Below are 68369 nucleotides of genomic sequence, written 5' to 3'. Positions count from 1 at the left end.
CCAACAGCAGGCTGGCTCTCTCACTCTATGCCCAGCATTGGGAAGTAGGTCATGGAAACGTGGCCCTCCCCCCCTCGTTCTCAAGTTCTTCCAAGGGCAAAAAGGGTCAAGAGCCCGATGCTTCCTCCTGCACCTATTTCCCACAGGGGAATGGCCCCACTAGGTTACCACAGGAACTGGGAGAATGCACGTAGTAGAGTGCTTACAACACTGCCTGGTGTCACTCTGGGGTGTCCACATCGCCATTCGGATGAACATCAAGGCTTTCTGGTGCTGTCCCGACATCACCTATGGACAGCTCTGACGGCCTCTGAGCGCAGCTCTGGCCAGGAACTTCTGCAAGCTAGGTCCTTTTTTTTTTTTTTTAAGATTTTGAGAGAGAGAGCACAAGAGGGAAGAGGATCAGAGGAAGAAGCAGACTCCCTGCTGAGCAGTGAGCCCGTTGCAGGACTCCAGGATCATGACCTGAGCCAAAGGCAGTCGCCTAACCAACTGAGCCACCCAGGTGCCCTGCAAGCCAGGTCTTGAACCCCCAACTCAATTTATTCCAGCAAAAACTGAAGACCTACTTTCCTCTGGAGTTCTGGGGAAGGGCTCTATGCAACTGTAAAAATTAAGATTTTAATCACTTTGTGCCCAGGTGGGGCCTGTGGCTCCTGATCACCCAGCTACCTCAATGGTAAAGCTCCCCAGCCCCACCCAGCCACCTGTAGGGGCCCAAAGCCCAACTCCCCCTAGTCTGGGAGTCCCAACGAAGCACCAGTGGTCCTGACCTATGGCCCAACAGGGCTGAACCAACCCCACTCGCCTTACAACAGCCAGGCCAAGGTGGATTGAGAGCGGAAAGCAGGCGCCGCAGTTCACCAAGTACTTTCACTACAAAATAATTTATTGCAACACACGGCTTCAGTGCAAGCCTATGTACAAGCACACACACTCCTGACTACCCCGACTAGGGGACCCTTTTCTTCTCCCTCGCCTTTCGAACCTCTTCTATCAAATCTTTCAGATACTGGATCTCCTTGGCTAAAGAATCTGCCCTTTCTTTCAGAGCCTCATTCTGCTTTTCCAGCTCTTTACACTCGCCAGTGAGTGCCTCCTGCTCAGCCCTCTTCTTCTGGCGGTACCGAGTGGCTGCAGTCTTGTTCTGCTCCATTTTTTTCAGCTTCTTATCTAGTTTTTCAACCTTTACTTTTGCTTCCGTCTTCTCTCCAGGAGGGTCATAGGGTTTGGGGCGGGCAGAACCACAGAGGGAACGTGGAGACAGCAAGCTATTTGGAGAGCCCCTGGAGGTAGAGGGGCTGTGCTGGGGGGACCCCAGATAGGACTCAGGACTCATACAGATGCCACTATCATTATCTGAGGGGGCATCCTCCTCTTTGATGCACTGAGAGACATTACTGTAACTGGCAGAGTCTGACTTTCTATCTCCTTCAGAAATATCCACTTCACTGCCTAGCTCTAAACTAAAGGAATGATCTGGAGTGGAGGACAGGGCCCCTGGGGAGAGGGGAAGTGGTTGCAGGAAGGTAAAGGGGGCAATCTGGTCTGTTTTTTGTAAACTTTCTGGAAGATGGCCAATTGGGTTCACAGTCTGGGGGGGCTCCTTATTAGTCTCCTGGACTAGGGGGTCAAAGAGATCACACGTGTCATCCAACGTGGCCAAAAGCTCATCTGGCATGGTTTCCAGGTCATCTATACTGAACAGAGAATCAAAATCAAACTCCTTCAGATCCATTTTCTCCACCATCCAATCTGTCCCGGAGAAGGCATCCTCTGCAAAAGAAATATTTAAGATAGAACCAGCGAAGTCAGACGCACCTTGCCGCAGCAAGGCCCTAGACCAGAGCCCGGGGACAAACGACTCTCACTCACCCTTGCCGTTGTCTGAGGCACTGACCAACCCATCCACAGCCAGCCATTCGGAGGAGCCCGCCTTAGCCTTGTCGCTGGAGAACCCATGAGGTTTGAAGTGCTTGGCCACCTCCAGGTAGTCGTCTAAGAGACCTAGGCTTTCCTCAGCCCCCAAACCCGACTGGTCGAAGGGGGACATCAAGTCCCCCACCAACACCTCGCTGCTCAGGAAACTCATCTCGGCCATGTCGCGGTACTTTACTGGAATCGAGGAATGTGCTTAATTCGAAGGTGTCCTTGTCGGTTACAGCAACGCTGCTGCTGGATGCCGTGAGAAGCCTGGGAAGGAATCAGAAACCAAGTCCCCTCAGGCATCAGCCGGTCCGAGTAGTTCATCCCTCCGTCCCGGAGGGAGGATGGCCAAACTGGAACCCCACTCGGGAGCAGAGGATCCGGCACATGTGGCCCCAGAGCCATGGCGTCCACCTTCCCCGCGACCCGCTCAAGATGGACGCCCTCGGGCCTGGGCGGCTCCTCCCATCGCCGCCGCCAGAGGAAGGCGCGCCCTGCTCATGTCCAAATACGGCCCGGGCCGCCCGGCCCCGCCCACGCCCGCCCGGGACTCACGCCGCGCTGCCGCCTTGCTCCGCCGCCATCTTGGCCCCTGCCACGTTTCGCAGGACGCCGCCGGGTTCAGGGGCCGGGCGCCGCCGAGGGCTTCTCCCCCCCACTCCCGCCGGGCGGCGGCCTCCCGACCCAGAAGCGTCGGCGTCTCGAGGACACCCAAGCAGGGGGTCACGCGTCCCGGGCGCTCGTAAAACCGCTTCCCCTTCCGCGACGCCGCCCGGCCGCAGGCCGCGCCCAAGCGAGCTGACTGCCCTCGCCGACTCAGGGAAGCACGGCCGGGGCGGCCCGGTCCCAGTACTTACGCCATGGCTTAAGCCGCTGGAGGGTGCCGCTGCAGAGCCTGGTGCTGCTGCCGCCGCTGCAAAGGCCAATGCTGCCGCAGGCACTGCTGCCTCTAATACGCCATGGCGGCCGCGGACCCTGCGGGGATTGGAGGGAAGGCGCGCACTTGCGGAAAGGATCTACATTTATAGGCGGGAGGAAGAGAAATGGCGGCGGAGTGCCGCCCGAGGGTCCTTTATAGACTTTGCCTCTATGAGGACGCATCACACTGCACATCCTTCCGCCGCGGTCACGTGACCCGCGCCTCCCACCCACTCGTTTTCTCCTATCCGATGTCCCACCGTGTCCAACCCACGACTTTCATGCCCAGGGCGTAGCTGTGAAGAGAACGCAAGTTATTTTCAAGGCCTCAAGAAAGGAAAAAGGCGCACTACTTTGCAAGCCTACTAAGATCAAAGTGTCACTCTTCCCTCCGCCGCCGGATGGCGCGGAGGGATTCTCCAGACATACCTCGCTTCCGGTGTTAGCTTGGTGGGCGGGGAGAGAAGTCTTTCAAGCCCAAGGAAGGTTTTTATTGTGAAGTCCGAGGCCACCTGGTTATCGCGCGAGATACTGGCGGAGAGCGAGCGTCGAGCTGATTGGTTAGTCATGGTGAGTCATATATACCTCGATTTTCTATTGGCTCAGACCCCGACATGGGCGGGCTGATGGTGAGGGACGCCTGGTCAGAGCGGGAAGGGGTGGAGCGGCCAGTGCGGTTTCCCTGTCCTGTACTGCCCTGGCCCCGTGAATCCTGTCTGCACTGGCCTCCTCAGCGCGGCACACCCGTAGCCGGCCGTGACTGCCCTGGCTCCTTCCCCGGGCTGCTTTAACCTGGGCAGTGCCAAACGGTCGCGTCAGGCCCCGGCCCTTGTGGTCCCTTCCTGTCGCCCTCCGTCAAGCGCCGAATTAGCGACCAAGTTCAGGCCGAAACTAGGCAAAAGGAAGTGGCATTTCGTGTCACGCAAGCCCTTAAAGAGCTGAAAGGGGAGACTGAGGACCTCAGTCGGGATCTCAAACGCTCCGCGCGCACCTACCGTCAAGGGCCAACTCTGCATCCTTACCGTGAACTCTCACGGGAAGATAGATAATCTCTAGCCCAATTTAGGGGATTTTTACATACTCAGCTTGCTAAAATGTTTGCTTCTATTAGGACTATTCAGTCTATCACAGGGCAGCTTCTTTTGGTTTATGCAGATGCAATTCCCTGACGAGATTTTGTTAAACTGGTTATCTGTCACTCTCCCAATTCTGCAACTGCCCCGTGTACCCAGCCTAACCACTTCCCAGCACGTCCGCCTAATGGCGCTGATGTGGGGGGAGAAGCTTGAGAACCCAGGCCCACTCGCGGAGGTTCGTGTTTGGAAGCAGCAGTCCCGCTCAAGGCCTGCAACTTGCTCTCTCCTGGGGAGCTGTGAAGAGTGCCAAGAAAGGTCTCCATCATCCTTCCGGGTCCTTCACAGTCGGGGCCTGTAGGGGCAGAAACCTTGTTTCCGCCTCCATTTCAGTGGGCCATTGAAGTATCTGTAGGAGGGCGGTGAGGTCAAAAAATTGGGGAAACACCGTCTGTGATAACCAAACCATTCATTGCTTTGATTCAGTCTAGCTAGCCCAACGATTTCTTTAGGCCAAACAACTAATGGGGTGGGGTGTGTGGCCCAAAGTCACACAGTTGCCAGTGGAGGCGGTATGGGGCAGGCCTTGGAAGACACATTTTTGAGGCAAACCCAGGAATCCTGGCTCTTCAATTTAGTAGCTGAGACGTTTTGGTTAAGCGATTTATCCTTGCTGAGCCAGTTTCCTCATCTGTAAAATGAGGCTAATGAGGAGTATCCTCCTCCTTAGAATGAAGATCATATACGGAAAGCCCTGAGCTTTGCCTGACAGCCTGACAGCTCTAGTCCCAGGTGTCCCTTTGGTAAGTGCTCAATAAATGGTTTGCTATTATTACCATTATTAGAACTCGGGTCTTCTGATCCTGAACTCCCCACTCTGCAACTTCCTTACATCATCCTGCCTCCTCAGAGGCCTCCTCTTCTTGACTGAAATGAAACCAGCAACAACTGGTACACGCAAAGTACACTGCATACTGGGACAAGAATGGTTTTTCTACTGCCTTGGAGAATCACAAATGTCAAGATAAACGAAGTTGTCTAGTCTTTCAGTACAAAGGCAGTAATATCTCTGAGCCATTACACAAGTCTTCCAAGGTGTAACTAAGGACCCCTGGGGCACGTCCTCCTTTTGCTGTATCAGGAGACCTGCCAGTGCCGCCTCAACGGACGACCACGCGGAATACTGCCCCAGGTTTGACACCACAGGAGGTCACAGATGGGTGACTCCAGTGGCAGCTTGTCCCATCCGTTCTATCATGGAGACCCAGATCAAGCACTTAAAAGGTTCTCATGGCTGAAGATGGAGAAGCAGGACCACTCCCGTAGGAAAATGTTTCATACCACACACAGAAGTCAAAGCTATTGGAAAGGAGACTTTTTATTTTTTCTTTCCATGCTGTGGAAGGTCCTCATGTTCCCCAGCTTTATTTCCTCCCTCAAGGAGAAAAAACATAGCAGTTCTCTGGGTCTCAGGGCTAAGCTGCTTCTATGTGGACCTAGCCGAGGTGGGACAGAAAGACCAGTGACAGATTCCAGATCTACCAGCTGAATGCATCCGCTGCTACTGAAGGGCAGGCAAGTGACTAGAAGGCAAGTTGTGGACTTGGCCTCAGGGAGCAAGAATTTTTTTTTTTTTTTTAAGATTTTTTATCTTAAAACTAATGGGGTGGAAGAGGAGGCCTCTGAGGAGGCAGGATGATATTTATTTATTGAGAGAGAGGAGAGAATGGTAGAGAGCGAGCATGAGAGGGAGGAAGGTCAGAGGGAGAAGCACACTCCCTGCTGAGCAGGGAGCCCGATGCGGGACTCGATCCTGGGACTCCAGGATCATGACCTGAGCCGAAGGCAGTCGCTTAACCAACGGAGCCACCCAGGCGCCCAGGGAGCAAGAATTTAAAGACTACAAGGTGATCCGAATGAAAAGGTAAACACGCTGGACACAGCCTCAGAACCCACATCTGGTGTTTTGGCCACTTAGAATCAGCAGTGTGTAAAAGGGCCACAGCCTGACAGCTCTAGTCCCAGGTGTCCTTACCATTCTCTTTGGCCTTGAGCTTCAGCAGGAAGGGCAGAGTGCTAACCAACCCTGTGAGCAGTTTTCAGCCAGGGTCACAGTATCAAGGAAGATGTACCACGGCAGAGGACTAAGACACATGTGGGGTTCCCTACTTGCAGAACTCCTCCTGGGGCCTCTCCAGGACCTTGTGATCCTGAAGCTGATTCCTTGTCAAAACCATGTGAGTTCTCAAGGTGTGCCTGGGTGGCTCAGTTGGTTAAACGTCTGGCTCTTGATCTCGGGGTCCTGAGTTCAAGCCCTGCATTGAGCTCCATGCTGGGCGTGGAGCCTACTTTAAAAAAAAAAAGCTTTTGGTCATGATCTCAGGGTCCTGGGATTGAGCCCCGCATCCAGCTCCCTGCTCAGCTGGGAACCTCCTTGTCCCCCTCCCTCTGCTTCTGCTCTTCCCCCAGCTTGTGCTCTCTCTCTCAAATAAATAAAATCTTAAAAAAAAAAAAAAAAAGAGAATTCTCAACTTGAGTGGAGTACAAGGGAGCAACACCAGCTAATCTGGAGTGTGAACAGGGTGACCACCAGGGGCTGAGACCAAGGAGGAAAAGACTATAGGCCTCAACACAGTTTTTCCAGACATTAGTTTTTGATTATTTATTTGAGGGGGAAAAAAAAGTCACAACCAAGCATATAAAATACTGTTATCCTGAACTCATTTTTTAGGACGGGGCAACAGGGAAAAAACCAAAATACGCTTTGGAATTGATTAGGCTTTCAAGGCAATGAGTATATTTTTTAAGCATTAGGCTAACTCATGGTTTGCTAACCTAGACGGTGCAAAAAACTTCAGGCAAAGGTGGGAGTTACTGAGTAGAAAGGCAGAATGGCAGGGAGAGGCACAACATCCTTCCCCAAAGATTAAAAAAACTGGACAGCGGGGGCGGAGCGGGGCGTGGGGGTTGGGGCAGAATGTTGCCCTCTTCCATCCAAGAACCTCCAAGCACCAGACTATCTTCCATGTTTTACAAGGCTGGCCCAGCCTCAGTCAGCAAACCCTCCAGGACCAGGGCCAAGAACTCCCACTGCTTCTAGTTCTGAGGAGTTCCGGGTGGCTCTTGCTTGTGAAATGGGCAAGTTACGGTTTTTGGTTTTGTGAAACATAGTTAAGAGACAGAGATGCCCTTAGAAAGATGCTCTTTTAAGAAAGGAGATAAAATCAAACCACAATTACACCTGGCTTTGATAATTGGGGACTTCATCTTTAAAACCGCTTGTTTTTTTCAGCTCTCCTTCCAATGTTTTATATGGAATTTGGTCAGAGATGCCAGCTTGGGAAAACTAGGTCCTATTAATACAGTAGGAAAACCAAATCCTTTATCTCAACGAAGACTAACCCATGCTTTTGCAACCTCCCCTCTCCCTTCCCTCTAATGGATACCAGACAGGTGCACGGGAACCTTCGATGCCAGGTCCCGCCCCGTACCCTCTCTGCCAGTCACCTAGGATAGTACTCAGGCACAGAGATTTTCTTTAAACTCTAATTTGATTCTGATGAACAGCTAGGATGGAGGATCTCTCTTGGGGTTCTGGGCTTTATATTTTTCATTCTCTCTCAATGGCTTCATACAAATGGCAACTGAACCACTTTAAGGAACCTTTGCAGATCCATGAGAGAAGCAGGAAAATTTTCCAAATATAGCCAAGGTTAACCCTAGTTCACAACCTCCTAATCCATGACAAAAAGGGTACAGGAATCTCTACCCTAGATTCAAAGGATAGCTGAGGTTTCAATGCTATTTAAAGAGCCATTTCATGCTGCTGTCATTGGGAAGGAATGAGACAGCTGCGGGGAGCTTCACCAGAATCTCACTGATGGAGAGGTAGTAAGAAGAGAAAAAATAAAACTTGATGGGAGAACAAGATACTGGATGGGCAGATCAGAAACAGAATTATTATTGGCTTCTTGCCACAAACAGGAAGAAAGCACAAAACAAGCAGCCGCACTGACGATGTGTGTAACCCTCCCCCCCCCGCCCCCCGCCCCCCGCCGGTCAGGATACCTCTGTCGTTGCAACACACAGTGCAGTTTTAGCAGCAGAAAACCAGAGGGAGTGTAGGAAGCCCCACATCCCTCTCCTATGTCTTATCCATGCGCGCTCTTCCTGGGTAGCACCAGTCTCCCCAGGTGCGGGGTGAGACAGGACGGGAAAGAGGTCAGCGCAGGTCTGCTTGCCCTCTGGCCTCTGGCAGGGCCTGGGGAGTTCAGCAAACGCCCCCTCATGTTCCTATGGCAGACACTGGGGAATGAAAGGCTGGCTGTGGGCCTGTTCCTGCGCTCAGGCAACGTCCTGGAAAGGCAGGGCCTCATGGGGAAGAAACACGGTCGCCAAGCCTCAACCGGTGACTGGATTTTTCAGCTGGTGCTTGCTGCCTGTCAACCTCCCTTCAACCTCTACCACAAAGGCTGTGTCCTTGAAGGCTTTGTCCTAATTGGCAATAAGGCAAGGAAGGGGCTGAACAGCAGCACCCGTGCACAGGTGCTGTCCCAACAGCCCCTTCCCTCCCCGTCTTCCCCCAGCTGCTCACACAGCAGCGCTGATCTGGACCAGCCAAGGGTGAGGCTCAGCCATCGGGCACACACACCCTTCCCTAGGCCCTCTTCACCACCGCCAGCTCCCCCACTGCAGTCTCTCTGGTGGCCACCAAAGAACACAATCTCCAAACAACGTGGCATCCAGTTTATATTGAGCCTCCCTCCTGTGTGGGTCAGTAAGTGTTCCCATGAGACCTTCTCAGCACTTAGAAATTGGAGCTGGTCAGGAGGCAGGGGAAATGGGCTTCTTCTCCAGGAACCTGGGTCAAAGGCCAGCTCTTCCACCAGCTTTACCCCCAGAAACTCTAAATACTGTCTGAGCACTCACTCTGCAGAGCTCAGCTTGGAAACGTGCAATCGTAACTCTCCGGTGACATTCAAGGAAAAGGCAACATCTTGACTAGGCAGATATGCTCCAGGGGAAAGAGCAAAACAGAAGTCGTGAACAAGAGGAAAAGACAAGAGAAGACACTGAAAAGGAACAGGCAAAAGGGCAGGGCAGACAGGGACAGAAAACCTGGGCCACAATGCAAAACACCAGCTCAGGCCAGTGCTCCACCTTCTCAATTCATTCCAGAAAAATTAGCCTGGAGCAAGGGGGAGCGGAGGAGCAGGAGCACAGTGTTTGGTAACAAAAACAGAAAGGGCTGGGTGAGAAAACAGGACCCAAGGAGATGGCATTCTGATGAGCATGAAGTGACCGGGGCGATGGCCAGCAAGACAGGAGGCACCTAGGGACCCTGTGAGGCACCAACTATGCAGTCACGTGTTTCTAACGGAGAAGCCAGGGTCTGACCACCTGGCGCCCGCTTTGGCCTTCACCGGCCCTACGTCTGCAGCAGCACCTCCGGCTCAGAGAGTGAGCAATAGAGAGTATATCCCAATTCATCTATTTCTTCAGGAGTGAGCTCTGCAAATAAGTTCACCTTGGGATTTAGGGCACTGGGCAGGACTCCGGCCTCCAAGTAGCTGATGAGTCCCCTCAGGGCCTGTAAGAATCGGTCTGCCAGCATATCTAGAGACCAGTCAGCCTCCTCCTGGGCCAAGTGGAGGATAACGTTAGTGAGCTGGCTGGCAGTGAGGTGGCCCAGAGCCGGAGTGGACTTGCATATGGCCTTGAGGATCTTGAGGCACAGAGACCGGCAGCCCGAGTCGGCCTGGTCCAAAGCCCGTAGGCGGGCCGTCTCCGCGGGACGCAGGCTCAGCCGCCATAGGTTGTCATACTGCGCCAGCCGGTGTGGTCTGGCTACCAAGACGGTGTCGCCAAGGGCCACTGATGGCAGGAAGTCAATGACAAGATGCTTGTCACACTCATACTGCACTTCCAAAGTCAGGGCTTCCGGGGGTGGTGCTGGTCGGATCACATAGTCCAAGAGGGACCCAATGGCTGGCCAATTGATGGAGCCAGCCACTACCTTCTCAAACGTGTCTGCCACTGTCTTTGGGGAGAGGTAGCCCCCTACTACACAGCGGTCCCAATAACTGCTACCCCGAGGAAAATACTCTGGATTCTCACGACGAACCAGGCAGAAGCCAGGGACGTTCATGATGGTGTCCTCACCAGGGATACACGACCACAGGTTCTGCTCCAGGACAAGGGGCACGATGAGTTGGATGTGGTCCGCTGTCACCACCTGTTGGGGCACGATTATAAAGCTTTTGAGGGACTTAATCTGCTCAAGAGACAAGCATTCCCAAACACAGGTCCCACCATCTCATTTTCCCCCAACAATAAAGGAAACTACGAATTCATTCATGTCACTGTTACCAATTCAGATAGAGGGACGATTTAAACCCACATCTGTCAGGGGCACCTGAGTGGCTCAGATCTCGGTTAAGTGTCTGCCTTCGGCTCAGGTCGTGATCCCGGGGTCCTGGGATCGAGCCCCGCATCGGGCTCTCTGCTCAGTGGGGAGCCTGCTTCTCCCTCTCCTTCTGCGTGTGCTCTGCCTACTTGTGCTCAATCTCTCTCTCTGTTAAATGAATAAGTTATCTTAAAAAAAAAAAAAAGTCTGTCAGAACAAGAAAGGGTTAAGAAGACCCAACAAATGCTACCCCAGTGGGCAGAATCCAGAAGCAGGAAGACCTTGGTCTTTCTGGCAAGCCTGGGATGCTGATCTTTGGTACCAACAACACTCTTGAGAAGCATCCCGGTCAGCACCCAACCCTACCCTACATGGGAACCGCCTTGTTACCTGCAGGTCATCATAGAGGCTGCCACTCAGGTACATGTCCCGAAGTGGCATGTCAGGCAACTTGGCCCGCAGGAAGCTCCGGAGCTCGGCACATATGTCCACAGCAGCTTGCTTGGCCCGAGCCTGCTCACCAGCAGGGATGGCTGCCCGGTTCCGGTAGTAAGTAAGAAGTTTCTCCTGCAGGGACATGCGGAGTCGTGACTTCTTCAAGTCTACCTGGCCCTTCCTGGCCAATGGCTTGGGCCGGGGAGGGCAGAATGTATCTGCCAAGGCAAGAGAGAGAGGCACGTGAGCTCTTCCCATGCTTGCTTAGTCCATAGTTGCCTTGGCCCCGGAAAGAAGGGCCTGACACAAAAGGCAAGTGCTTGCACAGTGCCTGGCACACACGTGCTCAAGAAACATTTGCTGAAGGCAGATGTAGTACTGAGAGCCCAGAGAGAAGTCCCAGAGGGGTAACAGCCTTTTCCTCACCCGTGTCAAAGGCTGAGGAGTCTGTGGGAAGGGTCTGCAGGGACCGGCTCAGGCCTGTCTTCATGTCCTTATTCAGCAACCGGGGGGAGCCCATCCAGTTCGGTTCTTCCCAGCTCCTTTTCCCTGAATGGCTCAGGCGGGTGGGGCTGGTAGGGGCACTGATCGCCCTATCGTACATCTGAAAGAGCAGAGGCCCGGCATAGGTAGCTTCCTGCCTGTTTCCCTTCTTCCCAGCAGCTCTGCCCTCAGGAGTTCAACTACTATTTTTCAGTAACTTCGTTTTATTCTAGATTATGGAATACTTTGCTTCACGTGGAAAATCTTAGGAAATACTAAGTGATACAAATAAGAAACTAATCTACCATAACGTCACGACACAGAGACAACTTAATATACTGGTCTAGTTCTTTTTGGAAATATAGATTTATATAATTAGGATCTGACGCTATATATACTTTTGGAACTGGATTTTTTCACTGATCACTTTTATCATTTCCCCATGCGACTAAAAATGAACCAGTGTTCAACATTACAGTACCTTTGCTGACTATACAACATTGTACCTTATGAATGTACCATAACGTTAAACACGGATTCACTTATTTAACAGATACTGAGTGGCTACTGTGTGCCAGGCATTGTTCTAGGCGCACAGAATAAAGCAGTAAACCAGAGAGACCCAACCCTGCCCTCATGGAGCTTCCAGTCCAGTGGAGGGGTACAGGTAACACATAACTAACAAGTTAAATGTGAAGTATGCAGACAGAGATAAATGTTAAGATAAATACAGTAGGAACCGGAAGTAGGAAGTGTATACGTGGTGGGACGGTTGCTATTTTAAATAAGGTAATTAAGGAAGGGTATTTTGGTTATTTGCAACCTTTTACTCGCTGGGATAGACCTATTTGTATCTCCAACGATTTCTTTAGGGCAGAGTCCTAGAAGTGGACTTAGTGCATTCTCCTCACGGCTCGTCTCATAATGCCACAGGACCAGCCCATCAGTATCAGAGTCTCGTTCCAGGTCAGCTCCACTCTGCAAAGGCAGCCTCAGCCCCTCTCCCACCCCTGCCCCGGCCGCACGCACTTACCCGCTTCACCGCCAGCGTGGCAATGCCCAGCATGGCCGCTCCACCCACCCCCAGCACCAGCCGGGCGTTGGAGAGCACAAAATCAATGGCCGTGCCGATGCCATTGTCATCCTTCTTGCCTCTGCGCTCACCAGAGCCTGCCATCGTTCACCTGGGGACAAAGGCACAACACAGCCATCACCACCTGGGACTTCGAGAGCCATCCTCCAGCTCTCCCCCAGGAGGCCAGCCCCCAACAAGTACAGGGTGTTCCGTGAATGCCAGAGACCCAAATCCTCCTGCCTCTAGCACCGCAGGCTCTCGGGTCAAGACAGAGACACCATGCTCCATGGCGTATCTGCATGCGAGGGGGAAGAGTGGATCACGCTAATTGTGAAAAAAAAAAAAAAACCTCTCCACCAATCTACTGAGATTATAGAACTAGAAAGCCTTAGCTCACTGTCATTCCTTTCTTATATTAGTGTGAAGTACCCGCCCATGCAATTCAACCCTCTCCTCTCCCTCCCCATCAGTATAATGTAGATCGTGTTTTGATCCTTTGGCTACTACTTCCTAGAAGGTGAGATGTGAGAAGGTCTCATCTACTAGATTAGGATAGAAGATGCTCATCCAGTCCTGTGCCATCACTTCACCATAGGGAGGTGACTCCCTCCCTTGCCAGAGGTCCCAGCGACAAGGAATGGCAGAGCCATCTCCAGAACTCAGGACTCCCAGCTCCCAGTATGATGCTTTTCCTACCACATCATGTTTATTATAATTACCCACAGCAAACTTTCCTATTCTACTTTCTGCAAAAAAAAACAAGACAAAACAAAACAACCCCCACAAGATAACACGGACCAGGCCACTGCACACGGAGACATAACCTCAGGTCCCTACATGAGAAAGGTCTGAAGAGAAAAATAACTCTCTGGGGACACTCCCACTTGACAGATGCTTTGCTTCCTGGGGAAAGTGTTCAGGAGGGCTACAAGAAGCTCAGGTGAGGCTGGCACCATGCCACTGAGAATAAATGCCAAGGACGCTGTAGTCTTGGCTGTTAACCGGGGGGGAAAAAACAAAAAAACCCCATCTGCCCAAATGCACTTGGAAAATGAACTAAAAACGTGGTCACCTCAAAGGGAGTTCATGGGCTCCATACCAAAGAGGCTGGCTTCTCGTCCAGCGCTCAAGCAAGGGGAGTGCACATGTACTCCCCGACAACAATGGAGTCATGCCGACTGAAGTTCCCCAAATAAGCCCAATTCCCAGCAAGTTAGAACCCTGGGCCCCACACAGATAAAGGATGGCAAAGTGGTTCAGATCTGAGTACTGCTCCCACCACGGCTACTCTCCCCTGCCTCCCGTGTCCAGTTCACCAGGAGTGACACAGGGAAAACCAGCTGCAGGCCAGCCAGGGTCCCAACGCACCCAGAGTGGGAGGAGAGACAGACAGGATACCTGGGTGCGTTCTCTAGCGTAAGTAACCTTCTTTCTAATACCACTGCAACTGGATATGGCTGGCTTCACATCCCCCTGCCTCTGTCCTCCCCCTCCCCAAGAAAGAAAGAAAGATTTCTGACTCTCTTTATTCCAGCAATGGAGTTATTAAGGAACATTCACTGTCGAGTCCAAAAATACTTATCCCTAACTAGAGTTCCTAACCTTGGTGGCTCTTACAGTCAGTAGAAGCTTCAGGTTTAGGGACATAATGGGAGACTACTTGGCCAACTGAAATAAGTTCCCACACTTCATAATATGCAAAGAGCAAGCAAGGCCAGGGAGAAGAGTTCAACTACGTTACAGGTGAGGTCAGGCGAGAACGCTACTCTCCTCCCTCCAGTGGCCACTGAGAAAGATCAAACTCAGCCAAGGCAGAGTAATCCACTCAGGACAAAGGAGAACTTTACACAGCTCCCCACACATAACAATGACCACTGTTTTATTTTTTAAAAACAACCAAGGAACCCTTACTGATATAAGAGAACCCCTGGATGCAGGCACTTCCTGAACGTGATGCAGCAGGACCAGGAGATATCCTCCACCCAAGCAAGAGCCAGAAGCAGCCTCCCTGGGTCCATGTGATGACTGGTAAGAACGAGGCAGTGATGTGGCATAATAGAAAAGAGGCTGAGTTTTTGAGCCGGAAATCCTGAGGATGAGCCCTGACTTATTAGCTGGGTGACTTCCACAAGTTACCTCACCTCTCAGCTATGAAAAGGGGGTAATTATGCCTGCATGGCCTGAATCGTAAGGTTGTAGCGAGGAAAGAACATCTACAAAAATACTATACGTGAACACCTTATGAACCGTCAAAGTCCTCCACGAACACTGGCTGTCATGAAGTCTTTTGTGATTTCCATCAACGGGACAAAAGGTCAACTTCCAGAAGGCAGTCAGCAATCCAGACTATCCTGAGTTACATTTTTCCTTCTGAGATGGAGTTAAGAATGACCTCTAAAACGCACATTGAGGGCGCCTGGGTGGCTCCGTTGGTGGAGCGGCTGCCTTCGGCTCAGGTCATGGTCCTGGAGTCCCGGGATCGAGTCCCGCCTCGGGCTCCCTGCTCAGCGGGGGGTCTGCTTCTCCCTCTGACCCTCCTCCCTCTCGTGCTCTCTGGCTCTCATTCTCTCTCTCTCAAATAAATAAATAAAATCTTAAAAAAAAAAATAAATAAATAAAACGCACATTGATGCTATTCTGGCTTGAGACCAAAACTATTAAGTTGGGTAGGCTTGAGAGAAGGCTTTTCCTCCTCTAGAGCAATGTGCTCACCCCATCCAAGGACCAGATGATGTCAAGACTTGGTGACCTGGGAGAGGAGAGTGCTTCCATGAGCTTCAGTAAGGAGATAAAAGTTCTCGTCCTTTTTTTTTTTTAAGACTTTCTCTATTTGTCAGAGAGAGAGAGAGAGAGAGTGAGAGCACAAGCAGGGCGAGTGGCAGGGAGAGGGAGAAGCAGGCTCCCCACTGAGTAAGGAGCCTGATGCAGAACTCGATTCCAGGACCCTGGGATCATAACCTGAGCCCAAGGCAGACGCTTAACCGCCTGAGCCACCCAGGCGCCCCTAAAAGTTCTTGTTCTAAAACTAACTTGTTCCAGTCGAAACTGCTTATCCACTGCACATTGTCCACTCAGGTTCTGCTGCACTAGCTTGCCTATTAGGAGACAGAAATCCATCCTGCAAGGAGGGGGAGCCTGGCTCCTCAGTGCAAGCAAGGAGAAGCACTGTTGTTTAATGGGTACAGAGTTTCAGTTTTGCAAGATGAAAAAGTTCTGGAGCTCTGTGACACAACAATCTGAATAGTCCTAACACTACTGAACTGCACACTAAAAAATGGTTAAAGTAGTTTTTTTAAAAGATGACAAAGTAGGAGGAGAAGGAACACCAACATGGCAGGTAGGGCTGGGGATGGAGAGTCTCAGCACCGCCAACTTTTGAGGCAAATTTTTAACCTGTCTACCCAGATACAAAAATGGGAATAGAAATACTCATTACCCCGATGTAGCAGGGATAATGAGTCATGGTGGTCCAATAGCTTCCCAGGATGACAGCACAGAACTATGAAAATTCCAACTTATTTTACTTGAGAAAGTCCTAGGACTTAAACTTGTCTGGCTTGAGTACATGTGAGGCCAGCGAACGTGCACCGAGTGTGTACCACGTGCTGGGCATCTGACACATCTCCTCACACCACCACCACCACCACCACCACCACCACCACCACCACGACGTCAGTCGTACTGTTCTCTCCAACTTACAGATGATGAAACGGAGGCAGAGGGGAAGTAATGGCCCAAGGTTATGGGGTCAGTAAGCTCTAAGATTGGAACCTGGAGCTCCTGCTGCTGGGGAGAAGTAGTTTAAGGAGTCCCAGGCAGCTTGCAACGCCACCTGCTCACATCTCCTCTCTATTAACCAGGAGACCATACACTTCTTGGAGGCATTCCGGCACACTCACTGCCATGTCCCCATGGCCAGCAGTATTTGACACTTAGTGCGTGTTCATTGCACAAATGAGCTATTAACCCTATGGGGTATTTTTGGTTTTTTGAGGAGATGGTGATGGCGATTTGTAACCCAACTCACAGTCAAACTAGATTAAGAACACAAAAACTCAGTAACTCACTAGCTCCCTTCCAGATCCGCTACCCCTCCCTTGTGCAGGCAGGCTCCCATGGGCATCAGCCCTCCCTTGGGCCCCCACCGCTGAAGGCCAGTCTGCCAGTCAACCTAAGTGGCTGAGGCGAACCAAAAGCCATTACACAAGGCTCCCCGCTCCCCCCAACCACTTTCCCTCTCAATCAAAAACAGCACCCTCACCCAGCTGGCAAGCCTTACACCTCAGTTAGTCTTCATTTTCCTTTCTCCTCTTCCAGCCTCAGCCAACTGGTCACCAAGCCCCACTGCAGTGCACGCTGTATTTAAGGGCAGCCACCCTACCCCCTCCACTGCCCCGTGTTTTCTGGCCACATGTGCTGCCTCTAATAGCTCTCACCAACTTCTCCATGCTGCCACTGCCACAATCCCTCTTCTGTGCCTGTCCCCCGCTTCCCAAAGCTGTGACCGTCCCCCTCTTCTCAGATGTCACCATCTCAATAGGGGAGTCGGTGTCCTTGCCAGCTTGGTCCAGCCTCAACTCTGACCCTTGCTGTACAGGTCTGCCATCCTAGCCACAGCAGACTCAAGTTTCCAGACTACCAAATACAGTTTCCACCACCGTATTTGCTTATTCTTGCCCATCTGCCTGGCAAGCTTTTCTCACTTGAGGCAGCCCTCAAACATCTCCTTTTCTACAGCCGCCCACGATTCCCCTACCACCACCCCACCGCAGGCAGAGTCCTGTCCTCAGGCCCATCTCCAAGGGTCTTTACATGACCCTCTAGGACGGAGCTGCTCTCACTGGGATGACTTCCTGTTGATCTCCACATTAGACTGAGTCCCCTGATGGACCTTATCATTCACCTTTATCCCAGGGCCTGCCAGAATGCCAGAGCCATAGAAGGCCCTCTGGAAAAGTTGCTGAAATAGATATACTCATTAGGTTAGAGCGGGACTTCTTGATACACTGCTATCAGGAGTAAACAGAGCTAACATACCACCTACTAAGCACCATTCCAAATGCTGTGTGTGCACGGTCTCATTTAATTTTCAAAATAACTGGACAAAAAAGGTACCATTCGCTCCACTTTACAAATGAGGAAATGGAGGCCTGGAAAAGTCTAGTGATTTGCCCTAAATCCCACAGCTATTAGCAGCAGTGCTGGGATTTGAACGCAGACACGGTCCTTTGCAGTCTACACACTATGCTTGCCTTATAGACTGTGCTGTAACAGAATCTAGTTGTGTCTGGAGAGTACGATCTGACCCACAAGGTAAGTGAATCCACTGGAGGATGAGCCAGCCTAGAACTGAGCTCTAATAGTTTTAACCAGTATCTTTTCTAACACTTTCATATGTAAAATGTTTCAAGAAATAAGATGGTGATAGTAATTGTTCTGGTGGGGCTTGAAACTCAGGGCCGATTTCTCCTCAATAAGGAAACCTACTTCTGTTAACGTCTGTATTTCCTCCATTGAATCCTAGTGACTATGGTCACTGAAAAGAAAGGTTCCTCTCTCCAGGTCCCCTACATCCAAAAAAAAAAAAAGAAACCTATAGGATTGTCTACCTACCTGAGGCTTCTTACTGCATCTGTGAGGTAGGGATGGGAAAGAGCAGGAGTGTCTACGGAAGACACCTTTGTTCTCTTTCCCTTGGAATTAGGATGAGAGGGGAAAGGAGGGGATCCTAAATAATTCCCCCCAATTTGCTGTGGAGGAAGACCAGGCCCTTTTCCAGCTGCCTCTCCCGGGCCTCAGGATCCTCTAGCTTCTGATTTTTCCGGAACTCACGGCGGATGGAGGCAAGGTAGAAGTCTCGGTCAGTGTAGCGAAGCTCTCGACCCTGGCGCAGCAGGGCCCGGTAGAGACTGAGCACCGCCTCTCGGCTCCATGGGGCCATGGGGGACAGGCAGGGGCTGGGCGTCAAGCTATAAGCAGAAGGGAAAAAACAGAAGCCTAGAATCAGAATTAATGATGGAAGGGGGTATAGAGACTATCTAAAATTCAGGAGTTCTTAATCTGGGTCTCAGAGACCCACCAAGGTTACACTATGACTTAGCGGCAGGTCTAGGAGTAGACCCCAGCCTCTCAATCCCCTCTTCTGGGAAAATACAGGTTATGTTGAAGGGCCAGGGTTTCAATCTTGGCTCTGCCATTTACCAGCCATATGACTTTGGGCAAAGTACTTAACCCTTCAGAGCACCAGCTTCCTCAGTTGTAAAACGGAGATGATATTATATTAAAGAGTACCTACCTACCGCTTAGGATTATTTTGAGAACTGTGTGAAATAACCCATGTAAAGCATCTATAATAGAACTTCACCACAAGGGGTGGTCGAGAGTGGCAAGGACTCTCAGCCATACTTGAATCCTGCCACCACCACTCATGATGATTACCTTGGGCGAGTTTCTTAAGCTCTGTGCCTACCTCAGTTTTCCATCTGTAAAATGAGGATTAAGACTGTATTCTGCCCACATGGTTGGTAAATAAGTTAATGTATGTAAATGTGTTTGGCACTATACTAAGCACTCGATCAGGGTTAGCTATTTCTAGTGGGGCCTAGCCTGGTTTCTAAGTACTCAATAAATATACTAGATTTAGTTACACATAAACTGCCACCATCTCCTTTCGGTAACAAGGAACCTTTACACAGGTACAGGGTGTCCTTTATAAAACGCTTTGTCATCCATTACCACATTTAAATTAAGGAACTACCATGAGGTGGTCAGGGGTCCGAACAATGACAGTGAACACTGACTGGGTGTGTACTATATACCATGCAAGTTCCAAGCATAATCCACAGAATGTCCCATCTCACTCCATCAACAAACCCAGTGTCATTATCCCCATTTTAAGTGGAAGAAATTGAAGCTCCCAGAGGGAAGTAACTTGCCCACGGGCACACAGCTGGAAAGGAGGAGGGCTGCATTCCTGACCCCAACTCTGCCTGCCTCTCTAAGGATAGTTACCATTTGCTCGGGCCTTACCATGTAGAGCATGGGTGCTCTACAAACTTTCCCAGCACAAATAAGGCCCCCCAAAATAAGCTGGATGAAAGAATCAACGTCCCTATGTGGAAGCAACCATCACCTCTATTTCAGATATAAAGAAATGAGACTGAATGGGGGAGGTATTTGGGAAAAAAATCTGAACTTTGGGCCCAAAGTCAGTTAGCCATCAGCGTCTGGCCTCACTAACTTCCTGCGCGAGCCTGAGCAAGCCACCGTCCCTGTCCTTTCTCCCTCAACTGTAGAGGGGCTCCTCTCGGCCCCAAGGGCCCCCCGGAGTGGGGAGAGATGAATCCAGAAAATCAACAGGAAAAGTGCTTTATGAGGTTTGAGGCGACTGTCACACGAAGGCTGTTACTACAAGGTCGCTCGGCAATTGAGCGACTGAGCCCTGGTCGGTTCCCAGTTCCTGCCCCTCGACCCTGGGGGACGAGGCCGAGGCGGGATGGGGAGACCCCGGGCTGGGTCAGGCCGGATCGGGGGCCCTGGGAGGCCTCCGGAGGCTGGGGCGGGGCCACAGAGCGGCATCCCAGGGGAAAACCAGAGCGGTCTGGGGAGCGACCCCCGGTGGCCAGGTTTGGGGGGCGTCGGGCGCGGCCCTGAGCGGAGGCTCGGCGAGCCCCGGGCCCCTGGCCCCGCTCCTCCCCTCACTCACCCGCGGACTGCGCGCGCTACCACTCCTCGGGATTCGCCTCTCGCCCGGTATCTCTCCCGGGGTCACCCACCAACATGGCCCCTTCACTTCCGGGACACGACCTTGCGCACGGAGTTGAGGGGAGGGACTGAAGGGAGCGTGGGGGCGGGCGGAGGCGGGAGGACTTCCGCTCTTCCCTGCCGCGACCTCTCTCGGGGCGGGGCCTGGGGCTCCAACGGGCCGCGCCCCCTCAGGCGGAGTTTGTCCCGCCTCCGTGCGTGACGTCACCAAGGACAGGCCCGCGGAGGCCGTTCGGGCCCTGCCCCCGCCCGAGAGTCGTGGTGCGGTGGGCGGGAGTGGACCGAGGGTCGGAGGACCCGGGTTGGCCGCTCAGTGCCGCAAGCCCGCTGTGTGGGGTAGGGCTCCACCCTCTGCCAGCCTCGTGGTCTGTCAGGGGGGGTCAAGCCAGACCCCAGCACCGACTGCCGAGCCCGGGCTGGGGCCGTGGGGGTACCTGGGGGATTCTGACACTAATAATATCCTCCGTCTTGGCTTTCACAGCTCCTCCAAATCCAGATCGCTTTCTCAGCTCGCTTTCTTTTTTCATCCCTCCGTGCTCTTCCTGCTCCCCAGGCCCTTTGGCTCCTGACAGACTCCTAACCCTTGAAGGTCCACCTCAAATATTCCCTCCGGAAGTCATCAGGTGGCCACGCAGAAATGTCTGAACACTGCCGCTGGGGCTCCTAACCCTTTCGATAACAAAATGTATTCACTGGCACCAGTTATTTGTCGGGCACTGTTACTTAATTTATCCATTTGCTTCTCTGTCTCTCACTAGATTCCAGGGCAGGACCTATGTCTTATGGAATCCTTAAGGCCCCTCCCCACCGCATCTCCATGGTGCCCAGGGAGGTCAGGCAAGCAAGGTTTGGAGTCCGGCCCCGGGGGGGGGGGGGGGGGGCTCCCAGTTCCAGCTCCACCACTTAAGGACTGCCCTCAGCCAAATTCCCTAACCTCAGCCGGGGACTCTGAGAATTACAAAGTATCTAGAGGAGCAGGTGGGCACTTAGGGAGCAATTGCCCAGCCACTTTATTGATTCCTGCAGCAAATCCTTACCAGGGGTCTCTAATGGGGCAGGCATTGCCTCAGGTATTGCAGGGCAAGGAATGATGGGGTCCTGTCTTCTAGCCAGGGCTGACACAGGAGGTGAGACCAGCTAGGAGGACCGCGCTGGGTGACAGGATGGGGTGAGGGGAGTGTGGTGGGGTGGAGGGGGTGGCTGTCCTACATGGCATGGGTGACATGTGGATCTTCCCTTTTTCTTGTGGCCGTGGACACCATTCAGTGCTGCCTTCTTGACCTTCAAAGCCTTCGCTATGGCTTCCACTGTAGGAGAACCAGGAGCTGTTTTCTTCACTTTCAGCTCCATCTTCGTGCAAAGGGTCCCTGAGTTGCATTGCCAGAGGATCAGTCTGGCTGGAGGAGGACTGAATGCACCAAGGGCTAAAGCAGGGAGACTGGTCAGAAAGCTGTGACAGAACCCTGGTGGGGACAGGACAGGGGCTCAAACCAGGGAGACGGCAGTGGAGGGAAGGAGTGGTCAGATCCTGGAAGTCTTTGGAGGGAAAGCCACTGCTTGTGTGGGGTGTGAGAGAGAAGGGTCACCGTGGCTTCAGGGTTCCGCCTGAGCAACAGCCTTGCTGCCTCCCTCCACCAGCTTAGTTAGGAGCATATTCCAAGTGTTCCAAATTGCTAGCAAAAGGCTGTTTTCCAGGGGCCTCAGGTCTCCGCTCAGATAAGGGGCGACTTCCCTGTGTTGTAAGGAGCCCGGCAGCACTGGAGAGGTGGTGAACCCCTAGGATTTCTGGGAAAGGGAGGGCCCAGTTGGGGGCCTCAAGGAGGGAGGCTTAAGACTTAGGAGCGAAGATGGTGTGGAGTTGGGGCTTTTAGGCTAGGATCCCCGGGGCCAGCTTGGCATGGGGAGACCAGGATGAAATTCAGCAATTCTCTCCCCTCACACTCACAGTGTGGGAGCACTGGACACTTAGAGCCGCCTTTATGAAGCACTTCTTGTGTGTCAGACATCGGGACTGAATGCTTTACGAACATTGTATTATGTCTAATCCCAGCGGTCCTGCTTGGTAGGCATCTTTATCCCCATTTTATAGATGGGAAATCCAAGACTGAGAGAGGTTTGCCCATTTCTCTGACACTGAGCTAGGCAACTGAGAGGCTCCCAGTAAAACTCATGTCTGTCTTACCCCAAAACGTGTGTTCTTTCCACCCTTCTGGGCTGCCCTACTTTGCTTGATAAAGAAATAAGTTTGTGACCCAAATAAATCTAATTGGTGACATTTCCAGCTGGAAGACCAGGTGACCTTTCATAGCCCTCCTGACCCTCCTGCTCTATAAAATATTATTTTTAGGAGGGAAAGGGAGAGGCTCCCTGCGGGCCTGCCTTTCAAATCAGCTCCCCCTAGACTCTTCTGGGTCTTCTCTTTACTTCCGGACTCACAGCACTCATTCCTGCTCCCAGTCTCCCATGACAATGGGGGAGGGAAGTGAGGCAGGCATCTGGGACCCATGTGCATCCATGGTGACTTTGTAGGCCTGAGACCCTTGGCAAGGAGCACTGACCCAAATGTCAGGGCCCCGCCGGGTTGTTGGGACAAAGGGCCCTCTGGGATCTCTCGGATACTGCAGCTTTGACATAATTTGGATGTTGGCAATGGCATCTTCTGGGGTCATGGATAGAGGGTGAGTGGGAAGCCCTTGTTCACCAGAGCGATGACTCACACCAGTAGGAAATATTTAATTATGGAATGAGTGAACAAACAAACAAACGAATGAATGAATGAATCAATGAATATTTTCCAGAAGGACAGGGCCTGGAAGAGAGGGACCATTTCCCCGAGTCAGGCCAGTCAAATCCAGTCGAATTGAAAGAGGCGGTGGGATGGTGGTGGGCATGAGGCAAGTGATTTAAGCTTCACGTGCCTTGGTTTCCTCATCTGTGAGCTGGAGATGGAGTTAAAGCAACTGCCTCCTTGGGCTGTTGAGGATTAAATATGAGAGGGCGTGCAAGGGGTCATCGGGGGCCTGACACCTGGTAAACGCACAGTACGCAGAGATTTGTGTTATTATGAGGTCTCTCTCTCTCTCTCTCTCTCTCTCTCTGTCTCGTGTGTGGATAGGGACATGGGAATACTGGCTCACAAAACAGACTTTGAAAACGCAGGACACCAGTTCCAGGGCAGGAACTCAGGGAAGTCTCAAGCTATGGCCTTCGGGCCCTGGAAAGCCTCAGTGGTCAGGGGTCTGGGCTCCAGAGGATGAAGGCAGGATACTGGAACGAAATGAACAAAAATATGAGCCATGAGGATCAACACTGTTGCTCCCAAGCAGTCTGTCATTCAGCATGTAGTGAGCACCTAGCATGAGCCAAGACTAGAGTGGGGAATGTAGAGTAAAACACGCAGTTCCTGTCCTCAAGAGGGCCAGGGTCAAGAGGGGGGCAGACAGGTGCACAGACAGTTGCTTGGAGAGGAGCCTTTGCCAGTGCAGAAGCAGGGTTGCGTGGGCACCAGCTGGATAGGGAGGCAAAGGGATGAGACCCAAAGCTGGACGGCGAGCATGCCAAGGTTTCCCGGGGACGAGGTGATAGTCTGCAAGGTGTGCTCTGAGCTGTTATGCTGGCTCCCTTAGTCTGCAGTCAGTCATGGGTTGGAATCCCAGCTCTGCTACCTGACAGCTGGGGGACCTTCAGCAAGGTTCTGAACAGCTCTGAGTCTTGGTTTAAATGGGGATTAAAGTACCTAAGCAATCTGATCTTGAAATCCACTCATGCTAACTAAGATGGAGGGAGAGTGAAGCGGTGCATATCAGTGTATTAAGGGTATATCTGTAATGAGAAATAAAACTATGGCTGAGGCCTTAGGGAGTTCAGGTGATGGTACAGGGGCAGGAGTGGTCCTGGCAAAGGATGGGGTCTCTGCCCATTGTAGAGTTCAAAGAACGAGAGCCGGAGAACTCAGGAAGGAGAGGCCCGAGATGAGACTGGGGAGGAAGGCAGGGCCTAGCAGGCCACAGCCAGGATTTTGACCCTGAGCCAACAGCAAGAGGGACGTTTGAGCTAGGCTCAGACTTCCGTCTGGGAAAGAGCTGCCTGGTCCCTTTACAGGGACTAGACTGATGGGCTAAGACATGCAGATTGGTCCCCAGGCCACTGCGGTGCCCCTTGAGAGCCATCAACAGACAGTGGGAGTGAGCATGGCTCTTTGTGTGCTGACACTTGCACATACAATCGCCCGACCCTCATCACAGCCATGTGGGGATAAGACTGTCACTGCCCCAGTTACATCCATCCAAGGAGGCAGGACCTCGAAGAGCCATAAGCAGCGGGACTAGGATCTGAACTCCACTCTGGGGATTGAAGGGTCCCCTGGGATAGATGAAGTCACTGGGGGCAAGAGTGGAGGAAGAGGGCACAGAAGGGGAGATCTGGGGACACTGATGTCTAAGGCCGAGGAAGCAGAAGACACTGCAGAAGACAGGGGTCTCCTGGAGGCTTGGGGAGAGGAGGGTGTGGCCACAGAGGCTGGTGCTCCAGCCAGTCTGAGACCAGCCTTGCCCAGTTAGGGGCTGGTCCCAGACTCTCTCACTTCGGTGAGAGCCCAGGGGCAAAAGAATACACGGGAAGGTGGAAAGGGAGACAGTAACTTTGCTGGGAGGGGAAAGGGTGAGAGGAGAGGCCAGTTGGAGGGAGGAAAAGTGGGCAGGGTGGGGTGGCAGTGGGCTGGCGTGTGTTCCAGCCTGAGGAGGGGAGGAGAGGAGCCAGTCCAGGCAGAGGAGTTAAAAGCCCCAGAGACAGTGAGCCCTCACTGGAGCGAAGTCCACAGATGCTGCTCACCCAGGGGGCAGGGGGAGGGAAAGCCCCAGGCTTCCTGACATAAGGCAGAGAAGGTGAGTCCCTGTGACCAGGGTCTTACGAGTCTCGTGCCCTTTACTCTGCGTAGCAGGATGCCTTATAAAATTGAGACCCTCTTACCTGGGCTGATGGAGTAATGGAGGAGTTGGCTGTAACTGGATCGCAAAGCTCCGGGACGTGAGCTGGCCAGGGACCTGGAAATCACTCTCAGAGTGAGCGCCTCCCTCCTAATGGAGTTTGCTGTCATCCGAGGTCATCGATCCTGTATTCACCAGACTAAAACCTGATATCCCTGGACAGGAGTGAGGTTCCCCCATTAGCCTGTGAAAGCTTTGCTGCCTACATTGTGCCAGGTGGTGCCGAACAGGGCACGGGGAATGTGAGCTCATTCACTGAATACCCTCCCTCGGGCAGGTGCAGGAGGGGGGGCCAGGACTGGCAGATGCACAGGGGCTCCACCTCTGCCCACGTGTGCTCCCTCTGTGAGTACAGTGCCCTGCCCAGAGCAGTCGCTCAGTGAATGTCCATCAATGTCCCTTTCTGTCCTTTATTTATACCCACTGATCCCTACTACAGTCCTGCGAGGGCTGGATAGCAGTGTACCTACTTTACAGATGAGGCAGCACCACTCAGGCTGATTATAGCCTCCACCTCCTCTAGGGGTAAACTGGAGGCCTCCATGCTGGAGTAGACCAAGAACTGTTCTCTTCACTCCACAAAGAGCTTTGCAAGACCCAGAAAATTATAAAAGACAGCTTTCCAGGTTTGCTCAAATATTCAATGATCTGGCAGCACTGGGTTCCCCACTTATGCTAAGGAGCAGCCACCAACTTTGGACAGAGTTTGAGCTCCTCAGTTCACCCCAATCCCCACCATGCCCTATTGTCTCATCCACTGGTGCTCCCTCATTTACATTACGTTACCCTTTGGGCTCCTGTGGTCTGCTGAGTCTGCTAAGACCTGAGGCCTCGTGAGGGTCACAGCTGTTAGACACTTGAGAGTTTATCCAGTTCAGCCCCTCCCTGCTGGCCCCAGGGTACATGCACACATGTGTGCATGCACACACACACACACACACACACCTGTACAGACACCCAGAGAGAGAAGAGACTGGCCAAATTATACTTTTTAAGAAATTTGTATCTTTGGTATATTCATCTGGAATTCACTCTGGTGTAAGGAGTGAGGTAGGGATTGTAATCTTTCTTCTCAATGGCTGTCAGATATTTATGAAATAATCTTTCCTTCCCCCAGTGTCATTTATATCATATACTAAATTCCTGTGTGTATTTAAGGACCCCATTTTCATGATACTTCAAATTTGCTGACTCCTGGGTCAGTGTGACCTCCTCCAAGTCACAGCTCTGATAGGGCTTCTTTGAGTTGTTGGGGGGTCAGAGCTCCACTGAAACCAACTCAGGTTGGGTTTGTCCTAAGGATGACCAGAGCCAGGTACTGATCTCATGGCTGCTTCTCTCTGCACTTGTGTCATTTGCCCCCTTTCCAACCTGCTTCCTCTGATTGGCTCAGCTCACCTCTTCAAAACAAGCCATGTCATGAATAGTGCTGTTGAGCCTGTAGGTGAATTTCAGTAAGTTTTTTACCCCAGGCCAAGGAGGTGGGACAAGGAAGATGAAAAGATAGCGAGACTCCCTGGAGCTACATCAAGAACTTTGACTTGCTACTGTAGGTGATGGGGAACCATAGACTATTTTAAAGTTGGGAGCAGGTGGTGACTGGATCAGATCCATAAGGTACAGGCAGGACTGCTGGGTGTGGTGGTTCATGTTACACACTGCACAAGGGCACCACATCCAAGGGGCACCTTTCACATCATAGACCTTGTGGAGTTGTATGTTTCCTGTGACATTTCTTTGGCAGAAGACAGTGAATTGTCTTGTTCTAATGAAATCAGTGCATTACGGCAATTTTCCGATAGGTGGAAATAAAATGTCTTGGGTGAAGGGATGCCTTTCTCAATTTGCACAGAAGCCTGCATGGGCTGGCAGTGACGCTGCCTTGAGGATGGATTGCCAGGGAAAGGGAGAAGAGGGAGAGCAAGGCATGTCTGCATTTCCAGGTCAGAGTCTGGGGTGTATGGCAACACAGTAATTAAGACAAGATACATTCCAGAGGATGCACAGAGCTTGGGATGACCCTGAGTGCGGTTTAGAGGTTGAGTTGTAATGTTTGTGCATGCTCTTGGTCCTTTGAGTCTTAGAACTTGAGCCCCCGATGTCCTCGTGCTCACTGATCGGCAGAAGAGCCTCTCTTCCCCCAGGGGTCTCTGCAATCCCACAGCCCGGCACAGACTAGAGAATGGGAGGAACCCTCTCTAGACATGGCTCCCTAATGGGAAAGCCATTCTCACCACCTTCTCATATCAGATGGGCAGGGGAGGAAACATCTACCCAGCTGGAAGGGCAGGCAGCCACAAGCAGACCTGAGGCCCCTCTTACCAGATCACGGAGGCAAAACCCGGCACCATCCTGGGCTGTGCTTGGTAACTTCTAAGGGTGTTGATGACACCGGCTGGCAAAGTCTCGCGTTGATGCAGAGTGGTGGGCCTCCATGCTTGGTGACTCGGAAGGGGGACAGATGAACCCTGACTAAGGAAGGTGGCAGAGTGCAGGGGTCTTCGGGGCCCCACTGGGGATGTGCCAGGGGGTGGATATCAACATCTACTATTAGTGCGAGTGGGGTCTGGGAGACAGCAGCTCTGAGGAAGGGTGAGTTGTTACATGCACACCACGTTGGGACAGATCAGCGGGATTTGGTGAGAGCTGCTGGGCCTGGGCAGAGTGCTGGGGACACACAGGTGAGGAAGACATGCCCGGCCGGGCTGTGTAGGCAGCAGATGTTCCAGAGCTGTTCATCCTCCAAGGTCTGCCACCTCCTGTGTGAGCTCTGGAACCTTCAGCTCCTCGGCTGCGAAAGGGGAGAAGAAGAACACGTACCCCTTTGCCCTGCACGCCTTCAACACTTGCACGTTCCCCTAGCATTGCCTTCATCATCGTGCATTTTTCCTAGTCTTGGTTTTCTTTTTTCTTTGTAATTTTCTGTGAGTCTAATTAGCTATATACATCTTTCCATTTTTGTGGCATCTACTTGTACATGCTGCCTCAAATCCCACCTGACATCCAGTTGGAAGAGGGGGAGGAAGAGAAGGCCGGCCTGCACCGCTGGTTGTGGCCGTTCCTGGCTATCCCACTAGGAGGCAGCACAGCACCGTGAGAAGGGGTGGCGGAGACCCTGGTCCGAACTCCCACCGGGAGCTGTGTGCCTTTGAGCAATTTACTTATACCCTTAATCTCCCCAAATCCTAGCCTCCCCACCCCCACAATCTTGCAGGCTGGTAAGGGGGAAGAATCCCCCCCAAAAACCATTTATATTACATGAAGTAATGTATGCAAACTGCCTGGCATGTATACAGTAGGTGCTCAGTGGTTGTATATGCCTATTGTAGTGGTCCTTAAGCACAAGAGTGATTTTATCCCCCCGGGGGGGACATTTAACAATATCTGGGGACATGTTTGGTTGTCACACTTGGGGGAGTGGATTCATCTAGTGAGTAGGGGTCAGGGATCCTGCTAACACCCTGCAATGTACAGGACAGCCCCCCCCCCCCGCCCACACAGAATTATCTGGCTACGTTGTCACTAGTGGTGAGGTCGAGAAACCTGCAGTTGGTTACTCACAATCGATTTTGAGCTCCTAGAGGGCAGAAAATGTGTCTTCATTTCTGTATCTTCCCTGGGGCCTGTCACGGTGTGCAGTGAGTGAGTGAGTGCGGGGTTGAGCTGAAAAGTGAGTAGTGACAAGAAGTGGCATGGATACGGGGGGAGGGGGGAAGGACTGAGGTGTCAAACCAAAAAGACTAATTCATAGAGTGGGGTCACATGCCTAACTGCATTAGCCTGGGGGCTTCCTAAGAGATGAATTTAATTTGCAAAAACAAAATTGCTTCTAAGCATCCTCATCGGATTGCTTTAAATGCTGGTGATCAAGGGGACCCTTCAAGAGCTTTATAGAAGAACTGAGTGCCCCCCTTCGGAGCCTCTGCCCCAGGACGTTACAATGGGCTGGACTGGCTGAGTCAGGAAGTTCTCTGCCTCCTACAAATCTCAAGAATGTTGTGTGTTCTTCCCACCACCAACCTGCACCCCAGACCCTGGCCACTATTTGTAGAACCAAATGGTAAACAGTCTAAAAGTCCCATTACTGGGTAGCAGTGGACCAACTGGCAGAGCAGAACAGGGAATGGAGACAGTTATTTTTGACTATGTGATGGACAGTCACGTGGACGAGGGCCTGGCCTTGTCTCATGTGAACTTCTAGAAGGCAGAGCATCCAAAAAGGCCTGGTGTGAGGCATGCTGGGTCTTCAGAAAGGCTGCCCAGCAGGACACACCAAAGGTTCTCATTATACCATGGGCACGGATGCAGTGTGATACTCGACAGAAGTGGCAAGTCTTGGCCAGGCTGGGCCAGTAACTGAGCCGGGGGTGGGAGGGCAGCTAATCCTGTGGGCGAGGCCCTATAGAAGAAGAAGTTTGGGTCATAGAATACCTACTGTCCTCAGGTGGGCAGGTAGGTTGTATGTGATAGAAGCCAGGCAGAGTGGGACATTCAGGGAGCAGGGTATCTGGGAAGTGGGGGTTATTGGACAGCATAGGAGACGGTCCTGGGTTCACATCTCAGTGCCTCTACTTACTAGCAGCATCCATTCCATAAATAGCTGTTGAGTTGTGCCAGGAACTGTTTGCTCCCAAGTGTGGGAGAAAAACACAAAAACAGACCATCCTAAGACCATGTGGAAAGGGCAGTGCTGGAGACGTTCGAGACGTAATGGGAGCCCAGAGGATCAGCACCTACCCTGGGCATGGGGAGGCAGAGGTGGGGGCCTTACCAGCAAGGCCTCCTGGAGAACCTGACACACGAGTGGAGCCTGAAAGAGTGAGTAAGAGTTAGGTACAAAATGGCAGCAGAAGGTTCTGGGCCAAGAGAATAGTGTGCATGAACTCAGGAAGGTTTTCTTTAGAGGAGTCAGAAGGCTTTTGGTTATAAGTAGCAGAAAACCCAGCTCAGAGTGTCTCTCACAAAGGGAATTTACGGGCTCACATAACTGAGAAGTCCTAACTGTGGGTTTTGGGTGAGGCTCTACCCAGCAGCCAATGCTATAAGCTATATACTCCTCCCTCTTATTCCTTGTGGTGGGGGCTCTTTTCCCACCCTTCTTGAAGAACTTCTTTTCCAGGAGCTTCCAGCAATTTTTTCTTCTGTATCACTAACCTGGATTGTCCATCCCTAAAGTAATCACCCTGACCAGGCAGTGGGTGTACCAACTGGTGTAGCCATTCAGGGCTCCCCCAAGAGCTGGCTGTGTGCATGTGTGAATGGGCACATTTGTGCGTGTGCGTCAATCTCACCCAAACGCACGATTAAGAAGTTCTGGTAGGAAGAGATCCTGAGAAGAGTGACTGCAAATGTCCACTACAGCCAGCATTTACTGAATGCCTACTGCATGCCCAGCTCTGTGCTAGCTGCTTTTCATGCATCCTTTAAGCCCCTTGATGCTTTGAGGTGGGAGTCATCATCTCCACTTTACAAATGCTGAAATGAGGGCTTAAGTCTGAGGAACACATCCAGGGTCGGCTGATTAGCAAGTGGGGACCTGGGATTTGGACCCCGGGTAGTGATCTAACACAGTCTCCGGCACACAGTAGGCACTAAATAAATGGTAGCTACTGTTAGGAAGAGTTCAAGGAAGACTCCCAGATTTCCAGCTGTTGCATGGGTAGATGAGGGGTCATCAATGGGATGGAGAATACAGAACAGAAAGAACAGCCCTGGGCGGGGGTGGGGAGGAAGCTGAATTCATTTGGTCGCATGGTGTTTGAGGCGACCTTGACACCTTGAGGACCAATCCAACAAGCTGTTGGATCCACGGGCTGGGTGCCCCGGAGGGAGGACTCCCTGGAGAGACTGATCCAGCACCACCTGGGTGAGAATCAAGAAGAGTAGGCAGAGCAGTGGGTCCAGGATTAAGTCCTGGGGAGCCCCCTTATTGAAGGGGTGCATGGAATAAAAGGATCCCAGGAAGGAACATCAGGAAGGAGGAAGAGGAAGTCACAGAGGCTGAGGGAGGGAGTGTGGAGACAGGATGCGTGACCCTGCGTCAGACGTGAGGGAATGGAGGGTGAGGCCGTGGTCATGATGGTGATGGCTCACACTTTGGAGGCTCTCCCGATGCTCTGGGCTCTGTTCCAAGTTCTGAGCACACTCACAACCACTCCGGAGGCCTGTCCCATGAAGATCTTCATTTTGCAGATGAGCATGCTGGAGAAGGACTTGGCCAAGGGCTGGTGAAAGACCTGATGGAGGCAGCTGAGGTTGTGCCGGTGGTGACCTCTGCAACCCACATTCCTTTGGGGCATCCTCCTTCCTCTGGAAGATCTAAGCTGATCAGCATATTCTACCCATGCCCCCCTCTAGTCTCACCAATTGGCCCAGGGATGATCACATGACTTTATTTCTCTAAGTCACTGAGACACAGGCCCAGGACTTTTAGGGAGAGGAGCTCTATTTCTTCTGTGCTAAGTTCACAAGATGAGATGCTGTGAGGCCTGGAGCTGCTGCAGCCATCTTGCAGGCATGAGGATTAAGGCTGTCTGGGAACAAGGACAACACGAGATAGGAAGTGGAGCTGAGCCGAGCCACAGAGAGAGCCGGATGACAACGTGACAGTAAGCTCCACCTCAAGCTGTACCTGAAGCCTTTGCTGTGACTAAAGTAACCTGTTAGCAAGCCGATAAATTTCTTCTCTGCTTTACTCATTTGGGTTGGCTTTTCTGTCATTAACCGAAAGCAAACTGTGTCAGTCATCTTATGGCCACAATTACGCTGTGTAACAAACCACCCCAGTGGCCAAAGCAATTGAGCTCACAAGACTGGATTAATGTTTAGGCTGAACTCGGCCAGGAAGCTCTCCTGGTCTTGGCTAGGCTCACACACCATGGTGGTCGGCGGGGATGATGGGAACCACCCACCCACATGCCGAGGCCACAGCGGCAATGACTGGTGCTGCTGTTGATGGTTTGTCTCTAGAAGCTTTCAGCAGTCTAGGATAGGTGTTTGAAAGGTGGTTTGTGGTACCAGTGTGGGGTTGGGCTTTTTCTGCCAAAGGACAGGGTTACGGGAAATCAGGAGCACAGGGGAGGTCAGGTTTGGGGGCAGATTGTATCTCAACTTGAGTTTGTGTGATACTTCCTTGAGATTAGGTTTAAGTCACTTTTTTTTTTTTTTTGGGCAGGAGACCTCAGAGGTGACGTGAGGTCCTTCTCAGAGTCTCACCTCAGTGGGTCTGTGAGGCCAGGGGGGGCCTGTGTGTGTTAATGTCCCCCTTGTCTGGTGTGCAGTCATTGGTTGACAGCCCTGTTCTTTCGTGACTTATCCCTTCCTTTGTCACCAGTAATCCAGGTCAGGCCTGAGCAGGTGGACACATCCTTTCAGTGACTACCCACGTGCAACTGGGCAGAGGAACCCAACCATTCAGTTGAGCCCGGATTGAAATACGGAACTGTCGGCAAATAATGTGCTGTTTTAGCTATTAAATTTCAGGGTGGCTTGTGTTGAAGCAATAAATATTTGATAGAGTAAACTAAAACATAAAACTTAAACAACTATTGTAATTTAAAGGAGTGAGTTTCCTGCTATAACTGAGTGTCTGGGGATTCACTAGAACGGCACATGAGGGGCCAAGGATGCTGCCCAGGGGGCTGAGCCCGGGCAAGGCTTTTCACTGCTTTGAACTGTAACCAGAGATTTGTGGACATTCCATGATTTGGGGTACCTGGGTGGGGACTTCCAGTGGGATCCAGGAGGACGGGCCTTGAGGATGTGGGGGTTTTAACTGCCCACAGCTCAAGCCCCGACCTGGAAAGCAACCACACGAGTGCCTTGCTGATTGCTGCCCTTGTCTCCCCCACCCGATGGGGCTTTCCAGGCTGCAGAGCGTGTCCCTGTATTTTATGTTATCCTCTGGATGTTACGTTCTGAAAGCTTTCTATGGACCAATTTTGTATACAGGAGATTGAATCTGGAGGGAATATGCATCCCCTCCAAGGCCACGGAGCCTGCCAGTACCCCCACACCTTCCTGCTGGCCAGGTGAGGGAGATTCTTGTGCCAGCTTCCTAGGCTCGATGACTTCACGCCAGCCCTCACCTGACCGCGCTGAGGTGCGCTGACCTGCCGCTGTTCCCCACTGACTGTGATCCCCGCTGAAAGCAGGGACTGGCCTCGCTCCGTGTCCCCTGACCAGGCGCCATGCCTGGCTTGGTTAGGAGCTCGGGTGGTGTCTATGTCTATGATGAGGATGATTCGCTCTGGGACGGGATTTAAGGGTTATACACTTGATCTCAAATGGTGACGCGTCACCATCACCTTCTTTTGGCTCGGTGCGATGTCTGCATCTCCTCCACTCCCCCACAATCCTGTGGAATCCCACTCCCCACCCCACCTACCCCAAGGACCTGCAGCATGCGCCTTCCTGGGCTTTGGGAGTGTGGCCAGAGTCATGGCTGCCCAGGGGACATTAGCCCCTGCTATAGCCACCAACACTGGCTCTCCTCCCTGGGTCCAGCCTCAGTCTCCCCATCTAACAGGGTGGCTGCCTAGCCACCCGACAGGGGATGGAGGCAGAGTTCAAAGTGTGCCCACTCCCACCATCTCTGAGACTTTCCGTAGAAAGTACCCAGAGGGTTCCTTCCCCAGAACAATACCATTATCCATGGGCCCAGAGAAAGCCTCCAGGAAGGCCCCCCCCCACCTTCCACGGCCCCAGGCGCCATCAGAGCACAAGTCCACAGGAGAGCCACGGCCATCCTCACCTGCCCCCAAAGGGCCAGCGACAGGACCAGTGCTGGAGATCCCGGTGCGGTCCTCTTCTGCCAGCCAGTAGCTGTGTGACCTTTGAACCTGTGATGGGGGAGCCTGGCTGGTTCAGGAAGGTGGATCATGGACTCTTGATCTTGGGGTTGTAGGTTCGAGCCCCATGTTGGGTATAGAGATTACTTAAAAACATAAAATCTTAAAAGAAAAAAAAAGGGAACCTGTGACAGGTATAGAAGAGCACTGAGGCGGGAGCGTTTGTTTGGATGCCCCGAGAGCAGGACTTGGGGGGACGTCTCCCCTCTGGGCAGAGACAGGAGGGGTACCGGCCCACCCGGGAGGGTGAATGTCGCCAGTCCTGGGCCCACTTCTTCTTTCTGTGGCCCTCCTTCCAGCACTTTCCCCTGTCCGGCATTTCTACCAGGTGTGGGTGGGGTGGGGGAGGAAGCTCCCTTGGTGGCGTGTGTGTGTGTGTGTGTGTGCGCGCGTGCGCGCGTATGTGTCACTGCATCCCTCCATGAAGGGGCTCTGCATGTCCCCCTTCTCCCCAGCAGCCATCCAGTTCATGGGGAGGCTCGCACCCCACTGGCCCAGCCCTGGCAGTGAGGAGGTCTTTAAGAAGACCAGAACCACTCCCTTGCACCCCTCCCTGACCCAGAGCACCCCCAAACTGGCCCCACACATGTACCTTTCAGACTTTGTAGCTGTTTTTATTATTAATATTATCTTTTCCTTTAAGCATCCCTTTAAGGGTGAAATGAAATCCAACCATTTACAGAGAAAATGATTTCAGAATGTACATATTGATTTTCCCTTACAAAAAAAATAATACTATTATCATTGGCGTCCTTAAATTATGCATTTCCCAGGGCCCTGCCTTCCTCTTGGAGAAGTCCTGTCTCCCCTCCCCGCCTGCCACCTTTGCCCCCAAAGCTCTCCCATGTCCACTGCTGCGAACCTGCCCCCACGAACTGACATGACCTGTGGGTGGGCTGAGCCTCCTGAGTCTAGAGGTCATAGGGCCAGTGGTTCCCAGGGAAAGACACCTAGGGGAGCGGTGTGTCTGCACTCCCATTCACAGTTTGGTTTCCTTTCATACTGGGGGAGTGGCCCAGGGCTCCCCTGCCCCCCGAAATTCCCAGTGTATGATGTGAGTATAAGTGAAACTCTTCAACCCCACACCTTGGCCCCCCCACCCCTCTGATGGCCGCCCTCTCCACCCAATGGCCAGGTCTCCCCTTGGCAGTGACCACTAACATGCTCTGGGTCTGAGAGGGAAGGTGAGGCCTGGCAGGTCTGAGCTCCCCCCCTTTTCCTTCCCCTGCCCTGCAGCTGGTGAACTGGAGGCCAGGGACCCCCACCAGCCTGGGGAGGGGGGGTCCCCACAGCAGCTGAGTGTGCCAGGGGCATGGGATGAGGAAGCCTGCCCTGAGCTAGGGCTCAGGCATGATTCAGGAGCCCCCAGAGACCGCCGGTCCAGGAGGTGAGCAGAGGTGGCTGGGAAGGCAGGCCCTGGCCTGAGTTGGCCCAGAGCCACAGGGACATTCTGACCTCTTTTGCCACTTCTCAGCTCCAAGAGGGACTGGGAGAGCAGCTGCTATAACTCCAAGGGAGGGGTTCCCTCAGGGCACGCCATGGACTCCCTTGGGGAGGGACCATGGAGGCCAGAGAGCACCCTGCGCCTGCTTCATGCCTGCCCACCAGAGGCTGCTCTGCGGCCAGGTCCCCAGACCATGCCCACGCCAGACATTTCCTTGGACAGAGCTGTGGCAAAGGAGACGCCCTTCTCTCCTGGCCCATCAGGAAACCCCAATAAGACATCCAGAGAACGTCCAGGCTCGAGGCTGGGTGGGACCGGATGGAAGGGTCTAGTTGGGACCAAGATGGGCTGGGGAGGTAGTGAGCTCTCAGCTGTTCAGCCCTCACGTTAGGAGGATTCTCATTCCTTGGACCGAAAGACGGACAGACAGACAGGCCCTGCACCCCCTTTAGCCTTGCTTTCTAGGCTCCCCAAGGGCTTTCTGCCTTAGTTACTTTGTGGGAGCCGCAAGGAGGTGTGGCCACAAGCTCCAGGTCCTGGGGAAGGGGAGGCCTGGGCCCTGCCCCCACATCCATACAGAAGCATATATTTACAGGGACACCCCAATAGAGACACGTACAAGTACACACCAAGCATGCACACATGCCCATAAATACACACACACACACACACACACACACACACGCGCGCGCGCGCACAAACATGTACCGTTCCACAGGCAGGCTCTGCATCCTGGCATCACTGGGTGAACATCTATGGGGCCTTGGGAGGGGGGTGTTATCACCCCTCCTACAACTACAGGCTCTGAGTGCCCCCCAACCCTGGGCTGGCAGTGAGTGGGGGCAGGAACAGGTGCTTCCAGGAGTTCTGAACGTGAGAGTAGGATCCTAGGACTGCGTTGGTCATTCCTACGCTCTCTCCCCATCTCCCTCCCTCTGTGCCAGAGATGCTCCTTGTCTCCTGTCTCCATTCTCTCCTCCTTCCTTTACTAAGAGAACTCTCAGGCTGAGGCTGGGCATGTGGCTGAAGACTACCTTTCCCAGCTTCCCTTGCAGCTATTGTGGCCATGTGACTAAGACGTGGCCAGTGAGATGTGATCAGAAGTGACCATGCCATTTCGGGCTCATGCCCTTAACAGGGAAGGGCATGTACTTCTCTTGCCGTTCTCTGCTTCCCCTGGGCTGGGATGCACATGTGATGGTGGGAGCTGAAGCAACCACTCTATCCAGAATTGGAAGGTCCATATGAAGGAAAGCAGAGCTGCCATACCGGATCTGGACCATCTCTCTCTAGACAGTTAAGCTAGAAACAAGCTTGTCTTGCTTAAACCACTGTATTTTGGGGTTTCTTAATTAGAGCAGCTTAGAATCTCACCAATATATCCCCTGACCTCATGAGGCAAAGAGGAATGAGGTGACATACAGCTGGCTTTCAAGTCCCTCCTGGGTCCAGGGCAGCCCCATGGGCCCTTCCTGGCTCTAGCCAGCCCCAGGGAGGGGCGCAAGGGTGACTCTACCAGAGACAGTGGGGAGCTGGGGATGGGGTAATGGGGAACCGCCTCTTCCCCCACGCCCCCTCCCAGGCCCGACCTATGAGGCTGGCTGATGGTCCAGCCTCTGGCTCCCATCCCACCCTGAGAACTGGACTCTTGGCCTTGCAAGGACTGAGTGGGCAGCCCACAAGACAGCAATATAACAAAAGAAGGAATGTCAAGGCCAGGCTTGGAACCAAAAGGAAGACTCCTTGGACTTCCACAGACCCCTGCCTACCCCACAGGTGCTATCCAGCACAGGGGTGGCCTAGGGCAGAGTTCTCAGCTCCCTCTGGCTCAGCTCTTCTGAGGACACTGCAGTTCTTCCCAGCTGGCTGCTGTTTTTCATGCCCTCCCACCTTGGTGTCCCCTTTCCCTCCTGGACCCCAAAGTATCTATTTACAGAGCCCCAGGACCTCCTGACACATCCACTTTTCCGCTGCCCGGTCCAAAGCCCCAGGAGGCCAAATGGTAGGTTTCTTCCTGGCAGGGCCCACAGCTCCCACCTGGTAGCCCTGGGGAGCTCCTGCAGGTTCCCTTCCCCACCCTGCCTGCCCTCCCTCGCTACCCAGTAACCATCAAGCACTCTCGGCTGGCACCCCCCCGCCCCTGGCCCGCCACAGGGCTCTTGGTGGTCGCAAGGGCTGGACTCCCCTCTCCTGATGAGGAAGGATGTTTTGTGAGCTCACAGGCCTGCCCCTTGATTCACGAGGGCCTGAGTAGGGAAGACTCCTCCACCGCTCCACTCCTGGTCTTCTCAAGAACCAGCCAGAGGGCAGAGGGAGGCAGGAAAATACCAGGAGGGGCAGCCGCCGCCCCCCACCCTGCCATTGGCCCTCTAAGATCATGCAGCCTTAGCCTTCAACCACATCCAATTTGCCCCTGGCGGGTGGCCTTCCCTCAGGACCCCTGTTCCGCCGCCCACCTTCCGCTGTGCTCTTGGGCTCCTGGTAGGGGTTGTCCAGCAGGTAGCGGAACTGGGCGTAGTTGTTGAGCAGGTACTTAGGGGCATACATGTGTTCACTGGGGTCGGCCGGCGGGTACTCCTGCTGCGTGCCGTCAAACCAGCCCCCGGTGCGGATCAAGCTCCGGATGTAATTGAGGTCCCGCTTGTCCTCGTAGTCGCCCCAGCGGGGGAAGTCGCCGTTCTGGGCGGACACGAGCTTGAAGTAGATGCCCTCGGGCGTGAAGCACCAGGAGCAGTGCCAGCCGGCGAAGTGCAGCGGGCTGCCGAGCGACCACTGCACCAGGATGTGGCCCGTGCGGTTCTCGTACTGCCGGAAGTTGGGCATGGTGTAGTACTGGCGGCGGCGCAGGCGGATGCCGTCCAGCCCGTACACCGTCTGCAGCATGTCCACCGTGCAGCCCGACACCACCTCCAGGGTGCCCGGCTGCTTCCAGAAGAAGCCGTACAGCGACTTGCGCATGTGGAAGGCGAACGGCTCCGTCCAGCCGTCGTAGAGCTTGAGGAAGAGCACGCCGTCGCGCGCCGGGATCTCGTCGGCGTCGTCGATGATGAAGACGTCGTCGGGCCGCAGGTTGCGCAGGCGCGACACGCCGTCCTGCGTCAGGAAGGTGCGCAGGTAGTCGTCGGCGATCCAGCCGTCCTGCCGCCCGCCCAGCGGGAAGTGGTCCAGGAAGACGTAGAGCACCTTGTGCCGGATGTACTCGAAGGTGCCGTTGGTGAGCATCTCGCGGAACTTGAGCGGCCGCGGCTCCCCGTAGGCCGTGAAGTTGGACTCGCACACCACGAAGGCGTCCACCACGTCGCCCAGCTCGTGGAAGCGCACGTCCAGCAGGTCGAACTCGTGGTTGATGTTGATGGCGTTGATGACCCGCCGCGGCACCTCGCGGGGCACCAGGCGCTCCTTGGTGGGCAGGTTGGAGTACTGCACCACGGTGGGCACGCCGCAGCTGGGCCCGTGCCAGCCCGGGAGGCACACGCACTCCACCCACTTGCGCCGTGGGCCGCGGGCCCCGGGGCGCTCACGGGCGCTCAGCAGGTGCCGGGCCGGGCCCCGGGCCGAGGAGCCGTCGGCCCCCTCGGCCTTCTCCTCGGGCCGCCCCGAGAGGGGCTTCTCCAGCATCTTGGTGCCTGGTTTGAAGCAGACCCCTCCCGCCTTGGTGCGGACGAAATACTCGGTGGTGTCCTCGGGCAGCACGAAGTCCATCCGGTGGAGTTCTTCGGTGGCCTTGCTTGGTGACAGCGGCTGGAGCAGGGGCGAGTGGGAATAGAGCGGCGTTCGCAGCAGGTCGGGGCTGCCCGGCTCCGGGCTGGCCTGGGGCGTGACGGGGGCATTGTTCCAGAAGAAGCTGGACACGAGGTTCGGGCTGAGGGAGGCCAGTTCTCGAGGGAAAGTGACATAGGACAGGGTCTTAAAGAAGTGCAGGAAGGAGATGAGGCACAGGCCGGCCATACAGAACATGAGAAAGAGCTTGTAGCGTCTCATCTTCATCCTGCAGTAAAGAGGGACAGAGCAGACGGATCAGGGGTCTGCAGACCTTGGTGAGGAGAGCCTGAGGCCCCTCTCCTAAGGGAGGGAACCCAGGGAGGCCTTTGCAGCCACCGTGTCTGTGAACGTCCTGGCCAGTGCCTGGCACCCCTACAGGAAGTCACCTCCTGGCCCCCACGAGTCCAGCCTGTGAGTCCAGCTCGCTGTACCAGGTACCTCTGGAAGGCGAGGCATCACGGAAATTCCCTTCCGGGCTCAGGACCTCCTCCTTTCCCCTCAGAGAGTACCAGGTCACCACACCCACCACACGCACCCCCGCTGCAGCCTGATCCTCCACCTGGCCTGCTTCGCCTGACCAGACCGGCTTCGGCTTCACCGCTTGACTTTGCTCTAGGAACAATGCAGCCTGGGAAAAGCCCAACTCTGCAGTGCAGAACCTGCCCCAAGGGAGGGGGAGAGTGGGCTGCAGGCTGCCGAGGTGGGTCCGTCCCCTCCCTGCCCTGCCCGGGGTGCTTTCCTCTCTTTTCTTTTCTTTCTTTCTTTCTTTTGTGGATATGTTGACAAATCTTTTTTTTTTTTTTTAAGATTTTATTTATTTATTTGAGAGAGAGTGAGAGCGCATGAGCAGGGGGAGGGCAGAGGGAGAAGCAGACTCCCAGCTGAGCAGGGAGCTCGATTCAGGGCTCTACCCCAGGACCCCAGGATCAAGACCCGAGCCAAAGGCAGATGCCTAACCGACTGAGCCACCCAGACGCGCTTGACATATCTTTTTAATTCCTTTTCACTGAAAAAATTCACAGGTCTCAAGGAAACACATTTAATTCTAACATATTTAAAAGAATAAGTAAAAGTTCCCCTTCATTACCCCTTTACTAGACCAATCTCCAGGCATAAACAGTTTGATCTGTTTGAGGTGTGTTGCTGGTTTTATATGCAGCATTTCTGTTTTTGATTTCCTATTTTTCATAAATATTATCACATTGGATATTAAGTACAATCAAGTTGTTTTCCTCAATCAATGATAGAGATTTTTGTATCAGTAGTAATAAATCTACCATTTCCTTTTAAATCCCACACAATATTCCATGGTTATTTTGAATGAATCACTCTCTATTCATGAGTGACTCATGAGTTTAACCATTCTTTCTATTCACTTACACAGTTTGATTTATCAATTAGCTTATGGCTGTGGAATGGAGAGCCTTGTATATTGTTTTTTACAATTTAAGTAAACTTTCTATTGTAGAATATTTGTAGCATATCGGAAAAGTTGCAAAGATAGCACAGAGGGTTCCCTTACACTCCTCACTTGATCTCCCCAGTGGTTAATGTCTTACACCACTGTGATACATTTGTCATAACTCAAAAATTGAAATGGCCACATTACTATTAACTGAAGTCTATACTTCATTCAGATGTGCTATTTATCTCATGAATGAACCTGCGGAGCAAGAACACACTTCTGACTATAATCCTCCAGCTTGTTTTGTCCTAAAGCCCAGGGAGGTGCGCAGGCAGGGTGGGAGGCTACACTCATTGTGCCCAAGTAGGACCAGTGACTTGGCTGGATGATCTATCGCGTCTCGGGAGGGGCTAGGACAGAAACTGGCCTTTGGCATCTGGTGTTTGCATTTTCCCTTCCATAGATCCCCATGAGTGAGGCACTGTCCTTCCACGTAGAACATTCTTTCCCTTCAAATGCTCCTTTCTGTGGCTTCTCCTTACTTCTCTGGGTCATTTGGGTGCCTTGCTACCATACACTCCCCTCCACTTCCTAACTCTGAGGACAGCAGGGGAGAGTGGAAAGATGCACACTTGGCCTCAAACTTCTCTGATCTTAAGCAAGGCTCCTCACCATTCTAAGCCTCAGTTTCTACACCTGTGAAATGGCTATAGCATTCCCGGTGGGCAGCAGGTGCTCAATAAACTTCCGTCCTTTCAAGGCTAGAAGGTTCCGACATACTTTTCTCTAAGCTATGTGGTCATAAGGCACAGAATCATGAAATGTTTGATCTAGAAGAGATTTTAAGAACCACCTCCTCCAATCTTCTAATTTTACAGAGGAGGAAACCAGGACCCAGGGGGCTTCAGGGACCCGCTTGTTGTTACAAAGCTGGGGCAGGAACCTGGGTGGCTTGCCTCCTGTTCTACCCCCTTCCCAGCTTCACGTTGGTAAGGAGTCCTGAGGAGGGTGGTGAGGAACAGTGGAGTGGCTGCCAAGTCCCTGGGCCAGGGTACTTGCACTCTCAGTTCCAAGGGGACCCACCTCCTCCAGTTTGAATGCCCAGCCCTCCTGGAGCCTGCCCGAGGGTGGCTGGCACAGCTGACTGCCGGCAGTAAGGCAGGACAGTTGGGGCGGGGGACCTGGCCTCTGCTAAATGTCAGCTGTCCCAGGGCAGGGGCGGTTTGCTGCTGGTCTCCACTGGCTTTTGGGAAGGCAGGAGGGAGGGGCTGCTCCTTGGCAACATTTGGAAGTGGGTCTTCTGGGCTCCTCTCTCTCTAATGGATCCCAGCCCTACTCTGGCAAAGTGAGACCAGGCAGACCAGGCCAGCAGGGTGAGTGGTGGGGCAGAGGGGTGAGGCCCGATACAGACGGGTAGATAGGAGTTCCTGCTGTGGCAGAGACCAGGCATCAGGCAACACTGCAGATGGAGGTCAGCACAGCAGAAGCCTCCAGACTGACCCACCAGAGGGCCCTGAGGACCTAGTAAGGCAGCCCTGATCCTTCTGGCAGGCTCTTCTTTCCCACTTGAAACCTGTCTCTATGGAGCACACCCCAATCCTGGCCCTTGTTGGACTGAACTAGCCCATGAGCTGTGGAGGGCGGGGCCAGCCTGCCACTCCCGCTCATTCCCCCCAGCAGCAGTGGCCCTGCTGAGCGAGAAGGGCCCCTACAGCCTCACCAGGGTCACCCTGACCCAGCTGCCCCTCGGCTCCCCGGCCGGGCTGGCTTTCAGGATCTGGTTACACCTGGCCAGATGTGCCCTTCGGAGAACAGACTCACCAGGTGCTTGGGATCTCCCTTTCACTGGAGCTTTCAGAGTGAGGGCCTTTGATAAGGCTCCAGCCTGGCTTGCTGCGGAGAATCAAGTGTGTGTGGCTAATTTCATTGCTTGGGCTGCTTAGGAGATGCCGAAGCACACGGTGGTCGGCCTGGAGCAAGTCAGTGCCTCACAGACCAGATTTTCTGGGACACCTTCACTTTCAGCTTCACGCTTACTCCTCCTTCACTCTTACTCCCCGATCCCTTTTTATCTTATCTTCATGTATTTCAGTAAGTGCTTGAAATACTTTTTTTTTTCCCACTGAGTGGCAACTAAATAGGAAACTGAATAAATAAAGCATTGGCTCCTGAGGTCTCATACAAATCTCATGTACCTTGGGAGGTTACTATAACCACCCATTTTACAGATGGGGAAACGGAGACTCAGAAAGATGACAAGGTTTTCCCCAAAGGCCATTAGGACAGTTCTGTTCCCATGCCAGCACCTTCCTCCCTCCTTACAGCTGAGATGAGCCCTCCAGGTGGCCCAGCTGTGGGCTAAATCTGTGGAACCAAATTAGGCCCCAGCTGGCAGAATTTCTACCTCTGTTATAAAGCTTCGCCAAGAACCCATCAGGTATCACAGCAAAGCTGACGGTCATTGACGCTCACAAACCAGTGACTGTCCCGAGCACATTCCACACTAGACCTCACTGAATCTTCACAACACGAAGCAGGTACCATTGTCATCCCCATCTTACAGATGACGCCGAGGCCAGAAAATGACATAACTTACCCAGTGTCACAATTAGTAAGGGTCAGACTCTGTGGGGTCCAGTGGTAAATCTGTCCTGAGCCCCTTCCATCTGCCACATTCAACCCAAGTAGGGTGACACCCATGAAGAGTCTACTGGTGACCAGTGAAGACAAGCCAGGGGATGGAACAGCCACCATCACATTTGACCCACACAATACCCCACAGGGTGCCCACCTGACCCATATCATCCACTCACGCAGCAACTACTTATCAAGAGCCCGCTGTGTGCCAGGCACTGTGCTAGGCCCTGGGAGCCCAGGAGACAAGGCAAACGAGGACCCACCTCCGTGCAGCATACCCGGGGGTGAACAGGACAAGGGACTGCAATAAACTAGAAATAAATGAGTCAAGTAATACTGTGCATTAGAAAGAGTCGTGCTCCAGAGAAAAAGCTGGGTAAAGGCTAGGAGGTAGAGTGGGCTCGGTGACAAACAGGGTGCTCAGTGCAGGCCTAACTGAGAAGATGGAGACTTGACAAAGACGAGGGGGCAGGGGAAGAAGGTTCTGGGCAGAAGGAACAGCCGGTGCTCAGGACGGAGGTGGACAGGATGGGCCCAGATCACATGGCGCCTGGGGTCACAGCAGGAAATGTGGCTTTCACAGGAGGATTCTGGGCAGAGGAGGAACATGACCTGACTTTGGTCTGCACAGACTCACTCAGGCTGCTCTGTTGAGAGCACACGGTTGGCTGCAGGGTGGAGCAGGGAGCGTGGCGAGGAGGCCCCAGCACCATCCAGGTGTGACGGGGGCGGCTTGAACCACGGTGAGAGCTGTGCAGAAAGCACTTAGGTTCTCTTGGATTTGCTGAAGACCTGGATGTGAAATGTGAGCAAGGAGTCTGGACCGAGAAGGACGGAGAAGCCTCTGACTGGGGTAGGGGCCACCCCTCAACAGCCTTCACGGAGATGGGTGAACAGCAGAGCTGGGCTTTGAGTCAGGCCATCTCTGCAGGTCCTCGCTCTCACCCTCAAGCAGCATCCCTCCCAGCAGATGCAAACACTGAGGCTGAGTGAGGGGCGTGGCCAGTCACTTTGCGGGCTAATGGCAGAGCCTGGCTGTTGACTTTGGTCTCTGGATCCAAATTTCATGTCCTTTCCACAGTACATTTGGTCTAGAAGCTTCACAGGGTAGATGGGGGTGGGGTGAGCAATGCTTTGCATCTGACATTCCCCTGTGGGCTCTGGGAGGAGGAGCTGGGTTGGGGGCATTGTCCAGCTCACCATTCTCCACCCCCTACTCCTGCTGGCTGGCATGCATTAGCTTGAGCCCCTCTGGGAACTCAGGACCCCAGGTGGGGTGCAGTGGCCAGGACCTGCCTGGAGAAGCAAGTTAGCTGAGGAAGGACTTGGGGTATCTAAGGGGCTGGCCCACTGCCCTCCAAGGCCTAGGCAGGCAGTTCCCTAAGGACAAAACCCCTGTCTGGGTCCCTCCTGCTGCTGAGGATGACCTTAGGCAGCTCAGAGGCCATACTTAGGCCCTTACTCATTTCAGTAAAATTCACTGGTATTTCTCCAGTGCTTGCTTTGTGTCAGGGCCGGCCTCTCTTGAAACCAAGTGGCTTCTGTCCCGGGTTAGAACCTGGAAGAGCCAAACTGAGTTTTGCCAACCCTCCTTCTGACTCCCTGCATCAGCCTCTGGGTTTAAATAGCCACTGTCAACCTGAGTCTCAAGATTGCTTGGCCTCTCTGAGCTTCAACTCCCCCATCTATAAAATGGATATAATCATTCCTGTCCTGCCTATTTTAAATGAGACACCAAATCAGAGAGACCAATCCATAGCCCTGCCCTGTTCCCAATGCTCACCATGCTGAGCTCACCTTCCCTGACCTCTGTCTTCCCAGCTGGTCTACCAGCTCCCTGGGGCAGGGAGCTGTACACAGAAGGTGCTCAACAAAAGCACCCTGCATTGCCCTGGGCCTCCTCAATGTGCTCACCATCACTTCCATACACACAGACTCTGGAACAAGACTCCAAATCCTGGCTCTGCCATCTCCTATGTAGCCTTGGGCAAGTTCACAACTTTCCTCCTTTTTTTCATCTATAAAATGAGGGTCCAATAATCCATGTAAAGTGCCTGGCTCATAGTGAGTACGAAATAAACTTTAACTCTTCTTACTCCTGTTGCTATGTCCCAGCCTGGCAGAGAGAACCTTTGGGTGGGGGCACGGCAGGAGTAAAGGCTTGGAGGTGAGCCCCTGGCAAAGCCTGGGCCTTGGTGGGTGCTGTCCCATCGCAGAGGAGCAAGGAGCAGGGCAGGGGCTCAGCAAGCGAAGCCTAGGCAGAAACTGAGTCGGAAGGTGGAGGGGCTGGGGAAGGGCGCCCTGCTTCCTGGGGAGCCGGGGAAAGGAGGAATTTCAGACTCTCTAAGAGCCTCCCCAGCACCCCCACCCCAACATACACACTCCATGAGCTGTACCCAGCCCAGGGGCCTGGGTCTCCTGCATGAAGGTGGGGGGGGGGGCTGGGTGCTTCCTGGTAGCAGATAATCAGGGATGGGGGAGGCTAAGGCTGACCCTGACCCAGGATGGTGGCAGGATCAGACCACCCTGGGCCTCCTCTTCTTGTGCTGACTTGTGGCTGTGGCCATGCCCCAGAAGGTGCCCTTGGGCAGGTTTTCTTCCTTCCCTCCTCTTCCTGCTCTTTCCTTCTCCTCCTTGTGCCCACTTTCTCTGGGCTCTGCTTAGAAGGTTGACTGGGTAAGGGAGGAGAACAGAAGAGCCCAAACCCCACAACCCATCCATGATCTCAGGGTCAGGGCTCAGGCTGAGTCTGGGGGGAGGGCTCTGGGGCAGAGAGGACAGGTGCTCCCTGGAGACCACAGGCTATGACTGTGGGCCTGGCCAGGCCAGCAGGAGCCTCATGGATGCAGACATACCCTGACAGCTGTCATTGGAGTGACGGGAGGCTCCTGTGGAGCTCTCCATGGTCCTGAGCTAGCCTGCGCTGACCAGGGTCCTAGCTCAGCCCCGGGAATGGCCTCCACCAGCCTCTCCCTGGCCCCTGCCAGCCTCCTCCGTGGTTCAGTGGCTGATGTCCTAATGGGCACTTCCCCTGCCCACCATTCTCTGGCCCCCTTCCCTGCCGGCCTCAAGACACCTGATCCCTGGTGTCCTCAGTTCTGGAACAGCCACGGGGCACTCAACTCCTACACTGGGTGAAGGGATCAGCTGTGGTCTGCGTCCAGCAGCAAAGAGGTCTGACACCTAGTAGGTGCTCAGCACGCTCTGGAAATGCCATGAGGGGAAATCTTGGGAGGTTGCACAGCTCACCTTATCTCCCCTCTTGGGCAGGAAATGGTCCATCTACAAACCCCAGCCTGGGAGCACCTCTGAATGCACCCCCACTTCCTCTCTCTCCATCAACTAGTTCATCTGCTTGAAAGGGCATCTTGGGGGCGCCTGGGTGTCTCAGTCGTTGAACGTCTGCCTTCGGCTCGGGTCATGACCCCAGGGTCCTGGGATCGAGCCCCGCATTGGGCTCCCTGCTCCGCGGGAAGCCTGCTTCTCCCTCTCCCACTCCCCCTGCTTGTGTTCCCTCTTCGCTGTGTCTCTGTCAAATAAATAGATAAAATCTTAAAAAAAGAAAGGGCATCTTGATTTTGAGCTGAAGCCTGCCTCCCTGTGCTCACCACCACCCCATTCCAGTCTTATCCTATGTGACCCAAGGGCTCTGCCCATCTCCCTGAGGGAGGCAGGAGGTGTATCTTGGCAGCAAACTCTGCCTAAGACACAGGGTAGGCACAAGGGTTGTGACGTCCGATCCGAACACTGCCTCTGACCTTGGCAAGTTATCCTACGTTTCCCGGCCTCAGTTCCCCTTCTCTGTAAAATGGAGGTATAACAAATGAATTAATCCATGCAAAGGACTAGTAACTGTGCCTATGCATCAAGTAGGTGCTTAGTGAACACTGGCCTTCATTGTCACTGGAAATCAGGAAGATTTGGCCTGAACCCCAGTGCTGTAATTTACTGTGTGCCCTCAGGCAAGTTACTTAGCCTCTCTGAGCCTCAGTCTTAGCCATAGAAGGAAGATATCCTCTCCCTTGCAGTCCTGTTGGGAGATCTGGATGAGCCGTGGTATCAAAGCATCCTGCATGGAGCCCAGCACTTGGTAGATGCTCTAAAAATGCCTGTTTCTTTCCTTCCATTTGCCTTTCCTGCCAGGCAACCAAATGCAGATAACATGACTGAACACGCCAGGCCTGCTCCTGGCCAGCTTTGTTAAAGGACTGAGCCAACTGGAAGGCTGCTTACTACTGACTGGCACTCCCATCACCCCACCGGGCAATCTCAGTGACTCATCTGGCTTTTGGAGCCCAGGGAATCTGGAGTCCCACAGAGGGTCCAGACTCCTCTCCCGGGGTCTGAAGGGCCCCGGATAAGAATATCGTCCAAACCCTCACCCCAGGCCAGTGCTCCTGCCAAGTGCCCATCTGGCCTCTGCTTGTCCAATTCTTAGCACCACCCATTCCAAGCACGTTGGGCTGGTGCTTTTTTTTTCCAAATTCCAAAAAGAATTTTAAAGAAATTCTTTAAATCAGCCTCCCTGGAGCATCTGCAACTGCTTCCGGGTCCTTCCTTGGGGTTAGGCAGAGCAAGGCAGCGCCTGAGGAATCAGAAGACTCTGAGGCAAAATAAGCATCCTTCTAATGTGAGGTTCCATGATCCTACACAGAGGGACGGGCAGAGGAGGCAGCTACGGAGTCCGACAAATTCCAGAGTTCTGGCAAGATGCAAGAAACAACTGACGCTGTGTTTATTTCTTTAGCTTTCATCATTTTATTCATTCCTTCGGCTCCTATCCATCAGGCAGAGCTCCATAAGGGTCAAGCCTACACGCGGGGGTCACCCCACAGCCAGCGCATCATCCAGGCTACTGGTGGACATTTCCCAAGAACCTGCAGTGTGCCAGGCGCTGCCCCTGCAACAGCTGGAAAAATTAGGGGCCCCTTCCTGGGGCCCACTCTGGAGGAAGGTATGTGAGTCTCCATTTTGTAAATGAGGAAATGGACGCTTCGAGGTTAAGCTACTCGCTCAGCCACACAGGGCTTGTGGGAATGAAGCAGATGGGAACCAAGATTCCCCAAGCACCCTGCACCTGCCAACAGGTAGACCTGGGGCCCAGCAGGGCTGCTTATTTGGGGGTTCTGTCTGAGGCTAAACATGAATGGCTTGGCTGAGGGAGGGTCTGGTGTACCCTGCCCCCCAGTCCCCAGGACTTCTACTCCCCGGCACTCCTCAGAGAGAAGTCGGCTCAAAGGGCCAGCCCTGGCCAAGGACCCCAGTTGCCCAGGAACTGGAAAGTCCCGGCAAACCCTGTTCACCATGGGGCGGGCGGGAGAACTGCTGCTGCTCCCATCCACAGATAAGAAAAAAGGCCCAAAGGAGAGGCACAGATACACTGGGAGCCATTCTTGGACCAGCCAGATGGGGCGCCCAGGCCCCTCCCCTGGGCACAAGGATCTGGGTCCTACTCTTTCTTGCTGGCTTAGCCTTAGGGCAGGGGGCCAGCTGAAGCGTCAGCCCAATGCCCATGCTCAGGAGCCCTTTCCATGGTGAACCCCACCCGTCCCCCTCCCCCACAAGCAGCCCATGTGCCCTGGCCCTCTCTCCTTGCTCCAAACCCCTCCCCACTCCGCCTGATTCCAGCCCCCTGCCAGACGCCTGAGAACTTTCCCACAGAGTGGTGGTTAGCATGTGCCTGAGAAAGTGGTTCCCAAGGCTGGGACCTGCCCTCAGCTCCCCGGGGCCTTCTCCTCTTTCCCCACTGGTCATTGGCCCACCGAGGACATCAGTGTCTGGTCCCCAGAGGCCCACGGGTACGTGAAGACAAAGAACATTTCCACCAGCTCAGAATGTTCTATTGGACAGTGCTGGAGGCTAAACAGATTAGTCATGCTCAGGCGTCAGCCAATGGCTCAGAAGCCTGCAGTGGCTCCCACTGTCCCGCACTGAGGCTCATGGCTGTTGTGACCCTTGCCTCCTGACATCTGCCCCTCCCTTGCCTTATTCATGTTAACATCATGGCCGCCACTCATCACACGCTTAGATATGCACCAGCTGTCGGCATATGTTTTACATACACTTGACCCTCCCAGCCATCCTTGGAGGTAGGACTTATTATCCCCACTTTACAGATGAGGAAACTGAAGCTCAGAGTGCAAAGCAACTTGCAGAGCATTCCTCTGCTCACCTGCGCACACCCACACTGCCTCCACTTATGGGGGGTGGGGAGGAGGTGCCACTGGCCTGAGCCCCAGACCCCTGAAAGGCTCTGAGCGGAGCAACCCCTGTGCCTGAGGGTGACCAGTAGCGGCTTCCAGAGCGACCCAGCAGCACTCTCCTTGATAGTGGAAACAGCCACGCTACGCTGTCCAATACACCAAGCCGCCAGCCCCACGTGGCTACCGAGCACTTGAAACTGACTGGGAGATGGAGAAACTAATTTATAATTTAACTTAATTTGAATCTTAGTCTAATAGCCACACGTGCTAGCTGCTATGGAACTGGAGCGCGCAGGTTTAGCGGGGACTGGGGAGGAGGGGGCAGGGGGCTGGGCTGACAGCGGCAGCCCTGGGGGAATGGTGGGGCTGGGCTTGGGAGGAGGCAGCAGGAGCGGAGGGGAGGGTACAGGAGGCAAGGAGGCAGACTGGGGCATCCAGCCTGGGACCTAGGGCCAGGGTGGGGAGTGGTGGTGAGCGGCTGGGGTGACAGAGGGAGGGAGTGGGAGGAGGGTCCCAGCCTGGGGGGTGGGGGAGAGGTGGGCTGGAGGTGGGACCTGGGAAAGTCTGGGAAGGAGGAAGGGGAGGAGCTGAGCCCAAGCCCGGGGAGGGGGGGCACCTAAGGGTAGAGGGGGCCCGGCCTCATTGTGCAGAGGCAGCAAGGTGGGGCCACGGTGTTCAGGTCACAGGGCTGTAGTGAGGATTTCATGTATTTAAAGTGTTTGGAACACTGCTTGAGAGAGCGACCACCCGGTAGGGATGAAACGTTATCTGGTGAGGGGCAGGTGAATGTTTGCCACAGGAGGGAGACTGTGGCATCTGAGGAGGAAGCAGGGACTCCTGGTGGGTGGCTTTGGGGAGGGGAAGAGGGGGCTCGATGCAGACACAGACCAACATCCCACAGAAAGGGCTCTGTGGGCACTGAGAACAGGTGTCCCCAAACCAGGTTCTGGGGAATCCCCAGGGTGCTCCTGGGACCAGATGACGACGGGGAGAGGTAACGAAGCCGCGGACAGCTCCCCACAAACAATCAAGAAGATGCTCTCTCAGCTTTTCAATTTCATACATTAGAGTTTCTCCTAAGATTTCGTTCGCAGAAAAACTATACTAAAGAAAGGTCTAAAACCCCCAGCCAGGCAGAGGTGGACGTACATCTCGGAAGGGCTGCAAGTACTGTGATGGCCACACTCACAGCCGGGGCCTCGGGGAACAGCCATGCCAGGAGCTGGCTGTGCCTCTTGCCTGCGTCCCCTCCATGGTCCAGAGAGGGGATGTGGACGCATCCCAGCAGGGGTGCTGGGGCTGCTGGGGCAGAGGTGGGAGGAGAGGGTGGTGGCCACCCAAGCGTGACTGGCGGCCACCGAGCCAGAGATCATGTCTCTCCCAACCCCTGCTTCTGCCCTGTCACAGTAAACCTCAGCAGCGACTGGCCTTGTCCCTGGCCCTGTTCATTCCATTCCCACACTGTGATTCTCCAAGTCAGGCTGACCCTGTGTTCCCGGAGCCCAGCATGGGGCCTGGCCCAGACATTCAGTGAATGTCTGGGACAAGCCAAAGGGATGAGCACTAAGGTGGAATTTCAGGCACAGGGATCTGGCTGTGTCCCCGTCAGCAGGGCCACATATAGTCATGGATTTGCCGTTGCCGTATGAAGAATTGAGAGGCGTAGCTGCTCTGCTGGGGGCTGGACCTGGGGGGTGGGAAGGAGCCCAGGGGCTGGAGGGGGGTGGGGATGTGAGGCTTACAGGTCGCTGGTGCCTCTGCCCTGCCTGAGGTGGGTGGAGAGAGCAAGATCAGTCCTGGTTTGGAGCTGGGGGTGCAGCAGGGAACAAGATGCATAGATGAGGTCCCTCCCCTAGAGCCCAGTCCGGGGAAGGGACAGAGGACAAATGAGAAAACGGGCCAACAGAGGATGCCAGGGGTCAGGGTGGGCCTCCCGAAGAGAGGACATTTCAGCTGAGACCCGAGAAGGAGCCACCTCACAGAGGAGGACACCCCCAGTGTGGTGACAGCAAAGTGGGAGGGTGGGGGGGTGGGGGGGCATCTGAGTCTGTGAAGGGCCTGTGGAGCCTAGTGGGGCTGGCAAGAACACCCCACAAGCCTGGGCCCCCCATCTCAGCGGCCACCCTCCCGAGTCAGTAATCCGGATGCAGCTTAAACCCTCTAACTGGGCAGGGCTGGACCGGTCTGGGGAGCAAGTGGGTCTGGAACATTCCTCCCAGAAGGCGGCGCCTCCATCATCTTCACCTTCTGGCACTTCCTGAACGGCCTGGCTGCCAGATGCTATATGCCTTACTCCATTTATCCTCACAGCCATCGGGGGGGTGAAGAGACGGGCTGAGGGGGGCTGAGGGACCTGCCTGGGACTCACATCCACTCACCACTTCTAGGGGTCCTCATTCAGGGGGCAAGTTCTCGGCTGCTGCCTTCAGCCTCGCCCAGGGCAAGGGCTTTCCCAGCCCCTCACCCCATGAGGGGTAAAGAGGGTCGCATCCAAAAAGCCCCGACACAGACCAGTCCTCTGAGATCCTGAGCCAAAGTTCATCCCCTGCCGCTCCCCGACGCAGAAGGCACGGCAAGGCCTGTTGGCACCCCCTTCCAAAACGCTCCCAGGACCCAGCCCCATGCCTCCTCCTCCTCACTGGCCTGCCTCCTTTTTTTTTTTCTTCTTCCTGTCTTGACATTCTTTTTTTTTTTTTTAAAGATTTTATTTATTTATTTGAGAGTGAGAGAGAGAGAGCACATGAGAGAGGGGAGGGTCGGAGGGAGAAGCAGACTCCCTGCTGAGCAGGGAGCCCGATGCGGGACTCGATCCGGGACTCCAGGATCATGACCTGAGCCGAAGGCAGTCGCTTAACCAACTGAGCCATCGAGGCACCTGACATTCTTACTTTTTGAACAAGGGGTGCTACATTTTCATTTGACACTGGGCCCCACAAATTCTGTCACTGCCAAGTCCCCATCAGGCCACATGTCCCCCATCCCCAGCTCAACCCCCTCCCACAAGACCCTACGCCCACCCAATCCACCCCCCCACCCCAGTCTGGCTCAGAATGAAACCCAAGCTCCTCTCTGGGCCCACAGGCCCTGCCAATCTGGTCCCTGAATCTTCGATGCCCTCGCCTCCCTCGCCTCCCTCGTCCACTGGGCTCCGGCCACAGTCCCCACCTTTCATCCTCAGGGTCCTCCCCCTGGCTGTTCCTCTATCTGGAATGTGGCTGCCTGCTCAGAGGGGCCCTCCCGCCCCAGCGGCTAGAGTGGCTGTCCCCTCCCCAGGTCATCGCCACCCCCCCGCCCCCCCCCCCCCCCCCCCGGGCAACCACTGCGGAAGTGAGCTGTCTCCTTGTTTACGTGTTAGTGGTCTGTCTTACCCACCCACACCCCGGCGCTTGGAACGTCAACAGCAGGAGAGCAGGGGCATCATGAACCTCAGTCACCGGTCACCGGTCTCGGCAGCTCCCCACCCCCTTGGACAAAGCCAGGCCCAGAGAAGGCGCTCCAGAAACAGCTGTTGCGTGACGACCAAACTCTGAAGAGAAATGATGACAGACTCTGAGTGACAAGTATCATCTAGTTTGGGGGGCCTGGGGCAGCAGGCCTGGCCACTGCGTACCCATACCTAGCAGGGTGCTCTGTCCTGCTCCTGGGCCCAGAGAAAGCCCCCCCACCCCCACCTCGCTCCTCAGCCCTGCTGAGATCAGCGCAGGGTATCGGGCAGTGCCGGCCCCGCCCACCAGGCTCCCCCAGCCTCCAGGGGGACAATGTACAAAGGGCCACTTCAGCGCAGAGCTTCAGCTCCATTTCCAGCCCAGAGGCCCGTGGGTGGGGGAAGGGTGGGGAGGATGTACCCTACGTACGCCTCGTCTGTCTTCATGGGGCCTTTGCACAGGGCCAGGAGGGCCACAGATTCAAGCCACAGTGTGGACAGGCTCTGTTCCATGAGCTGCACCTTGGGGAGTGGTGGGGGGGAATGCCCCTGCACGGGGGAGGGAGGGTGCCCTTGCAGAGGTCAGTCCTGTATACCCAGGCAGGAGCAGAGGTGCTCCCGTGGGCACTTCCCCCGGGGTACAGGGCACAGGCAGGGGGGTGCAACTATCCTCAAGAGGCTAGAGTGCCGTGGGGTTAAGGGACAGAGAGGAGCAGACCCGGCGGGTCCATGGCTGCAAAACCGGGCACAAAGAACTCACTCCAACAGTTGTCCCAGCAACCTGAGCTGATAACCTGTGACCTGAGCCTGGCACCCAGGGACACCGGGACGACTTCGGGCATTCCCAACATTCCTCCTCCTGGGCCTCGACGTGATGTGACCGTCCACCCGGCTGCCCAGGCCAGGAGCCCAGGAGCCATCCTCAACCTTGTGGACCCTTGTGGACCCCGCACGTCTATCACCAAGCGCGTCTATTCCAAGCCCCAGTACTTTCAGCGCACCCGTCCCGCTGTGCCACTGTCCATGCTGGTCGCACCACCAGCAGCACTCACCTGGACAAGAGCAGCGGCCTTCCCAGAGGCCCCCTGGCCTGGTCCCCGTGACCCAAACAAAAGCCACATCCAATGCTGCCCCTCCCAGGCTGGAACTCCTGCCCTCAGGATGAAGTCCAGATCCTGTAGGAGGCTCCGAGTTCCTGTGTAATCTTTCACTCCCGGTCTCCAGGTGGACTCAGCTGAACCGCACTTCCCCAAAGGTGCCCCTGGCCTGCCCCCCAGGGCTCCTCACTCCACACTGGGCGGTGCTGCCCGGCTCCCCTGGGGCCCCAGCTCCGGGCCTGATGCAAAGAAGGTCCTGACCTTGGCTTGCTGAATGAAGACATGACCCTCCCCCACAAACCCACACACCTGCACCTGCAGTCAGCGCTGCTGGTCCCTGAGGCCTGGGCTGGGGCTTGGAAAAGTCTAGATCGGCCTGGGCAGAGAATACCCGGATGAGGTGGCTCATCTCCATGAACCGGACGGGGTCGCTTGCCATGGGAGGGCAGTGGTGGAGAGGGGCGACACGGGAAAGGACTCCAGCCTTCAGAGCATCACGATGGCTGATGAGCCGGAGGCGGCCCAGGAAGAAGGCGGCGAAAAACGAAGTGAGTGCGGTTCACCACCGGGTGCTCAGTGGCTAGCACCATGCCTGGCGTGCAGTAGGGGCTCGACCAGCTGCTGCGGAGGGAAAGAATGGGTTGGAACCCTGGCTCTGCCACCCACAGCTCTGGGACCCTACTCTCCCCAAGGCCTAAAGGGGGGGCCGCTGACACCCGCCTGCAGGGTCCTTGCAGGGATCTGGGGAGGTGACCCGGCTGCTCCTGGCTCGGAGCCTGCAGCTCCAGGGCCCGGGGAACCCAAGCAGCCCAAGCCCCCGCCTGCGGGAGTGGCGGGGCCGGAGCAGGTGCACAGCTGGTTGGCTCTGCCACCCTGGGCACCTGGGGAGCCCCTGCAAAGCTGCAACAATAAGCCCTTTCTCTTTTTCCTCCCCAGTTAATCTCAGCTCACCCCTGCCAGCGAGGAGCCACAGCCCCCTTGGGTCAGGCCCTGACCATCTCCACCGGGGACACTCAGGAAGCCCCCACCAAATGGCAGGGGATACCACGCAGGACCGCAGGCACTGGGCCCCTGCTCCGTAATATGGAGCCACCAATCTGTTCCTGATCCTTTAATCACTCAGTCCTTCCCACCTGCTAGATCCAGAGACCATTCCAAGAAAGGCCCGCAAGTGCCCAAAAGTCCCACTGAGTGTGGGGAAGAAGACAGAACAACAGCAGTGAGCAGACCATCACCACCAGGGGACAGGGTCCTTCCAGGAGGCAGGTGGCCAGAGTCCAGGCCTCAGCCACACCATGAACCGCCCAGGAAAGCCTGGGCACCAAGGGCAGCAGCCCCTTCCCAAGTGAAGTGCTCCATCTCAGCTCACTGTCACACAGCCATCATGGGGAAACTGAGGCTTGGAGAAGGGACAGGCCTTGCCCAAGGTCAGGCAGCAGCAAGCTGCGGGGAGGGCCCAGCTCAGCAGAGACCACGAGCATGCGCACCAACGCTCACCCAGGCTCCAGACCTCCCCATCCCTGGACCACCTCGTTTTCCCCAATGACCACTGGGGGACTTGATCTTCCAGCTTCTGGCTGACATCTGTGCTCCCAGTTCTGGAAGGGCTGCATTCCAGGTCTGCTGCTCTGTTTTCCTCCTCTGAGTTCCGTGACCCAGCTTCTGTGGTGTGAATCAAGGGGTGCTACTCGATGCTGTGTTCTGGGGTCTGGTCCCCAGGTTCTCCTTCAGAGAGCTCTGCAGTCCAGGTTCTGCCCGCCACCGGAGGCAGGAGGACTCACAGCAGGAGGACTCACAGCCCCGGGGCCCGTGCTCCAGCTCCATCGGTCCTCAGGGCTGCTTTAGAGCAGCAAAAGCCGCATGGAGGGCCAGCACAGTGTTCCCAGGTCCCGGATCCCAGGGGATCCGCAGGGGTCCCCGCCGCAGGGGATCGGAGCGCATACCCACAGCTGGGCAGGATTGTCCTTCCCCGCACCCCTCCCCCCGCCGTCTCTCCAGGACGACGCTTCTGACCACCCTTGGCCCCGCTGGCCTCAGCCCTCACCAGTCTGCACTGCAACAGACCCCAAGACGGCACTTCCCGAGGACAGAGACCTTGGGTCACGTTTCTTTGGGGTCAGGGCCTGGTACCTCCTTAGTGGGTGTCTGATAAACACCCGCTGAATGAATTAACTGGGTGGGCCGGAGATACTGGCAAGATTATATACTGGCACAGCCGAAAGGACAAGTGGTCATATACGATGGAGCTGTTCCTGCTGTGGGGGAAGGGGACGTGCACAAAACCTATGCACAAAGATACACACGCGGTCACACCCTGGAGTCAGCAGATCTGTGCCCCTGGCACCTAGCCTGGGCCCAGGCACTTGTTGGACAACAGCTGAACGAATGAATGAGAGCTCTGTACCAGGCACAGGGGCAGGGGCCTGGGGGAGACAGAGACGGCATCCTCACCCACGATCAAGGCTCAGCCGTGAGGACAAATACCATATCCGCCAGGCAGAACTTGACTGCTTTGCAGGAGGACCCCTGGAAAGGCACTTCGGGGCAGGAGTCAGTAAGAAGGCAGTCAACAGTGATGCACACCCACTGGGGTGAAGCAAACAGCCCTGGGGGCCGCCTCTGGCTGGAAGAGGCGGATGGCAGCACCTGGGGGCCGAGTGGGCCGGCTTTCCAGGTGGAGGTGGGAAGGCAAGGGCTCCGAGGCACTGCAGGAAGGAGGTCAGAGGTTTGAATGGGCGTGTTTGGCTGGCTACATGGCCTCTAGGCTCCCCAGCCTGGTCCCCTGTCTGGGCTGAGGTGACAGTCACCTGAGCTGGGCTGCACCTTACAGTTGCTTTCTCTGCCCGGCCCACTGGCATCTCCCTCAAGGCCCTGCACTGTAAGCAGGCCCTCGGCAGACCTGCCCTGTCCTTAGGGTTCTCGTTCTCAGCATCCTGTGGAGCAGACAGATGGAAATTCTGGCAGGGAGAATCAGCCCTGCCCTTGGGGAGGGAGTCAGGCAGGGCTTCCTGGGCAGGGGGTGGGGGGGTGAGGGGTGTCTCAAGGGATGAGCCAGCCCCTGCCAGGAGAGGAGGGGAAGGCCCTTCCAGACAAGGGACGGCATCTGCAAAGGCCAGGAAAGCTAGCACCTGGATTTCCAGTCTAGGTGGGGGTGCCAGTGCCTGGAGGCAGGGACCACGAATTCTATTACCTCCCCCGCCAGTGGCGGGTACAGGGCCACTGCCCATACCGAGGGGTGGCCCCAAACATTTCTAACAGCAGTGACATGCCAGGCCCCAGTAGCAGCCCTCAACACCCTTGTGAGGGGGCTTGCCTGGGGTCCCCCTGCCCCACTCCCAGACCCCCCAGCCCTGGTGGAGCCTCAACACCTCTGCTCTTCACCTTGGGTTATGGCGGGTGTGTGACCTTGAACCAGTCGCCCATACTCTGTGGGCCTCAGCTCAAAGACTGAAGCCTGTCCTGGGCTGTTCCAAGGACCAGATGGGACCAGAGGCCTGGCTCTGCCTCCCCAAAGGGGATCCCAAACACCTACTGTGTGCCAGAGCCCCCAACACACGCCTCTTTGTTTCTCTCTTCCGCCAGCCTGGAGGAGGGCTCTCTTCCCACCACTACCCCTTAGAGACGCAGAAGGCCCCTCGGGGGCAGGTTTTCTAACTCCAGGATATGGGCGTAGTTGAAAACCTACAGCCAAACCCGAGCCACTGCTAGAACCAACGGAGATAATGTGTTGGGTGCTTTGTACACGACAGAGTGCTACAGAGTCATTGGTTCTTTTGCCCAAAGGGCAAGGCTCCGGACTGCAGAACCACCCCCTGGCTGTGAGCCCGGCAAGTCGCCTGCCCTGCCCAGGACTCAGTTTCCACAGAATGCAATGAGGATTACTTGAGCACCACCACCCAGGGATCCTGTGATACTGAAATGAAATCATGCAAGAGAGCACCAGCATCTCGCTCCCATTCGGGCCATCAGTGAATTCCGACTATTCACCATCACAGTCCTAGGAGATGACTGGGAAGGCACCCCCTCAGTCTTCCTCCCAAACCCGCCAACCTGCACGGCTTCCTGCCCTTCTCACCATCACCATTCAACGAATACGAAAGAAATATTTATCAAATGCCTTTTCCACCTCAGGCAAGGGGCCAGCCCCCGGAGAGTGCCTGTGTAGCCCAGCCTGGAAGCCCAGCTCCTCCCTGGCCATCGGCAACCCTCCCTGTTCCCCTTCCCTGGCCACCATCACTCACCCAGCACGATGCACCCAGACTGTGTGCCAGGCCCGGGGTAGCCAGAGTGGGGCCCTGAGCGATTTCTCCAGAGTGTTAAGCAAGCTACGTGGGGTCCATGGCCAGCTGGGACCTGTTTCCAGAAGGAAACGGCAGCAGCAGGTGTCTGGATAAAGGGATGGGGGAGTCAGCATGGTGCGTGCAAAGCTGGGTTAGGGCAAGAGAGAGAGAGGCCGAGAACGCAGGTGGGGGAGCAGGGTCCCAGGGATCTGGGTTGAGGACAAGGGGGTCTCTTGAGGCAGCCTGGACTCCACTGGGCTGGGCAGGCTTTCTTGGAGCCCACAGGCCTCGTAGCCCCAGAACAGCATTTTAAAAAACCGGGTTTGCAGCCCTCTCTCCCACAGTGAGAGTCTGACTCAGCGGGGTGGGGTGGGGCCTGGGAAATATGTATTTTCCCCAAGCGGCCCAGGTGAGGCTAAGCAGGGCTTCCAGAGACAGCCCCAGGACAATGGGAAAGAAGGGAGCGGCCCCAGGGCTCCGAGGAGGGTGGCCTGGAGGCCAGAACACCAGTGAAGTCGCTGTCTCAGGCATCCAAGCTTCAGAGACCACTCTCCTCTGGGTGACTGAGGGGCCTAGACTCGGAGCCCCATCAAGGCGCTGGGGTCCTACAGGCTGGATACGATCCCAGCCCTGCCCCTTCCTGGCCCTGAGCCCCGGGCCCCAGGCACCCTCAAACTGCCAAATGGGGATAATAATAGTACCTACTTCGAGGGAAGTTAGGAGGCGTCGCTGGGATAATGCAGACAAAGTGCTTGGCCCAGCGCCCGGCACATAGTAAGTGCTCGATAAATAGCAGCAAATGATTATGACTCAGAGGTCAAGGTGGGGTAGAACGGCCTGGGAAGTCATCCATCACGGGTCTCTGTCAACCAGAATCCTGGAGACTGCCTCTGGCTGCCCTCCCTCGCTCAGACCCCCATCTGGGCTGCCCCTTCTGGGAAGTTCCCAGCCTGCCTGGCGAGGGCAGCTGGACGGCAGACCCGGAGGAGACCCCAGTGTCAGCAGGGCTCCGGCCTCCTGTCCTGGCCCTCACCCTGTTCCTCCCCAGGGATTCCTACTTCAGTGGGAACCACAGTCTTGAGCCAAATAAGCTCTAATTTCATAAAACAACGGAGCAATGAGGTACGTGAACGATTCTTATTGTTCCAATTTTATTTGTATAAAAAAGACGAAAATAAGTGAGCCCACAGGGGACTTTCCACTTGAGGCGGTGCAAGAAAAAGTATTTTGGGACCCTGATTACTTCCTGGATTCCTGGCAGGGCCATGGGCCCATGTGGTCCCCGTCCAAGACCACAGGAGGGTGGTCTACTAGCCTCCACCACACTGATTCCGGCCCCGCCCAGGGCCTCACTTCCCTTCTAGGAGGTGTGGATAAGCAGGGTCCCTGTGACCATCCCTCTGTGGTCTGAGGCTGCCCTCCTGAGGGTCGGTCTCCTCCACCAGGGATGAAGAAGGGGGGAGGATGGGGCAAAGGGCAGGGCCACTCCCGGGGGCTGACAATCATTAATTCACTTAATCATCCATCCATCCATCCATCCATCCACCCATCCATCCATTCATTCGAGCTCCTAGAGGACGCGGAACTCGCAGCCTCACTGAGCACGCAATAGCAAACACATTAACGAGACAGACGTGGTACTCCGCCAGCCCAGAGCAAGGAGCTTCCCTGCACGACTGATGCTCAGCTCGGATGGAGAGGATGGGTCATCACTAACAAGACACTGTGCCTCCATTTCCCCATCTGCAAAGGGGATGATCACAGTACCTCTGTCACAGGTTGCTCTAGAGACGTAACAAATGTCAGGTATTGATATTTTGATGGGCAGGCAGTGTGCCCAAGAGAGGCTGTAAGGCCGGGGGTGACAGCAGAAGGGGAGAAGGGTCTGCGCGATGTGGGGTGGAGGGCTGGCACAGAGTTTCAGGGGACATTGGAAGAGGTGGGTGGAACAGACATTCAGGCAGAGGGAAGAGCATAAGCAAGGGAATAGAATTTGACATTTGAGGCCTATCTGGACCATATCTCAGAGCTCTGTCAGGCGGAAGCTTGGGATCCAGCTGGGTCATTCTGTGCAGACAGCCCAAACCAGGCCACGGTCAAAGGGAGCTAGAACTAGAGTGAGGCAGGGTCTGAGGTGTGGAGGCTCCCAGGAAGGGAAGCACCAGCCCTCCTCCCCCCCTGCCCTGCATCTCACTGTGGGTACTTATTCAGAGTGATCTGGTCCTGCCCTCAACCTGTCCAATGTCCCCCGCTCCTCCCAGCTACAGCACGGCCTGGCTGCTCCCCAAGTCTACCCGACCAGCAGTCTCTGGAGCCTCTCTTCTCATTCAACTTCCATTTATTAAACACCTACTGAATGCCCGGGTGCTGAAGTTGGCTTGTACCAGCTCCCACTGTGACATGGATGAGCTGTTGGTATAGCTTCAGATGGGCCTTGCTGGAAGATTTACACCACAGAAACCTGCCAACACTGTTCATCGGGACCTTTTTTCTCCCAGAGAGTCTGCTGCCAGCATACCATTGCCCCTGCCCCAGCAATGGACACAGAAAGGCAGGCCTCTGCCTATAGGGACTCACAACAGCAACGTAGACACCTTATCTAGAGGAGCAGGCTGCATCATCTACAAGGAGGCAGGGGGTGAACCAGGAGACTCATTCTGAAAGAGGGGGCATGAATGCTTACTAGAAATGGAACCAAGCTGTTCAAATAGCACTAGTGTGCATCATTCCCATTTTAGAGGCAAGGAAACTGAGGCCCAGAGAGGCAGAGTCACACTAGTCCACAGCTGCACGGGAAGAAGTGGCAGAGTCGAGATTCGAACCTAGGCCACTGGATCCAGAATCCTTGCTTTTAACTTCTGCACTTGACTGTCCCACAGTGCAATTATTGCCACCCTCCCCCTGCCCCTAAGCAGCCAGCACAGGGCTAGGCAAGACCACGGATGCCCAGGACTATTTGCTGCCCAACTACATTCCATTCTCCTGGGGGCAAGGTCTGTGTCCTCTCCACCTGGCTGCCCAGGACAGTGCCCCTCATAGGAGGTCATTGTGTTTGTTGGTCTCAGTGTCTGGAGAACCTTCTGGAAGGGAGCCCTGGTCCCCATGAGCAGGGCTAGAACTGGCTAGCAGGAGCGCTGCAGCATGGAGAACAAAGAGGCTTTGGCCTTGGGGAACACAGCAGGGTTCTGCTGAATGTCATGGCTAAGGTACCCACAGGGGCAAGAATAGGCTGTCTACGCAGACCACCCGGCTCCAGCCACTGCCCCTTGCTCTTCTCTTCTCCCAGAATAACGTGAGGACGTGGACATGCAATTCCCCCAGCCCTTGGCTCCCCCCGGGGTCACATCCAGCCCTCACATGATCCTCATCACCACCAGTACAAAGTGAGCCAGTAAAGTGAGCCTGGCCCACCAGCTGACATCAGTGTCCCCGTTTTCCAGATAATGATCCTGACACAGCAGACAGGGATTTCCCGACTACTTCTCAGGTGCTGGGCACCCTAAACTCATCATCTCATTCAGACCTCTCCACAACCCTGTGGCAGACTCTCCCCATTTGACAGATGTGGAAACTGAGCCTCAGAAAGCGGACTTGCTTGCGGCGGCCCAGCCACCACAGTAAGAGGGATCTCAGATGTGGGTCAGGCAGCCCTGACCGCAACAGGGGCCCTGGGCAGACTCAGGAGGGGATTCCGAGCCAGATGGCAGCACTCCCAGCCCCATCTGCTCCTCACTGTCCTCAGAAGCTAGTGCCAGCTCCCTGGTAGGGCCTGCCACCTCACCTCCACCTGGCCCTCCTTCCCATCAGCTTGGGCACTCCTCTCTCTTCACCCCGCCCTGCTTGACCAGCACCCCTCTCCAGCTCTCCACTCGTATCAGGCACTCCCATCTCAGAGCTTCTGCTCCTGCCATTCCCTCTACCTAGAGTGCCCTTCCCTCCTCTCCCCAGCAAGCCAACTCTTCCAGCAAGTTCTCTCTCCTCCTTGGGCTGGCGGCACCTCTTTCAAACTTTCAGAGGACCCTGTGCCTATCTCCTTGGTCCTCGGAGGCCCCCTGCCTGGATCTTTAGTAACTGCCCCGGGAGGTGAGGCGCCAGTGCCCACAACTCCCCCATCGGGGCAGATCTGGACTGGTGTCCCAGGAGTGAGAAGGAGTACCATCGGGATGGGGGCAGTGCCGGTTCTGGGGGACCATGGAGGGGTCTCCCTGGGGTAGTATTCCTGCGCACACCCCTTCTAGAGAGTCTTCCAGAGCTGGGAGAGTCACCTGACCTCAGGCCACCAAACCCATCTCTGCTTCTCATGGCACCCCAGCTCAGGCTCCACCATTCCCACTTACACCCAGGCGCGCTCCCCTCCCCACCCCCGGTTCCAGAACTCACTATTTGCAGATATTTATAGCGCCCTCCCCCAGCCAGGTTCCCTCCCCCGCCCTGGGCAGTGCAGTGAAAAGAGCGGGAGCCCCCCCCCCCAAAGAATCGGGGGTGCTCTTCCCACTCCCCTCTGCCTGGTCGCCACGAGCAGCCACAGTCCCAGCCCCCGCACCCGCCCTGCTCCCGGACCGCGCCTGGGCCTCCGCCGCCGCAGCCCCGGGTCGGGGGTGGGGAAGGCGGGCGCTGAGGCCTCCCATCCCCAGCCCCGCGCCGCGGCGGAGGTTTGTGGTGGGGGGGCGCACGGCGCACAAAGCGCCGCTCGAGCCCCGCGCCGCGGGGACGCCCCCCGCCCAGGCCGGGGGAGGGGATCGGAGGGATGAGGCTTTGCCCTCCGGGGCCGGGAAAAGCTCCGCGGAGCAGCCGGGTGGGGGGAGGGGGCGCCGGAGCTGAGTAGCCTCCCAGGCATCCCCCCCAGCTCGGCCCCCCCCAGCACCCTCCCCCTGGCCCCGTGCTCCCGCCCCCGCCCCTAGGGTCACGCTCACGGAGGGGGCCGTGGGAGCCGTGACGGGGGGCGCCGCGAGCGCGGAGGAGGCGGCGCGGAGATGGAGGCGGAGGGCCGGGAGTGCGGGGATGGCGGGGCTGCGGCGCGGGCCCTCGGGACGCCGGGGTCAACTCACCCATCGCCTGCTGGGTCTCAGCAGCGGCGGCAGCAGCGGCGGCGGCGGCTCCGCGGCCCCCGGGGCCCCCGGCGGGGAGATGCTGGCGTCCGCCGCAGCCTCTCGCCCCATCCCGGGCTCCGGCAGCGGCTGCGGTGGGCGCCCGGCATCGCGGGCGGCGCGGCCCGGCCCCGATCCCCGCCCCCCGCCCCCACCTCCACCCCGTCCCGCGGGCCCGGCGCGGCCGCCTGGCTGCACCCCGGGGCCGCGGCTGGGGGCCGGCGAGCGGACGGACGCGGGGGAGGGCCCCCCGGGAGGCGCGCGGGGGGTGGGGGTGCGGAGGCGAGGCCCGAGCGCCGCGCGCAGAGGTGCCCGCTCCCGCCCGGCTCGGCGGCTCCGGCCCCCGCCCCACCCCCACCGGAGCCCCCTCCCCTCCGCCGCCGGCTGCGCTCCGCTCGCCGCGCCGCTCTGGGCCGGGGGGCGCCTCGGGCCGCAGTCTCCGGCCGCCGCTGCTCCGCGCCTCCCGCGTGTGCGATCAAATGTGTGTGTGTGCGCGCCCCTGCCTGTGACCGTGCGTGCGCCGGCCCACGGCCGGGTGCGTCCTGGGCGGTTGTGTGTGCGATGGGAGGCGGGGCGGGTCAGAGTGTGTGTGTCTGTCTGGTGTGTGCATGGGTGTGCGCGTCCGCTTCTGTGTGCGTCTGTGTTTTGCAGTGTGCATGGGACTGTGTGACCTACAGTTCCCGGGAGTGCCTGGGCGTGCACATCTGCGTTATGGTGTGTGCGTGGATCCGGCGGCTGTGCCTGCGTGTACCTGGACCGTGATTGTGTGCACGTATCTGTGACCGTGTGGAGGGGCCTCTCGGGCTCGTGTGCGTGCGTGACTCTGGGCGGCTGTGCTTACACGTACACCCATCGAGGATCGTGTGCAGAGGCCTGGTCTTCTATTGCGGTGCGTGCATACCACTAGGCCTTTGACCCAGTCTACGCAGGTCTGTGTGTCTGCGTGGGTGCGTGGCCAGTGTATACCGAGCCGGGGTCCACGGGCCTTTGTCTGCCTGTATCCTTCCGACACCGCCCTGTACGTGTACATATACGTATGTGCCAGAGCCACTGTGCGCTCCCTCCCCAGGCCCCACCGCTCTCTCTCCCCCAGCCCCGTCCCTGACTCCTGTCCTGGGCATAAACCTCCCCTCCCCCACGCCCTTCAGCGAAACTCAAGGCCCCAAGGTCCGCGCGTTGCCTACCTCTTGAGCCTCCTCTCCCGCCATCTGGCCACCAGTGGTTCTCCGAGCGCCCACCACTTCATACCCTGGCTTCTCGTGATCTTGCTTGGGGCTCCGAGGTGGCCTCCATGTGCTTCCCGCCCTTCTGGCAGTTCCTTCCGCTCAGGGACTCCCGGGTGAAGCAGTCACTTCCGCCCCGTCTGCGGGGCACCCTGGGTACACAGTGAGCACGGCTCTGAACTACAGGTGAAGGTGCATGGGGAGGGCTGAGAGACGGCTCAAGGCTAGGTCCCAGCAAATGTCCTCAAGGGGGGATCCCACTGGCCTTTGCTAGGCCTTTGGAGCTGCCTCTGGCTGGGCTTCCTGCTCCACGTGCCCCCTGCCCACCTTCATCTATCTTTGCCAAGCAGACAGTGACCCTTTTCGAACGTTCACCTGAGCTGGTCACTCTCCCCCCGACTCCTCAGTGGCTCCCACTTGCCCTCAGCTTCAGCTCAGTGCCTGGGCAGGGCAGGAGGCCCTGGTGACCTGGCTCTGTCTCTTCTCCACCCTCACTCCCACCCCTCTTCTCTGTGGAGACTCCCTCTAAGCCAAGAGTAGGCAAACTATTTTGTGTAAGGGCCAGCTAGTCAATATTTTAGGCTTTGCTGCCTGTAGGGTTTCTGTCTCAACTACTCAATTCTGCCACTGTAGTATAAAATCAGCCATAGACAATATGTGAAGGAATGAGCATGGCTGTGTTCCAATAAAACTTTATTTATGGACACTAAAGTGTGAATTTTATGTAATTTTCTTGTGTGTGAAACCTTATTCTTCTTTCGTTTTTTTTTTTCCTAATCTTTGAAAATGTAAAAATCATTCCCAGCTGGCATCACTCTAAGCACATCCCTGTACCTTTTGTAACATCCTTATGACTCCCTTGCTTCAGGTATCCTGCATTCCCTGCCAATCCCATCTATTCTACCCCAAAAAGTCAGCATTCTCTTCCCTACCTGCTCCTCCAGCTGACTCTCTGCCCTTCTCTTTCCACTGTGGAGAAGGTTCCCAGTGGAACCCTCACACAGGCTCACCTCCGTCTCTTCCGCCTCTCCCCATGCCTCTGCCTGGGGACTCTTGTCACCTGGAAAGGGCCATCTCAGAGACAGAGACACTTTCCTTGCCCCTGACTTCCCCAGGAGAATCTGCTCTTCCTCCGCTGGCCTCTCCTGCGGCAACTTGGGCAACCTTTGGCCCAAGAGAAAGGCACTGTTTCAGGTCTGGCTTGCTCTGGGCATCTTGGAAACCTCAAAGCTGGCCCATTAGCACCAAGCTGGGAACGAAATATCGTATCCCTCCATGTTCACAGCTCCCATCAAAGGGCGCCCAAGGTAACAAGACTAGGGGGCCCTGGAGCCTGGACTGAAACCCGGGTTTGCGGGACTCTCTCATTCATTCTCCATGCTGGGGTGTTCACAGGGAGCAGCCAATGGCAGTCATCTCTCACCGAGTGTGTACTCTTTCTTCCCGTGACAAGCTCTGGCTCCCAAGGCTATGAGCCAAGAAGGTCCAGATCAAGGCCTGAGCCACAAATACGCCTTTTTCATCCCTTGAAGTTTTTTAATTGATTTGGGTGAACAGATAATAGCTACATAGCACAAATTTGAAAATTATTGAAAGATGTCCAGTGGAAAGGAAGCTCCCAGCCCCAGCCCCGGCCACCCACTTTCCTTCATGACATTTTTTTTTTTTTTTTTGGATGCAGTTCATTTGATGTGAAGCCATTTTGTTGTGACCTAAAAACCAATCCATTACATTTATAGCTTGTCTCCCTTTTGGTTTTTTAAAATAAGGTGTGAGGGGAGCCTGGGTGGCTCAGTCGTTAGGTGTCTGCCTTCGGCTCAGGTCATGATCCCAGGGTCCTGGGATCGAGCCCCGCATCGGGCTCCCTGCTCGGCGGGAAGCCTGCTTCTCCCTCTCCCACTCCCCCTGCTTGTGTTCCCTCTCTCGCTGTGTCTCCCTCTGTCAAATAAATAAATAAAATCGTAAAATAAATAAATAAATAAAATAAGGTGTGAAACCGATGTTTTCTCCCGTCCTTGAGCCTCCAGGCCCTGCCTGTGTTATGGACTAAAAAGTAAGGATCCATGGGGAGGGTCCCACTGTTCGGGGATAAGCGGGTTCAGGAACCAGAGAGATCTGGCTTGGGTCTGGGTCTTCATGTGAGTGGCTTAGCTCTCAGTTTCCTCATCTGTGAAATGGGGATAAGGAAGCCTCCCTCCTCAAGTGCCTCAGAGGGTGAAATGGGTCCCTGTACATAAGGCGCCCCCCTCAGGGCATGCCAGCCAGATTGTCCTAGCTGGCACAGCGATCACAGGGCCACTGTCTCCTGAGCACCCTTAGCTGGGTCCGGGGGAGACACCCAATAAGTATTTGCCAGGAAAAAAAAATGATTAGTGCCATTTGTGTGCATATTACCTGTCATTAAAAAAAGCAGTGATTGTTCATCTTGACCTGTCTGAAAATGGCCACTTGAGGAAAGCTGTGTTCCCAAGGCCCTGCTTCAGGCGTCTATACCCTGGATCCCTCACGAGAGCACCCACACCCACATGTGGGTGCCCCTAAGTTCATGCAGGGGTAAGGTACCCGCCAGGGCAGCTGGGTAGAGGAACAAGTGCGGGATTGCCCTGCCCTGCCTGGAGCTGGCTGGGTCAGACTCCGGGGGCCTGCTCACTAAGCTCCTTCCTCCCCCCTCCACTCCGGTCTTTGTTCTCCTGACCTTTCTGGATTCCAAGCTTCTTTGAGGCCGCAAGAGAGTCAGCCTTGGTGGGGCCATACCCAAGTCAGTCTCCGCCTGCCCAGTGCACTCTGGCAGTCTCTATGAGCGGTGGGGGCTGTGTGTGGCCAGCCTGCCCTCCAGCCCCTCAGAGATGACTAGTGACTTGCTCAGTCACACGCAGAGCCAGCCCACCAGGCCCCACCTCTCTACCCTCCCAACCCCAGGAGCCCACCTCTGCGAGAGCTGGCCAGAAGGGGAGATAAGCCTGTTTCTTCTCCAGCGTTTAGAGAGGTGTAGCACACAGCAGGTGCTCAGCAGGTGGAGAAGCTGAACACTGGCACGACTGATGAATCTAGCTTCCTTGTGTGTGCCAGTCACTCCGAGGCCCTAAGCCTCAGTTTCCTCGTCTGTAAAATGGAAGTAATCACTGCCCAACATCACGCTGGAATCTGGACCTTTCCAACTTCTCCCTCCTCACTCACTTCTTGTCCTCTCTCTAAGCCACCAAAGAGGATGTGGGGGAGGGTTGGGGGCGGGGTGGGGGGCCTTGGTAGGTCACCCTCCTTCCCTGCCCCCTCCTCTAGGGCCTGACAAGGAAGCTGTGCAAGCCTGAAAGCTGAAAGAAGCCCAGATACAAGATTAGCCAGCCCAAGGTGGTGTCACCTTACAGCTCGGCAGTCGTCTTTCACCTGGGGCCCATTTGGCTCTGTGAACAATTGCTAGGTCTGTTGCCCCTTCCCGCAGCTGCTGCCCAGCCCGTGGGAGCCACATTCCTCCCTCCCTGGGTCATCTGCCTCCTGGCCCTGGGTCCCCGAGGTGGGGAGTCCCTGACCCCTGCCAAGGGCCAAGCTCCAGCCCTGCCAAGGCTCCTGGCAGGCAGGGAGCGCGGCGTGAGCTGGCTCCTAGCCTTCGGTGTCTTCATCTGCAGAATGGGCTCGAGGGTGGCTGCCTGACCCCATGTGGGTCGCCAGCAGGGCTATTCAATAAACGTCAGGTTCCCTTCCTTCTCTCTCCCCTGCTGGCTGGCAGCCTGCCCTGCCCTCCCCCACCTGCACTCCCTCCACTCATCCATGAATGAGCCCTTCCCAGAAGCACACCGCAGGCCGCCCTCGGAAATGCTTGCCGTTTCTCCAACTCTTCTCAGCCCTGCCCCTCGGCGTATCTTAAGTCTTTCTGCCCAGAAAGCCTTTCTGGCAAA

General features: G+C 55.2%; 4 protein-coding genes across 7 annotated transcripts; all 4 read right to left on the bottom strand.

Moving 5' to 3' along the window:
• Positions 1-868: 868 nt before the first annotated feature.
• On the bottom strand, positions 869-2984 carry ATF4 (activating transcription factor 4). Its single transcript, XM_028115601.2, has 3 exons — positions 2784-2984; positions 1876-2193; positions 869-1776 (listed from the first exon to the last, which is right to left on the bottom strand). The coding sequence occupies exons 2-3, from the start codon at positions 2099-2101 to the stop codon at positions 953-955; spliced, it is 1050 nt and encodes a 349-aa protein (XP_027971402.1). The 5' UTR covers positions 2102-2193; positions 2784-2984; the 3' UTR covers positions 869-952.
• Positions 2985-7966: 4982 nt separating this feature from the next.
• On the bottom strand, positions 7967-18235 carry MIEF1 (mitochondrial elongation factor 1). 2 transcript variants are annotated; one of them, XM_028115455.2, is made up of 5 exons: positions 18149-18235; positions 12275-12425; positions 11185-11362; positions 10714-10976; positions 7967-10152 (listed from the first exon to the last, which is right to left on the bottom strand). In XM_028115455.2, the coding sequence occupies exons 2-5, from the start codon at positions 12416-12418 to the stop codon at positions 9346-9348; spliced, it is 1392 nt and encodes a 463-aa protein (XP_027971256.1). In that variant the 5' UTR covers positions 12419-12425; positions 18149-18235; the 3' UTR covers positions 7967-9345. The 2 variants fall into 2 exon arrangements, with proteins under 2 accessions (XP_027971256.1, XP_027971255.1); XM_028115454.2 differs by lacking the exon at positions 18149-18235 and adding an exon at positions 17930-18018.
• Positions 18045-20135, bottom strand: MIURF (mitochondrial elongation factor 1 upstream open reading frame). Its single transcript, XM_088025381.1, has 2 exons — positions 20022-20135; positions 18045-18285 (listed from the first exon to the last, which is right to left on the bottom strand). The coding sequence occupies exon 2, from the start codon at positions 18255-18257 to the stop codon at positions 18045-18047; it is 213 nt and encodes a 70-aa protein (XP_087881507.1). The 5' UTR covers positions 18258-18285; positions 20022-20135.
• A 14389-nt stretch (positions 20136-34524) lies between these two features.
• MGAT3 (beta-1,4-mannosyl-glycoprotein 4-beta-N-acetylglucosaminyltransferase) lies at positions 34525-64605 on the bottom strand. 3 transcript variants are annotated; one of them, XM_028115654.2, is made up of 2 exons: positions 64438-64605; positions 34525-39346 (listed from the first exon to the last, which is right to left on the bottom strand). In XM_028115654.2, exons 1-2 carry the CDS (start codon positions 64497-64499, stop codon positions 37744-37746), a joined length of 1665 nt encoding a protein of 554 aa, XP_027971455.1. In that variant the 5' UTR covers positions 64500-64605; the 3' UTR covers positions 34525-37743. The 3 variants fall into 3 exon arrangements, with proteins under 3 accessions (XP_027971455.1, XP_027971457.1, XP_027971456.1); XM_028115656.2 differs by lacking the exon at positions 64438-64605 and adding an exon at positions 63215-63355; XM_028115655.2 differs by lacking the exon at positions 64438-64605 and adding an exon at positions 54196-54502.
• Between the last annotated feature and the right edge of the window lie 3764 nt (positions 64606-68369).

Source organism: Eumetopias jubatus, unplaced genomic scaffold (genome assembly GCF_037043125.1).
Source record: "Eumetopias jubatus isolate StellerSeaLion01/CBP00866 unplaced genomic scaffold, mEumJub1_p1.0 scaffold_8, whole genome shotgun sequence".
Lineage (NCBI taxonomy): Eukaryota > Metazoa > Chordata > Mammalia > Carnivora > Otariidae > Eumetopias > Eumetopias jubatus.
Note: the sequence above shows the minus strand (reverse complement) of the source record. Positions and strands in the feature narration are given on the sequence as shown.

What these genes read in the sequence shown, in the direction of transcription:
- MIURF (XM_088025381.1), bottom strand. Translation starts at nt 18,257, where the DNA reads ATGGCCCCATGGAGCCGAGAGGCGGTGCTCAGTCTCTACCGGGCCCTG.
- MGAT3 (XM_028115654.2), bottom strand. Translation starts at nt 64,499, where the DNA reads ATGAAGTGGTGGGCGCTCGGAGAACCACTGGTGGCCAGATGGCGGGAG. An exon ending in CGGGAGAGGAGGCTCAAGAG is followed by an intron (nt 39,347 to 64,437) that starts GTAGGCAACGCG and finishes TCTTTACTGCAG; the next exon opens with GATGAAGATGAGACGCTACA.
- ATF4 (XM_028115601.2), bottom strand. Translation starts at nt 2,101, where the DNA reads ATGGCCGAGATGAGTTTCCTGAGCAGCGAGGTGTTGGTGGGGGACTTG. An exon ending in TGCCTCAGACAACGGCAAGG is followed by an intron (nt 1,777 to 1,875) that starts GTGAGTGAGAGT and finishes TTTCTTTTGCAG; the next exon opens with AGGATGCCTTCTCCGGGACA.
- MIEF1 (XM_028115455.2), bottom strand. Translation starts at nt 12,418, where the DNA reads ATGGCAGGCTCTGGTGAGCGCAGAGGCAAGAAGGATGACAATGGCATC. An exon ending in CCACGCTGGCGGTGAAGCGG is followed by an intron (nt 11,363 to 12,274) that starts GTAAGTGCGTGC and finishes CTGCTCTTTCAG; the next exon opens with ATGTACGATAGGGCGATCAG. An exon ending in CTCCTCAGCCTTTGACACGG is followed by an intron (nt 10,977 to 11,184) that starts GTGAGGAAAAGG and finishes TTGCCTTGGCAG; the next exon opens with ATACATTCTGCCCTCCCCGG.